A 72089-nucleotide genomic window follows, 5' to 3' on the forward strand; every position below is an offset into this window, starting at 1 on the left:
ATTAGATGAAAATTTTATCATTAACTTATAAAATCACTTTATTTTATAATTTTATTATTATAAAATTAAATATAGACAAATCATTTATTAAAATAAAGTTATGGATAGACCTTGTAAAATTATCGACGCTAATTTGTAAAGAAATTTACTACAAACTTTTCCGTGTATATAATTAAGTAATCTATCATGACACCCATATTAAAATCAAATTTTTAGTGTTATATATCATCAAAATTTTAAAAAAAATATTACATAAATCACAGATAAATTCGAAATGTACTTACGAATTTGTAATAAGTTTGAATAAATATATTACACCTTTACAATCCTAATATTTATTATATACATGTCATCATGAGTAACTTACCATTTAATTACCACCCTTGTCTGCCCACATAGCAATGGCAATGTTATTCCTAATTGAAGCCATAGCTTGATTCCACGATCATATTAGGATGATGTGCTGAAGCTGCGGCATCACCAACCTCACGGTCGCTGGGACTGAGTTGCGCGGTTCTCCAATGCTCAAACAACCAGTCATTCGATGTCGTCATTTTAATAAAATTATGTAACATACAACATGCAGTGATCAGGAGCCCTTGCCTCCTAACTGAATACGCAAGCATGAGACTTAAAATTCTAAACCGTGATTTCAAGACCCAAAATGTACGTTCTATTACATTACAAATAGTTGAATGATGATAATTAAAATAATCCTTATACCCCCTAAATCCCAGTTGACCCTGACTGTCACTTCTATGATATCTTTATCTGGGTTCGGGGATATAAATCTCCGAGTACATGAGAACGCCGAATCAACTAGATAATAATGTTTTGCTAACCCATTAATAACAAAAAACTCCGTTACTTACCAACCATTCCCAAAGATGTAACAAAATACATATAAAGACTAATAATTTTTTTAACAAAACAATTAAATAATATTAAATGTTTACCATCCAGAGGCCATGAAAATTGGTTTCGACTCAATGCATTGACGAATATGCGTGCATCATGCGCGGTTCCCTCCCAACCAGTGTCTTGAAATGTGAACTTTATATCTAAGTCACATACACATAAGACGTTTTGGGCAATTCACCCATGCCAGTTGTGAAATGCCTCACGTACCTCTTCAGGTACAATGATGTCGATCATGGTCCCATCAATTGCCCCAATGCATCGCTGCAAACAAAGAACCCATCTTATTTTGCTTGTGTATGTTCAAATAATTAATTTAAGCAAAACTACTGCATAATCAGAATTATAATTTATTATGTATGATAAAGTACTTACCTCAAACTAAGGATAACTTCTTCGGTTGGCTGCGATTGTTGGGTGCATCTCGGATGTGTGTTAGGTGAATAAGATATGTCCCAAGCCTACACAAGGCCCGTGTGACTTCCCATATGTGTCGGCTAGTAGTTTCTGTTGAATCTTGAAACTGTTAAGCCACAACCTGTTGTTCTTCTCCAAGCGCCACTATTGATGTGAGCATGCCTAATTGTTCCTCGATGGTCGGCCATTTTCTAGTATTCCTAAAAAATCCATTGTTCCGTAACAAGCTGCATAATGCTCAGAACGCATCAACCTCCATTCAGAATAACTTGTGACAATTCCGTGGATTTCCATTCAAAACTTCCAAAATAAATTTATGTCCTGTAGGCCGAAATTATGTTGTGGCTGTTTAAGATTTTGTTGCTCTCGAATATTGAGATTCCCAAAGAATTCGGTTGTATTAATCATGTCTTCTGCAAATTCATCACTATTATCACTTGCACCCAATGTTTTGAATATTGTACTGGACGCCGTACCAGTCAAGATACTAGAACGAAATATTTTGTTACCGGTACCGTTTCGTGTACCGTTTCGGGATAGTTGATATATGAATAAATTATATATAAATACATATATATAAATTATAAATAGCCTAGTCTGAATTGGAGGTCAAAAAATAAGCTTATAGTTTAAAAAAAATAATAATTAAAGGCCAAAATATCGGCCTGTACGGCCGGTATGAAACATATATGGTACCTGTACCAGTCTAGTGGCCTGTATGGAAAATACCGGCTGGTATAGTACAAATTTAAAAACATTGCTCACACCCCCATCAAGAAAGATATCGTACACATCAAGGTTTGTGTCCATCGAGGAGGTTCCTGCTGACCAATTTGCATCATCCATGTTATGGTCACGTTCTACTATGCTCGACCACGGTCGCTGTACGCAAAAAAAATTACAAATTATAATCTGTATAATTCCAACATTATATTTTAATATAAAAAGCATAACTATATTTCTACTTTTGTTCTCATCAACCATCTAAGATATACTTGTCGAGAAAATTGTGTAATAAAAAAGATGACATTAATACCAAATGCATATCATGAAAAAAGTTGAACGCATCACAATTAGCAATAACATAAACTCATCAAACTCATACAGTAGCAATAACATAAACTCATCAACTTCATACAGTAGCAATAACATAAACTCATCAACTTCATACAGTAGCAATAACATAAACTCAACAAACTCATCAAGTACCAATAACATACATATGGCCTCATGAAAAAAATAAAGTAACAGTCATGAAAGTAATATAGGATAAAACAATTATCCTAGATACTCCTCAACAATTTTGGACCCAAAATTCCCTCCCATTTTCGTCCATTGACAAGAAGGTTTGCTGCATTTTCGGATCAAGTAACTCCTTCATTGCACGATATCACACTGGCCCCTCCAGTCTAGGGGAAATCTCGCTGAGCAATTTTATACAATGACGTGTCAGATCATAAGCCCCATCGTTGCCCTCAGTAGACTCTGATCCTCTGTTGCGCCTCACTGAAGACATAGCACCAACCTCCTTATACCGCTTACATCACGCGATCTATGTGCATTTCACCGCCTCGAGGGCTGTAGAAATCTCTTGATCGAGCCGGCTCTTTTTCTTCTTCTGCCTACGTGATGAATGTGTCGATACACCGCCTGAAGTTGACCCCATCCCCATCAACTCATCCATGTCATCAATCTCAATGCGCAATACCTATCGATTGCCCAATGTGGGAGGGTGCCGAGCTCGCATCTTTGAATCAAGCCGCCACTCATCACTATCTGGGGGCAGTTATGTTGACGCGTGTTGCATAGTCCTGTATGCAACAAAAGCCCCGAATATGGTGCACAACTCCTCGTACTTTGGGCAGCCAAAGGTACAAAACCTCTCCCATTTCGATTTAACCTAACAGTTCCATAATATATACACGTCAATAATAAATTCTGTCGTGAAAAAACTTGCTGTTTGGTGAAATAAAGTGCTTAGTAAGTTTATTTTTACCTTGATGGCATTTTCCTAGGCTTCATCGCTCCCCATTATCTTCTTCATGTCAGGATGCCAACCCATCCTGGTTTGGTTGACTAGATCGGTAAACAGACGTTGTTGGGCCTTTAAACTTTGGATTTTGCCCCAAATCTAGCTTGTGTCAAACACTCGCACACCAACAACGGTGAGCCGCTCAGCATAAAATGTATGCTTCCTACTCGTGATCTTGTTAGTCCTTAATCTACCATGAAGGACATCCTGGTAAAGCATGTCAATGAATACCTCCTCCATGCCATTGCCCCAAATTTCACGATCATGACTCGTGTTTTCCTGATTATCCATGTTTAATAGCTAAGAAATTGATAAAATGACAATGCAAGTAATTGTTCGTAAGATATCCAAAATTATAACCTCATGTCAATTTGGACAGTTCTTTTGGTATGGTAGACAATAAAAATAGAAATATGGAGAGGGTATCCAGAATAGATAAAATCAAGTCGACAGTCATCCATTCTAAAGGAAAAAAAAAAGGTCATATTAGGCCACATTTTCTAAGACCAGTCACATTACATCCCTTTTATTTCACTCGACATAAGTTTACTCATGAAAGTAGCCACATTCAAGTACAAAAAAAAGCAGCCACATTCAAGCATGCATGCCAAAAAAAACCCAAGGCAGATATATAAAAAACAACATAGCAGGTAGTGCCAAAATCATAAAATGTATTATAAAGAACTAATACAAGTAATGGGTGTGGAGTGAAAGTCTACTCATACCTGTTGTGATGCACGCAGATGGAGAAGAGCGTAAGTTGTATCGCTATTAGATCAAAAAAGTCAAAAGTGTATTAAGCTTAATTTAAACTAATTCAAAAGTATATATAAAAATATGTAAGGAATAAAAAACAGGAATCGAAGGCTGCCTACATACCCACCACCTTGATATCCCTTTCTAGTGGTTAAACAATAGAAGTAATACTTGTCTATCACGCAATCTTCTTTTAGGGGAAGATACACAAACTCCACTCGAACTACCACGCAATTTGAAAACACTTGCCAAATTATCACCTTCGGCAATACCCTTCAAACTATGGTAAAATTGCAATGTACCCCCTTTTTCCCCTTAAATAAAAAAACTAAAGAATCTTAAGAAAAAAAGACAATGCCCTATTACATTCAAAATAATGTTTTGAATGTTTATGAAAAAGCTGAATATTTTTTACAGAAATAAAAATTACCTTTTAAAAATAGAACTGGTCTCTTAGAAAAAGTTTTTTAATTGGTGCTAAGGTCAGTCAAGGGTTATTACGACAGCCGTCAGCTTATCAAGCTTTGGCAGTGGTGATAATTGGGTACTGTCAGGCCAACATTTGTTTTTATAGCCACAATTAAAAACTACTACTATATTTGAACCTACTTTCATCTGAAACTACTACTGCAGTGGTGATAGTTGAACCTACTTTCATGTGAAACTACTACTGAAGTGAAGACATCTTGGAGGAAAAATTATGACAACATCACCAGATTCGTGTCAAATAGATCAACAACATCGATAAACTCGAGTATGCAAAGCAGGTTTTGAATCATTCAATTTGTTTGTAATAAGCAAACAAAGCAGCCAACATTGAAGTAGCAAAAAAAAAAAAAAAAAAAAAGTTCATACATGAAAAACAACATAACAAGACTAGCAATTCAAAATCTATTTGTCATTATAGCAGTTATGATAATTGGGTACTGTCAGAAAATTTATTACAAATAAATAATAAAGGTAATGAGTGTGGAGTCAAATAGTTCATACTTGTTGAGATGGATAATATGCAAGCGAAGAGCGTAAGTAGTACCGCTATCAGAACAGAAAAGACCAAAGTGTATTAAGCTTAATATAAACTAATTAAAAAGGTACATATAAAAACAATAAAGAATAAAAAAAAGGACTGGAAGGCTGATTGGCAGTGAAGAATGTAGTATCTATGCTGTGAAGGGTGACCTGTTACATGCTTCAAGGGTGACCTAATATTGATGTTGTTACTATTAGGCAACTGGAAGTTATAAGGATGCAAAAATTAAGTCCCATGAAAAAAAAAGAGAAGGCAGTTGGGACAGCAACAAAGTTAAGGTCTTTGTTCAAGTCAAGCGAGCTTAGAGCAAGAGAGAGGTTCTTATGAATTTTAAAATGTAAGTACTGAAAAACAAAAATTATATCATACATTTAAAAAAAAAAAAAGAATCATTAAAACACTTTTGGGAGGCTGTTAACCTTGAAATATGAAGAATTTTACTTTCAAAAGGGATAATTACCCCTGATTTTGATACATATAAACGTGTATAGTATCTTATTATGCACATATGTATAAATAGGTATTAGTGCTGACTGAGACCTGTTCTCGAGTTAAAGATGTTAATTCGATATGAGTAAAGAATTCAAATAGTTATTTCAAAAAGGATTTGCACTGTTTATTTAAAACTATGTGATAACGGGCACAATGTAAATTGTAGGATATAAGACCAATGTTGTAAGCTGAGGAAATCAATCAATAGTACAAAATGACTGATCCTTATATTTTAGAAGTTGTGATGACATCATTGATTTTTAATAGGGATTCTGACAAGATGGTGTTTGAGTGTCTACAAAAAGAATTTTATGTTGCCCGTGTGTCTCAAACTGAAGGTAGTTTGGTTGTAATATTTTACACTTATTTTTGGTTAATGCTTTTGCCCTTAGTTGCTTTGTGTGAAAGATGATAGGTAATACCTAGCTTCTCTCAATGTCTGGTATGTTTTATAGCACATCTAATCTTGCCATGTTGTAACTAAGAATTGAACTTTTTTTTTATAGAGATTTGTTTAGATGGTGAGGAATGGAATGACAGGCTACTAGCAACAATAAGGGAGCGGCTATGGCTGTGTTATGAATATTTTAAGTAGTTCCTATTATTCTCTGTAATCTATGGATGTTAGAACTAGATGATTGAGATTGTTGATCTCTCATCATCTATGTTGTAGCAGTTCAATGTTTCCTGTCAGGTATGATAAAATGCAGTTAATATAACTGATCTGATTTTATCAGGTTCACATGGAGGCAGACAAAAAGACAATGCCGGGGGACACAAACATGTAAGAGAGCCTTATGTGTATATTCTCTTTTAGAATAAGGTGTGATCATTCAAACAGATCACATCACAATAATCTGTTTGAAATTAGTCAGGTTAGTGAAACTAATATAGCCCAAGAATTGCAAAGTATGCACAACTTTTTTCAAGTTAAACCACTTTCATGAAAATTTTGATCCTAATAATTGAGATAGTGTCACAGCTTAACCGCATTGCTTGTGTTAACAACAGACTGGTAGTCCTTATGTGGCTTTAGTACATATTTTCCCAGTACAAAGTCATATTAACATATGGTTAGGCCATTGTATACATGTGTGCATATGGTAATAATCTGTTGTCAAACTGATGTTAATGTTAGCCATAGTTTATGTCTGATTTAATAGGAAGGAAGATAAGTGAGATGCAACATATCGGGAAAATAATGGAAGGCATGAGAAATGACCATGTCAGTCATTTTTTAGCTAGATCAATTGTAGACAACCTATGTACTTCCAGTTTCTTCTTATAATTTTTATTACCTATATTACTCCACCAACATCCTAAAAGCCAGTCACTGATAAACTATCTATTCTATGAGTCAAAATCAACCACTTTCCAATGCCAGAAGATATCTTGCATCCTTTGTCTTATAGTCTCCTAGATGATTTTCTAGACAGCTGAACCTACCAATACATTCTCCTAGATGATTTATGATTGTCTTTGTATAGAGAAATGCACATGGTTCTACTACTTCTATAATATATTTCATCATCTTGCTACATGAAAAAAGTCGTTATTTCACAATTGATGTTCTGATCAAACTTCTTGTGAGTTGAGTGATATATGTAAATTTATGTAATGATAGTGTATTATGGATGCTTTAGGTAGCTAAGATGGCACAAGTTGCTCCTATTGATATGCTTTAGAAATGATGGAGCTTCTTTTGTCAAATAGTTAAATATATTCGTCAATAAGAACCAAGGCAGCACTCAACCACACAAGATGAGTTTGAACTAATTTTTTCAGAGAGAGCATGGATGAAAACTAGTGCTTGAATTCTAGTAGTAGAAGGGTGCGTGAATGTCCAAACCTACTTCCACTGGTCATGAACAGAGGGGTGCTCAAGATGGATACTTATTTTCTAACTTAAATATTATGAACCTTCAAACATTATATACACTAATTTGGCATGGCAGTCAGATCTAATATCAATTAGCAAGTCATACAAAATGAAGAAACTACTCAAACAATGACCACCTAAGGCCACCAGCAATAAGTAATAAAAACTTTAAACTTACTAAAAGGGAAAAAAAATGTAAAACATGGAGTGCAATCTACAACATGATATTTGTTTTCTTCAGGGCATCGCATGAAAACAGAGTTTCTGCAACCTATGATTTTCGATTATACTTGGCTTCTATAAATTCCATGAAACACAATGATTAGCTAATGCACGTGTGAAAACAAATACGCAGCATTAATGCAGATAGAAAACATTCACATACAGAGAAGGCGTGCGTCCTTGGAGCCGTCGTGGCCACAGTATGAGACCAAAGGCCTCTGTGCTTAGATTTGGGGATTGGGCTACAGTAAAGGTGTCGGGGTATTGGAGTGGTGAGTTTCAGGGCTTTCGGCATGATGTATTTGTAGTTGAAAGTGCCATATAAGATGCCAAATTTGACCATTGTTTATGAGATTTTGAAAATCTCCAGGGGCAGGGGAATCTCTACCCAAACTGAGAAGACAGAGTACTGATGAGTGCGACTATACATCAGCCGCACTCTCCACACACTTGACATGACTTTTTTTTTTTTTAACTCAGCACATGAGGTGTGTTGCGGCTATAGGTTGATGTAAATAATTACACTTTAGAGTATCCATCCAAATTTTACATTTTCCCCCTCTCAAACTCAATGTCTCTGTCGTTTTCACCTTCAAATTAGACACTCAAAATCAGACCATTTCTTGAATCTCGAATACACACACCTACCTGCAAGGCTGCAAGTATTTGTCTATGAAATAAATTTCCTAAATGCCATATCTCTTTTTTTTAGGATGAAAGCTACAGAAATTTCCTAAACACCAGTGTTTACTATCTCTTGTACTTGCTAGTCACTTGCCGATATTCGACAGCTCCATGCATGGCTCAAATGTAGTTGATAGCAAGGAGGGGGGGGGGGGGGGGTCCTCGCACGACCTATAAACCTGCGCCTTCATGGAAGGAGACTCAAGGTTGGTGTGAATCTAGGTCTCCATGAAAGTAATTTTCTTTCCCATTTATTTTTCAAAATGTATTCAATGAACTTTGCTTAAATCTTGTTTCCTTTTTGATCTTTTTTATATAGCGACATTGTCAATAATTCCCACCCATGGCTCATTTGAGTTTGTATCATCTTATCTCATTGAATAAATATAGATAGCAGCCACTGTTTATGAGCAACCATTTTGCACACATGATGTGGCATCATCTAGACCACACATCTCCCTAAGTCTAATTTACCATCTGACTGAGAGAGAGACAATGAAAGAGAAGCAGAGATGAGAGAGAGAGACTAAGAATGTGAGAGAGAGAGAGAGAGTTGCTGATGAGAGAGAGAGAGTCAGTACGAGATGAGAGAGATAGTCAGAGATGAGAGAGAGAACCGAGATGAGAGAGAGAGACGATGAGAGAGAGAGCATGAGGGATGAGAAAGAGTCGAGGAGAGAGAGAGACGATGAGGATGAGGGAGAGAGTCGAGGAGAGAGAGAGCCGGCGAGAGATTTGATGAGAGAGAGAGTCGAGGAGAGAGAAAGAACGGGAGAGAGAGAGTTGATGAGAGAGAGTCGTTGATGAGAGAGAGAGATGATGAGAGAGAGAGGAAGAGAGAGAGAGAGAGGTAGCGTCTCATCTGTGCGTTTTGCAAAAAAAAAAAAAAAACAAATGGACCACATGTATCCACATAGTATCTGCATTGTGTGCACCACTACAGTGGATGCTATATAGAAGGACTCAAACTCTACTATGCTGCTCAAACTATATCGTTCGGTTTTTTTTTTTTACTGAATGATGAAGAAAGTGGTTTTAAATATATTGATGTATTTTTTTATTTTTTAAAAATATTTAAATACATTAAAAAAATATGAATAGAAAAAAAAAAAATTAATTTTACAACTAGCGATAACACCAAATGGTGCTACTCGGCCGACAGAGTAGCACCGCTCTTTAGTTAATTACAAGTGAAGATTGGGACGACAATGACAGAGAAGATATTAGCTACAGCTTCTGAGAATACCCAGTTGAACTTAAATTTCCAGTTGCAGTTTCAGAAATTCAATTCATACCATGAATAAATAGTAGTTCAAAAAGCCAGGCCAATTGCAGCTTCTGAAGAACAAATGGTTATTGGTGGGTTAAAAATATATATATAGGAAATTAATTAGCTACTAGTGCATGCAGAAAATAATAGAAAATGAGATCAGAGAGATTAATCAGATGCTTGATCATCTTCTTCATGTGCTATTATCAGATTCTCAAATTAACAATAGAACATATATTAATATATATTTAAATTAAATAGCTATATATGCTAGCTATAAGTACGTACCTAATTAGTAGTCAAAGCTGAGAAATCACATAACCTAGCTACCTAATTCAGACGTTTGAGAGGTCCCCTTCAATCTCTTTTCTTCTTCTTATCCCCTGATCTTAGTTAAGATTAATTTAATTCTTAATTACATCCTTAATTTCTTGCTTTTCTTTTCTTTTTTCCTTCCCTTTTTCCAATTCAGTAAGCCTAGCTAGCTCTAGCTGATCATTTTTGTCTCAAATAATTAATCTGCAACTATATATTTTACTTTTATATAGTATTTTCTGTTTTTGAATAATATTATCCTCCAAATCTAATTTGTCACAAATGATTTTACATTAATATTCGATGATGATCATAATTATAAGGTCCATGCACCTAGCTAGCTATCTAATGACAATATGAATGCATGCTGCTAATAAAGATTAACTAGCTAGGTGAGTCGTTAATTTTATGGATATTAGCAGATCGATCCATTGCTTATAATTAATTAACATATGTTGAAATGCATTTCGAGAAGGAGAATGCTATCTTGACACGCACCTAATTTTGATACCTCATTTTGATGCCTCCTATATTTTATTTTATTTTATTTTTTAATTTTTCTTTTAGTGTATTGATTTTTTTATATTTTTAAAAAATGTTTAAAAATGATTAAAAAATTTGGAAAAAAATAAGATTTTCTATTTTTTCCCGGGAGTGACAATCGTGGGAAAAAGTATATTCTTAGTGGGAAAAATTTTTTTCCCACCAACTTGTTCCGTGAGAGACTCATGGCATATAATTGGTGGAGATAGTTTTTTTTCACCAAACCACAAGTTCATGGAAAAAGCATTCTTTTTCCCACGACATCCGTGGTGGTTAAAACCTTTTATCTTCGTGGCAAATAAGGTATTATCTGGTAAGATTTGGTGGAAAATAACACCATTTTCCATGAGAAGAGGTTGTGGCAAAAAGTATTTACCCATAGCAAAAAGTATTTTCACAGCAAATGCTATGAGATTTTAGAAAAAAAATTGTAAAATAAAAAAAATGAGATCGAACAAAAAATAATCATAACAAATAGTCTAATATAGGCTAAAATAAATATATCCAAACCTTGGAGATCCAAATTCATGCTTATAATAATTTGAAAAAAAATATATAAAATTGTGCTAATATTCACAAGAAAAACTTCTAATGAGAACTTAAGAGAGGAAATTGCCCATACAATTTATACACATACACCACAAAGCCACAAAATTTTATAAGTTACAATTCATGGCTCCACAAAACCACAACCATACAATCCGTTCGAGCTTTATAAGATCAACATACAATCTATTTGTTTTTACAAGCTTCATCCATACCCAATATATTTAATATACGCAAATTTGTCTAGTAAACCATCATCGTCATCATTCTTTACAAACTCACTACAACTTGATCTTTTCGTAAGCAACTTAAAGAGAAAGGAACTAAAACTGTAGTTTAATAAATCCACACTAAAGCTAGTGAAAGAAGAGGAATAACCCCACAAATAATAAATTCCAACTTTATTCCTTATAATTTATTCTAGTGCCAACCAAACATGATTAAAAAAATCATGCAAATAGCAAAAACTTCATTAGATAACTAGCTAGTCAAGCTAGTTGGTCTACACATTATAGTCTATAGAGAGCATTTTTACAACATGTAGATAGTCTACACATTATGAACCAAAACCTAGTCAAGCTATAAACTCTTACCAGTGCATGTAGTAGATACATATTCATGGCTTCTACCCTTTCCTGCAACCAAATAAGAAGGCACCAAAATAAAACCACATCATTCAACACTTCAAAAGAAAAATTCAAAAACCTTAAAGGCTAACCCAATTAAGATGGCATAAATAAATGCAATAGTACGTAGTTAGTTAGTTCAAAAACCCTTACAGACCAATTGAGATTCAATCATAACTCCAAAAAACAAAGCCCTCGCAAAACTTAATCAATTCTAGTCAGAACATAGCTTACCTGTCATAATATACTCAGGTGCAGCATACCCATATGTTCCCATTATGCGAGTAGAAACATGAGACTTGTCTCCCTCTGGCCCATCTTTTGCAAGGCCAAAGTTAGAGAGATTTGCATTGTAGTCCTATTTGTGAATCATGTATATAAAAACCCAAGTAGTAAGTTAAAAGCTGGTGATTTGATTATAATTTGACATAATAGTACTTTGATTGCACTAGAATAAAATAGATTTGTCTCCTTAATATATGTAAGTTTCAAGGAATTTGCAGTGAATTCTTTATCCAAAAAATAAGGTCTAACAGGGTAAAACGTTGAATTACTTAAAAAATGTTTCACATGGATTGTATACTCCTAATTCAATTGGTAAACTTTTGAGGTAGTATAGTAGGAATCCACCTTTCCCCTTACCAAATTCCAACTGCTGCCACATTTTATAGTTAATGCATCTATATTAAAAAAACAGAGTTCCATCATTATAATCTCTAATGAGCCTTCATCTAAGAAATTGAATGGTGTACTTTTCTATGATATGAAACAAGGGGAAGCCAAATAATTCCTTGATTTTATTTCTTCAACAATTATTCAATTCGTACACTAACCAAGTCTAACAGAATATTAGATGTCTTAAAATCACGATAGATGACAAGTTTCTCAGCTTCATAGAGAAAGGCAAGTCCTTTTGTAGCTCCAAATGCAATTTTCATTCTAGTGGACCAAAATATAGGAAGCAATACTCCTACAAAAAGAAAAGACAAAGTACGTTGTCACTATTGAAACTAAACTATAGCCATGCCCAACTGCCAACAACAACAAATTCAAAAATTACAGAATTTGTCTAAAAACAACTTCCTAATCAATGTTTTTCTTCAACACTAAGTAAGATCAATAAGAAGACAAGGGTCTTCAAACACCTTAGAGAAAGTTAAACAACAGGATTGCCACACCAATGAGAAAATCTTGAGACAAGTTATATATATATATATATATATATATATATTTATATATATCTAATAAAAAGTTTAGGCCCTAAGTTTATCTTTTGTTAAGAACTCCAGTAATTCTTATCTACTCTTTAATTCTAAAATAAACACGAAAATATAAAGAATCATATAACTAAACAATAAAATAAAGAGAATGCCTGAAGAATAGAGAATCAACGTTGTCATAAAAATTTTTTTAATTACGTCTCTTTATCACCCCTTCTATGTCAACCCTATCTAAAGGGCACATCATTTATTTAAAAAATTACAAGAAATTCAAGAGACGAGTTCTAAGAAGAATTGATATTTTGGGTAATATTTTTCCCCAACCCCACAAAGGCAAAAATCAGAGGAACACAACCAGAATTTAGCCATTTTATGCAAAGTAGAAAGAGGGGGTAGCAAAGCTAAACAAAGCCTCCACCAGACGCGCAATGATACACTTTCTTCACTACTATGATCGAAGGTAGAAGCGAGAGAGAGAAGACGAAGGTAGAAGAGAGAGGCTTACCGTGTCTCCAAAAGAGAGAGAGAAGTCGTGTGGACTGCGGCCAGCGAAGCTGGTTGGGGAAGGGTGGCTGACTGGGTGAGGTTGCACGGTGTGGGGGGGGGGGGGACTGGCTTGGGGTGAGGTCGCGGTGCTGGGAGAGGGTCGTAGTCGTAGGGAGAGAGAGAGAGATGAGAGTATCGAGGGGAAGAAAAGAAGAAGGGGAAAAATAAGGGTTTTAAATTTATTATCTTTTCCCACGGTTTATTATCGCTGCATAAAGGCAATAATGTCGTCACAAAAACTAATAACATGAAAGGAAAATATTTTTTTATTTGCGGCGATATAATGTCGCCGGAAAAAACCCATCACAAAAATTAATAACCCACGAAACAACAAATTTTTCTATAAGGTTATTTGTGGCGATAATATATCGCCGTAAAAAATCATTTTTTTTGCCGCAAAAATGTTTTCCCACAAAATTTTGTTCGCTGGAAGTGATCTCGTGGCAAAAGACTTAATTTTTTTTTCCATGAACAGTTTTCGTGTCATCAACTAAGTATTTTCCACGATAGTACATCTTGGAAAAAAATTCGTGAAAAAAGACAGTTTTTGTTGTAGGTTGCCGCCCAGTGGTCAATGCTAGGCAGCAGCCTAATACTACTCTTTCAAGAATAATAATCAAGTACGACGTCGAATGGTACTAGTTAATTTATTATACATGTGCTACTGCTGATCTCAGATAGACAGACAGACAACATTGACATGCGCAGATCGATCATAATGAGTCACAAAGAAAATAGGTTTGCATGCAAACTTAATTTTATCATGTTTATTAAATAAAAAATTATTCTCATCAGCCACTATTCACAACCTCATATCCCACATCTTATGAAAAATATCCCTACACCTTATGAAAAATACTCTTACACTCTATGAAAAAGCTATAGATGTGGAGTGTGTGAATGAATAGTAACTGATGCAGAACATTCCTCTTATTAAATTTTCTGTTAACTTTACTTACATCTCTCTCATTTGACAGAAAAAAACTAGGTACACACACTCATAATTTGACTCTTTATCTTACTAGTTAATAAAGCTTCAGCTAAATTAATCAAGAAAATAATTTTTCAAACGTAATGACCACTAAGAGAAATAATGGGAGTTGCTACAGTTACCAAAGCTGGCCACAAAAGTTTTTTATTGAATGACATGTCCCTCTTGAGTGGCATGCCACGTTAAAAAAAAAAAATAAAAAGAAAAATGAAAACAGACCCAGCCAATCATCCTTACCATCGTCCCTCTGCTCTCATTGTATTGCTACAACCTACAGGTGCCAGCCTCGTTTCCCCCCTCTATTTTCGGCATTGATCTCTAGTTCTAGTCCACCTTCTGCCGACCTCGCTTTCTCCCTTTTTTGAGCAGTAATTTTTTCTCTATTTTTTTCTCTATTTTTACTCAAATGATAGGGTTTTTATCTACAAATGTTAGGGAAAATAAAATACTCAAAAAAATAAAATATGTTATACAAACTCACCAGAAATTAAATAAGAAAAATGGACAATTTTCTCATTGTTGACAATAGCCAGTGTTGACCCATATACCATTAATGTTCATTTAATTTGCTTACAATTTATTATTGTATTATTTGTATATATTTGTATATATTATTTCCTTTGTATAAATACTCACAAGCATTAATAATGAATTTCAAAAAATTGGTCCAACTTTTTGTTTTGTTTTCCAAATTTTTGTGCATACGAAGTGGACTTCTCGATTCTGCCACTATTCAAATGTGGTGCAATGGTCACAATTGTGATTTTTCAAACAAAAGGTCACTTTACCACCTCTTTGGAGATTGGTAAAAATGCTCCCTTGAGTGTACTATTTTCAATATAAAATCCATTGTCAATAATTACAGCAAAAACAAATCATAAACTTTTCTTTCAAATCCCTGTATACGATTTCTTTGATTGTATATGATTTCTTTCAATATTCAAGTTAATATCTTGATTTGAATCTGGTTGGATATTCTTAGATAATTCAAACACTAGAGTTGCAATAGATTCCGATATGGAACATGTAGATAATCAGTATGACGAGATAGAAGTTGATAATGAGCAAGAATGTGCTAAAATAGTTGATGAACCTAAGGTCAAAATGACATTTTCATCTGCAGAAGAAGTTTTGCCTTACTATATGAAGTATGGTAAGCAGGAGGAATTTGGAGTGTAAACGGAATTCTAAACAGAATGATGATGGCAATGTTAGGTGGTTTATCTTAGTATGTGTGAGGGAAGGCACATCAAAGAGTAAAGCTACCAAAGTTCTCAAGCCAAGACAAACAGAGAAAATATGGTGTATGGTTAGGATTAATGCGACGATGAATGATGAAGGTGGATATACCCTGACTAAAGTAAACTTGGAGCACACACACATTTGTAGTTTGTGAAAGGCAAGACATTTCAAATGTTTTAAGAAGGTTGACACTCGTGTAGCTAAAAGGCTTGAAATAAATGACGAGGTAGGAATACGAATGTCAAAGAATTTCAAGTATCTAGTTATTGAGGCGGAGGCTTACGATAAACTATCATTTGGGGAGAAGGAGTATCAAAACTATATTGACAAAGTAAGATAACTTCATCTCAGGATTGGAGGCATTGAAGCTCTAAGTAACTACCTCCAAGAAATGCAAAAGAAAAAAAAGCAGATTTTTATTTTTGCATAGACGTGGACCATGATATGAGATTAAATTAGAATGTGTTTTGGGCAGATGCATGAAGTAGAGCTATGTATGAATCATTTGGAGATGTGATTACACTTGACATAACATACCCGACTAATGCCTACAAGATGCCATTTGCACCATTTGTAGGTGTGAATCACCATGGTCAGTCAATACTATTTGAGTGCAGATTGATATCCAATGAGGATGCACATAACTTTGAGTGGTTGTTTAAGTCATGGTTGAAGTGTATGAAAGACCAACCACTAAATGCAATCATCACATACCAAGACAAGATAATGTAAATTGCAATTGCTAGGGTGTTTCCAATGTCTAGGCATCGCTTTTCGTTGTGGCACATATTGAAAAAACTTCTTAAGAAGTTTGGATCACATTTTCGATATGATGAGATTAAGAGTGCACTACATAAATGGGTGTATGACTCTTTAAGTGAGCATGAATTTGAAGAATGTTAGTTTGATTTGCTCAATACATATGATTTGCATGAGAATGCATGGTTGAGATCACTATATAGCGACCAATATTTTTGGGTGCAAGCCTACTTTAGAGACACATTTTGGGCTGGACTGTCAACTACACAACGGTGTGAAGGTATGAATGCATTTTTCGATGACTACGTTAACTCAAAGACCAATTTGAAGTAATTTGTTGATCAGTACGATTTAACTTTTAAGAGGAAGGTTGAGAATGAAGCCATTACTGACTTCAATTCATTTAATACTGTGATTCCTTGCATCAGTCACTATCCTCTTGAGGAGTAGTTTCAAAAAGCATACACAATTGCCAAGTTCAAAGAAGTACAAGATGAATTTCAAGGCTTTCTATATTTGACTACCTCGTATTTGGGATGTGTGGGTGGAAGATGCACGTACGTAGTTGCTAATGAGGTTTGAGTGAGTGATAACTTAATAAAACATGCAAACTACAGTGTTTTGGTCAATCAAGATCCCCTGGATGTTAAATGTAGTTGTAGGTTGTTTGAGTTTAGGGCATATTGTGTAGACACTCTCTGTATCTTGGCTCAGCTAGGCAAGAGTACAGTACCATCAAAATACATCTTGGATCGGTGGAGGAAGGATATAAAGTAAAAATATACCTTTATAAAAAAAAATTATGAGTCGAGTAGCAACCACGATTGACAAAGGTGCGATAAGATTCAAAATTGCTTATATGAACTGTGTTTGAATGCTTCAAAGGCCGAGAGCAGTTGTGTGAAACTGATTAGCCAACTAGAGCCGTTGAAGCTAAAGTACCCTGGCATCAATTTGCAGTGTGCTCGCAAACCAATTGATCCACCTACTTACATGGAGGGCAGAAAAAATCACTACAAGAAAAATAAGTTTTTGTAGCCATTTAATTGAGGTGAAAAGACTATTTGTGACCAAAACAGACTCATTTTAGCTGTAAATAGTCATCTCACTAGAATTAACTAGTCACAAATAAGCAGTTTTCTTGTAGTGAATACAGTTCTTAGTCCATTGTTAGTTTGGAGTAATGAAAGACCACCATCAAGGAGAAAAACGCACCCTGTTGAGAAGGTTCTTAAGAAAGCTAGTACAAGAAGGAGATTGCGATGCGACCCTATTGAGGTTCCTATTTAATAATTTTTTTATTGTTGAAAAACAATTAGTTCTCTTGATTATTTAACACGATAGTCTTATATATCTTTTCCTAGAGAGCAAAGTAGTCAAATAGTAGATCAATGCAATGTGAGCGGCACATAATATGTATCTCCTTAAACCCAGGTACTTCCTTCGGTTTTTTTTGTTGTTAGAGAAATTTGTATATTTTGTCCATATTTTGATGTTGTGTATGTGAATAATGCTATTGTATGTTGCTACAGGATATAACAAATCAAGTTCAGACACATGCATCAGATTTTTTTCTACTCCTTTGACTGCTCCTCCTTCATAAGTAAACCTTCGCAGGATATAAAAAATAAAGTTTGTACCACTTTTACATTTTGTTGGTTTTAACACAATATTTTTTTATGCCTATAGTATACACACGTACAAGTATACAGGACGAATTATTTTGGATTTGAAGTGACTGTTGCTCCTTTACAGATAAACCTTCGCAAAAATATAAAAAATAAAGTTTGTACTACTCTTTGGACATATTATGATATTACAGTTTGTTGGTTTTGACACAACATTTTTTTTTTATGCCTATGGTATACACACAACCAAGTATATACAACAGATTATTTGGATATTGGAGCGACTACTCCTCCATTGTAGGTAGTGTCAACGTGAGACACTAATGCTGTATTTTAATTTTCTTACTAAGTTTTATTTCTTTAGGTCCAACCATCTCAATTACATATATTGGATCAAGATGATTATCAGGACAAATATAAATGGTAATGATTGGCAAGAATGCTTTGGCGGAAATGACTATGTATGGACACAATTATTGGAGTGCGATTTTGGTGGAAATTATTGGAGTATGTGGTGTTTTGTGTCCATTAAGTTATTCTAATGTAATATTCAAACGCGTAAAGTTACTTCCTATAATAGGCTTATTGCATTTCCTGTAATGCATTTTTGTGTTAATGGAATTAGTGCAATATCCTGTAATGCACAATTTTGTGATAGAATGCAATTAAAAGGTATCCTGTAAAAACTAGAGCTGAAACTGTCATGTCTTTTGATATACAAAAAATTGAAACTATCCATTCATTTTCAAAAGCAAAATATTTACAAATTCACAACCAGAATGAGTTTACCAGGTATCCTATAAAAATTGAAGTTGAGCTAAAATTGTCATGTGAAGAGATACAAAAATCTGAAACTGTTCGTTCATTCTGAAAAGAAAAATATTTACAAATTCACAATCAGAATATGTTTACAAGTTATCTTGTAAAAACTGAAACTGAAATTGCCATGTGGAGATATACACAAATATGAAACTGCCAATTGATTCTCAAATGCTAAATATTTTCCAATTTACAACAAGAAATGCCCAAAACATAAAAATGCCCATCAATTACAAATTTACATCTTAGAACTGCCCAAACTCCAAAGATATCAAATCAAAGCTAGGTAGAACCCAACAACTGCAACTCCTTCCCCAATACAAAATTCATGGGACGCATGATGTTAACACATGGTGCATTGGTTGTGCCAATCCATTCACTGCTTCATTTATTCTACTGAAGACTACTTTTAAAGGGATGCACGGTATAACAGGAGTTACAAGACCTTTGGGCTTTTCTATCACTAGTTTTCTCTCTTCTTTGAACTGCTTGTTATCATCTACACAATCAGGATGGAGGCAAGCGGCGGGCTCAAGGAGATGGAGGGTTTAGGCTTAGGGAGATGGAGGGTTTGGGGAGTTTAAAATCAGAGGGGGAGAGAGATTGAGGCAAGCGTGGATTCAGGGGGCTCAGGTTTCGCGTGAGGGTTCGTGGTTCAAGGGATAGGATGTTGAGAGGGTGCCAAGAGGGAGATGAGATGGCTCAGGGAGATGGAGGCCACGGGTGTGGGTTCATGTTTCAGGGAGATGGGTTCGTGTGGTTCAAGGAGATGAGGGAGATGATTTTCAAGGAGAGAGGGTTCGTAGGTGGAGACGAGGGAGACAAGAGAGACGAGGGCTCGTAGCTTCCGATGAGGGAGAATGGGAGGGGGGGGGGTTCTGTAGGTGGAGTCTAGAGATGAGGAGATAAGGTAGGGTTTTTATTTTCTTATTTTTTTTAAATCTACCTGGCAGTAGCCAAGTCAGTCGGTAGAAGGATTCTGTAAAATTTTGTGTGGACCTAGCATTTTCCTATATATATATATATTCTTTTTGAATTGGACAAACAAAACTAATTCACTTTATAGTTAAAACTCAGACTGAGAAACTTACCGACGTTGCCTGATGAAACATTGTTTTCTTGGATCTAGGGACCATTATAATTATGACAGAGTATGCTCTGAAAAGGAAAAGAACGTTAACCCTTCTCGTGAAGCCCTCCAATACATGCACAGCTTTCTAATTTTGGTCTAATTTGTTTTAAGAAGACGTACGTGCAAGAACATTCAAGGCGCTGGAGAATCATCAATCAATCTTGGTTGAAATAGTGGGCTTTTAATTCATTTTCTTTTTCTAATTTAAAGGGGCGGGGCAGCTGGAAGAAACCAGAGAGTTAATGAGTCTAGATCAAGAGGCACCTAATTTTTCTACCAACAAAAAGTAAAAGGATAAGAAGCTGGCCTGGGCGGTTACTGACTTTGCTATACATGATATTGATTATTTTCCATCAAACTGAAGATGCATGGCCGGCCAGCTCATGAGGTTTAATTATTTATAGATAGTTTTCAAACTGTGAGCTAGGGTTTCTCCATCGTTTTAATGCAATAGCGATATAAAGTAGGGCTCAGTGTGCTTTTTGACTGCTACTACTGCTACTGCAACTGCAGCTTGCTTCAGTCTATTACACCTCAATTAATATTTCGGTATAATTAATGAGAGATCATATGATTTTAATTTTTTTTTTTTCACAAAAAATCTCTTAATTATAATTATTAGCTAGGTAGTACATAGGTAGGCCAGGTTTCTTAGGTCTGCAGTACTACTAGCTGTTACCACCTCATGTACATTTTTCTTTAATTAAGATGCCGAAGAGCTCAAACCGCTCGTATATATTTCTTGATCTAGGGCTAGCTTTCCAGCTTGTTTTAAGTTTGAAGTTTGCAAACCTTTAATTTACTGATCTGAAGTAGTACTCAATTAGTTAGCCAAGGATAAGATTTATTGATAAGCTGGTTTTCATGCATGGTATGATATCATGCATCTTAATTCTAACGAGATTTGGAAGTACTATTTATTTATAATTCTCAACCTGTGAACATGAAGAACGTCCATAATGAACCGATCGAGTACTGAAACCATCTCTAGCTGTGTGTACATGATATATATGGTTATAAAGTCTAACTTGTACTGTGCAAATCTCACTGTCATATGTATAAACTTGTGGTCCTTGTGTTCTGAGTGGATGCCTTAAAGAACCTATATATACGTTGGTCCCTAATCTATAAGCTGGCGTCTCTATCTATATATTTGCTATCAAACACTACGCCAGCAGCTAGCACACATGCACCACAACTTTGGAAGTTGTAGGACTGCACCCTTTATCTAAATTGAATTTCTCAGCCTTTCTTTATAAGTTGTCTTGCATGTGAAATCATGTAGCTAGCCAATTACTGATGATGATGATGATGATCTACAAACTCAGATTTTACCATATAGCCCCATCATGATGTTTTCCCCCAGCTTCCACTGTGCGTGCCAGATCATGATGATAATCAGCCTCTTTCATCTGTTGAAAAAAGAGGATGAAAACTTTACTACAAATTGACCAAGCAGCGTACGAATTCCGATATTGAATACTTCTGGTTTTTTACTTAAATTCTGAATTTCCTCTTAAGTTCATTTTCTCTTGACATGCATGAGAATCATAACCTCAAATAAATAAACATGCATGATTCTCCAACTTCAGGGTTTGAGATATATAATTGTACATATATGTTCCGATATCGTCTGGTGATATATATAGTTCCACATGACGTACTAGCTTATAGGCATTAATAGGCATGCATGATCTTTCAATCCTCCATGAAATGCACTAATGATGATGAAGTTATTTGTACTACTTCATTTGAACCGATGCTTAATTTGAAGCTAACTATTGTTAAAAGACACGATATAAATAATAAAATCTATATTTTTCCATTTTTGAGTATGAAATAAGTGATGATTTTGAATGATATTAAACTAGCAAAGGTTGTTGACTGATCTAAACTATACCAAATTTAATAAAATATTTCATGTATACGTACTGTATGCATTAAAAACTATTTAATTATATATATATATATATAGCTTGTACGTACTGTTATATTGATAAATTTAAAACAATATATATCTACCTTGTAGTACTATTATATTAGGAAATTTAATCTAGAGGCAGGAACGTTCGTACATGCAGCTAGCAAGTTAGCAACTGGCCGGCCACCAAGCCGATTAATAATTAAGCCTGTGATTTTTTCAATGTGTGGTGTGTAAATATATATATATATATATATATATATATATATATATATATATATATACACGACGTAGGAGCGAAATTGACAAAATTACTAGTGTTGTCTGATTGGTACGTGTCACTGCGAATGGTCACGGCCATGTGGGTCTAGCTAAAAGCATGCCCTTCTTTTTACCTTCGATCCCTTGCAACAATATCATCATCATGTATCGGTTAAAATTAAACGCATGGCCAGCATCTTTTCTTCGATATCTCTAAACTTAAATATTCTCGACATTTCTGAAAAATATTTTTATTCTGCGTAGCGCCTTTTACCCAGCTAGCTGCTGCTCTCCATGACTTAGTCGATAGATCTAAGCTGAGCATTCTTGAAGACTTTTTTGGGACTATGGCAAGCATATTATTATATGCATTCTCATCCTCATTTATGTTGGATAATCAATAGCTAGCCTGCTCGCAGCATGCCAGCTGAGAAGAGTTTCTTTGCCTCATGTAAGTTCATGTTCTTCTTATAATGATCATATCCTATTTCAATTTCAATTTCAATTATCAGGCTAGCTAGCTGGATGCATATATATATATATATATATGTGTGTGTGTGTGTGTGATGTCTGCTTCTTTAATTTCTGATTATTTCATCATGTTCGTCTTATATATCTCGAATCAGATCTCTCTCTCTCTCTCTCTCTCTCTCTCTCTCTCTAAATAATATAGGTTTCCATCTGCCCTAGATTCTCTTCTTTTTTTTCTTTCTTAATTTCCTTTTTATGAAGGGGGCAAGGTGGAAGCCTTTGCCCTAGATTTGTAATAGCCATTCAATATTCAAAAACATCTTCTTCTTCTTCTTCTCAGAAGCAACGTGTTTCTGCATTTTCTTTTATGTTTCTATGTCAGATGCAGCTTAACGCAGTTAAATATACTAGCTTGATATGCTCAAAGTAGCTGCCATAATTAATTTTCACATAATTGAAAGCTGAGCTAAACATGATCCTCCAGCTAACTAGCACGTACTCATAATCTATGGATCATCATAATGAAATTAGCATGATACATATAAATCATTGTAATTACGTTATAAGTAGCTAGGGATGATCATCACACTCAGAATATATATAGATCTAGCTATATGTAGGAAGCTTAATACTAACAGATTAATTTCTATTATTGGTTTCATTTGATCCTTGCATGCACAGCCCAATAATGAGAGAAGTAAGATGATCACAAAATCAAGAGACAAAGATGTTCAAGCTAAGCAAGAAAGCCCAACCGATTACAGAAAGTGTACTTCATCAAGGCAATGGTCAAGATCTAGAAATCCAAGGATTGTACGTGTCTCTCGTTCTTTTGGAGGAAAAGACAGGCACAGCAAGGTTTGCACCATAAGGGGATTGAGGGACAGAAGAATTAGGCTTTCAGTGCCCACAGCAATTCAGTTGTACGATCTACAAGAAAGGCTGGGGCTTAGTCAGCCCAGCAAAGTCATAGATTGGTTGCTTGATGCCACTAAACATGATATTGATCAACTTCCACCACTACCAATTCATCAGGGATTTGGTCAATTCCATGAACAATTTTCCCATGAACCAAGCACATCTGATCAGTACTCTTCTGTCATTTCTTCATTCGATGCAAATGCTGCATTTATAAAGGAAGTTGCTGATAAAGGAAAGTGGGTCAAAACAAATGAAGAAGATCAGATTCAGTATGGAATTGGTGGACAAAATCCAAATCAAAAGCTTTTCCCTACGCCAAATCATTCCTATTCCTCTTCCTTACCAGGATTGCTAAACAATGCCGTGGCCTACAATTCTTACTATAATTCTGAGCCTTCTGCTTTATCTTTATCTCAGTTTGAAAGCCATGGATTATCTCCATCACATATAGATCATCATTCCCATACAAGCAATGCCATACCAGTACAGCTTCCATCTGGGTCTCAATATTTTTTCTGTCCATCTTCAACAACATTACCAGCAGTTTTTACTCCATATCCTTCCTATATTTCGACCCTAATAGAGAGTGACCCAAGACAGATCAACCATATCCAATTGTTGAGCTCAAGTTCACAGCATGTTCTACCTCATCATCCTGGCCTCATTCCATCTCTTCATTCAATTGGATCACCTTTGAAGCCCTTTGCAGCAAATGATCAGAATCCCATGCTAATTCCTCAATCACATCCCAACAATCATCAGAGCAAACTGGATCGATCATAAGGATAGCAGTGGTTCTTAATTATTTTGCCTTCTTGATATCATTCTACGGTTAGCTTATCATGGATGGATATGTTCAACAACTGGCAGGCCAGAGAGGAATCATGATCAGTTACAAGTAAGACACTCAAAACAAAACAAAAAAATTCCTGCATCTAACCCATGATTTGCAGAAAATGGTGATCATGATCATGTCAATACATGCAAGTTTGTAATGATTATAGTACTTGAGATATTTGAGTGCTTATATATATTTTTTTGTACCAAACCAATTAGTTATTCAATAATGGAGATATTAGAGAATTTTGAATATAATGCGTCATTTGAATCACTACTGCATAATATATAATTATAAATAGCGCGTAGTCATTTAAAATTTGCTGATCTTATTTTTGTCAGTAGTGTTCTAATAATCTATTTTAGACCATTACAAGTGAAATACTACTTAATAAGTAACAGTAATATTATGTTAAGTGAATTTAATATTCTTACAACATTAATTATATGGTACATACTAATATGTACGTAGTGACTGTACTGCAACAAAATTACTTTTTAAGGACAAAATCTTTAATTTGTCTCAAAAAAGATTTTATTTCGTCTGTATTTTAGGACAAAAAATTTCATTCTCAATTCATCTCAATACGTCTCTAAATAAATTTTGATTCTTTCCATCTATATATATATATATATATATATAATATGTATATATATAGATGATAATGACCTAGATAGTATATACAAAAATATTAGAAGTACTTGGAGTCTTGAAGATATTAATTATTATTATCGGGGAGTAAGAATTTAATTTCTCTGATAAAAGAAAATTAGTTCAAATATATATATATATATATATATAATGTTAAATTAAGATATTACTGAATTATTTCTTTTTGAATGTTGATAATTAATTTAATTTAAACGAAAACACGTTTACACTAGCTGTGTATGTAATTTGGACACTTAATAATTATTTGGTTATACATATGTTGTTCTTTCCAAGCCATATATATATATATATATATATATATATATATATATAAGAAATACTTTAGCCACAAAGGGATTATACAAAAATTAACCCACAAACTGATGTGCCTTGATACAGTATGTCAAATTGTAAAGTTAATTTTATTGTAAAGTAAATCTAACAGATCATATAAAACCACATCAATTTGTGGGTTTATATTTGTATACTCTTTTTGTGTATGTAGCACTTATATATATATATATATATATGTTGTTCCTCTTCATAACAGCCCAACTGATTATAGGAGAAAAATAGTCCACCATTAATAACAATTAGACAAGTAGGAAAATAGAGAAATATACACTACACAAACACACACACATGATTAAAATCCAAACATGAAATGAAAACAAAAAGAAAAAAGAGAAAGAGAACACCCATGGAAGCCTCTCGCCCATATCAGATCCCTCACCCGTAGCCTCCCTCCCTCTCGCCCAAACGCAACTTCATGATTTACAGTAAATAAAAATCACCACAAAAGAGAGAGAGGGAGAGGGAGAGAGAGAGTTCGTGAAAAATTTGAGTGGAGGAAAAAAAAATCAAAAAACTTAGAAGATTGGTGCTTCTGTGAAATTTTGCGGCGACTAATTCATAATTATGACCTTTTTGTGGAGGAGTGTGTCCTTCTCCCAGCGCTCTCATGCCCAAGCTGATCTTAGCTTTACCCCTTTTTGTTCCATCTAGCTCCACTACAAGAAAAACGAGTTTTTGTGACCAGTTAATTCTAGCGAAATGACTATTTGCAACTAATTTTGATTACGAATAGTCTTTTGGTTACAATAAATTGGTCACAAAAATCCGTTTTTCTTGTAGTGCTCCAAGCATCAAAACTCTTTAGGAGGTTTCTCGTTACTGGAGTACTTCTTATCAATACTCCCTCCCAAGGTCCCACTCCCTCTGCCAGCCCTTGGTCTCTCCACAAGTGTCTCATGTTAATTTTGTATCTCTCTTGCTCATGCAAGAGTCGTGATTTTGCAATGGCTTTTTGCAAGGGAGGGGTTTCGAATTCGTAAGAAGCTTTTTTCATTTGTTATGGGTTTTAGTCAAATGTGCGCTTCTATATATAGTGTGCTATAAGGTGAAAGAACTACGTGGAATGCTATTATTGAGGGGCTGTTTATTGAATTAGAACAACCGGAGCGGTTTAAAGGTTTTCTCATATATATATATAGCATCCGCATGTATTATAATTAAACCGATATATCCAAAAAAATTTCATTTATTATAGTACTAATTATATATCTCAAAATTCTAAAGATAATTAGTTTAATAGTTAGCTGGTGACATTATATATATATATATATATATATATTATACACACACATGTTAATTATAAATTGTCTTAGAAAGTAGGTCTCTAGCTATTTTGGGTATGAAAAAATTTGATTTTCCATCCAAACATGATATTATAATTATATATAAGCAGTGAAGAGATTTTCTCAAAGAAATGAATTTAATCTATCATTTCGCACATGCATATTATATATATAGAGTATGGCTTGAAAGAAAAGAAAAGAATATGGGGGAAAAGGATCCAGCTCTCTCATTATGGGCATGCAGAGGTATACGTACAGCCTTGCACTTAATTAGTCTTTGCTACAAGAGCAATGCAACGTACAATCCCATTTCGGAGACTGTAATGTAAGTTTAGGTAATTTTATCTTTAAAATTTTTTAAAGTTATAAAAATATCCCTCTTAAAATAATATTTTTTCTCATTTAATAAAGGGTCTGCACATACAGTTCTCAAGTAGGACTGTAAATAGAATTTCTGTTGCTACAGTTGATCAGTGGGAGAGCTAGGGATGATCATATGCCTCGGATCCCCTCTATCAAGGGTGGAGTCATGCCCAACTTTCTAGCTGTGACGGGGTATATAGTTCATGCCCATCGGAGGGGAAGATATATACTTAATTCCCTCTAATTAATACGGGGCGTGAATCCCTGCTGCCACAAGCTAGAGCCGGCCGAGACGCGGGAGGGGAAAGGAATCCGATCGAGGATGATTCCATGACCTTGTTTGCCTTTAATTATTTTGTCGTTTACCTTTCCCTTTATTTTCTTAATGAATAGATCAACATTTAGTATTAATTAAAAAGAAGTGCTACATGTATAAAGAGAGTGTATAAAAATAAATTTATAAATTGATGTGATTTTATGTAATTTGTTAGATTTAATATTTTACAATAAAAATAACTTTACAATCTGACGTATTGATCAAACCACGAGTTTGTGTAATCTTTTGTAGCTAAAGTTTTCTCTTATTGAAATAAATACACATACATACAAAACTCTAAGTGCAGTATTTTTTCGCACTCCTTGCGTACGAAACCAGCTGGCATGCCAAAAAATGAAATTATGCGTAGCAAATCAGAAGGAATTGCGTGTGTTCTGGGCGAGACCACTCCTCTATCTACTCAGGTGGAACGAATAGTCCCAAAACAAGATCGAACCAACTATGTCGAAAAGATAGGAATCAAAACAAAAAGAAGTTGAGAACTATCATGAAGACATATATAGTCGATACAGTACCTGCTATAACTAAATTTGCCTTTCGGGGTAATCTCTTTGGACTGGTTTGGTCAGCAATAATAATAACAATGATGATCACCAGCCATGCATTTTCAGCCGTAAAGCTCAGCTGGTCGGACTGGGACAACAAACGCAAATAGTCAATAAGACGGCTAGCTCTCTCACACTGTAATGCATTCTCTAACAAAACGCTTATTTTCTTTGAAATCCAAAACACCCTTAATCCTTTCGATGTACAAAGTCCCCCAAAATCAAATAGAAGGCAAGATCGCAATACATGCAAACCATGTTCAATTTTCCACACCAACCTAAAAATGCATAGAAATAAACAAAATATAACTCCCGTTTTCCTTGACAAACTCCACCAAGTGATCAAGCACAAACTCGAAGGGAAAAAATATAAGAGGATTCACTTTCTTTGGAATTTTTCTTGGTATATAAGGAAAGAAAAAAAAAATTCTTAATTTGGATCGTGAACAAGAGAGAGAATGAAGTTGTGGAGAGGAACTCGATCGGTCGTCATCCCTTGCCAAGGTATCTATCTCCCCACCAAGACAATATCAGATGGCAGGCCGAAACGAAATCTCTGTGGAGGTCATTCAGCAGATATACACCAAAGACCGAGAGGCGAAGATTACGGTGTTAACAAGTTGGAATCAGTTTTTGGCTAGCTATTTTATTTCGGTGTATCTAATTATGGTTATGGTTACGAGGAAAATTGATTGTATTTATGATTAACCATTTTTAATAAAAACATTAATAGACGCGTGAAACCAAAACAAAATAAAAAAACAAAAATTGATGCAAAGGGAATAAAATCTGGGCCTTCCTCGATCCATATCACTTCATGCTCAAATTGCACCGCTGCCTTTGCTAGTGAATAAGCCCCTTCATTGCCTTTTCTATTGATGTACTGCACTTTCCAGTTATGTCTTCCCCTCAGCACTGCTAATTTGATGTCTTCAATGATGTGTCCACAGAGAGACAAGTCCTGATCTTCTCCCCTATTAACATCATTCACCACCGCTTGGGCATCCCCAGCTTCCAAAATCACCTTATTCAACCCGAGATCATTACATAACTCCACAGTCTGCCATAGTGCTAAGCTTTCTGCCAAAGTTGGGTCTTTGACTGGTTGCTTCTTATAACATGCACTTGCCATTACTTCACCTTTTTCATCACGAATGACAATACCTATCCCCATGTTTTGTTCATTAAGAGAAGCATCCAAATTTGCCTTGATAAATCCTTGCATTGGTTTCCCCCATGTCTACAATCTTCTTCTGTTAATATTACCCTCTACAGATATTCCCTCTGCCCTGATACTAGAGCCTTCTCATTCTCTCGTGCTGACTGAAAATCTTCAAGGACTGATCTTGCTGATCTGACTACATTGCTAGGGCTTTTAAACTTGTCTTCAAAAATGAAAGAATTTCCTCTCAGACAAATCATTCTCGTTGTGACTGCAACCAAATCCAACTCCTCTTCTTTTAGCCTTTCCATTAATTTCTCCCATGAACAAAGAAAGCTTTCTTCAGTGCTTGACCATTTTTTGAATAGGTTTTAAAGAATCTGCCCAAACATCCCTTGCTGCAGGACACTGCCAAATGACATGCATAGTAGTCTTCTCCTCTTGACAACATATCGGGCAATTGGGATTTTCAACTATTTTTCTTTTCCATAGATTTTTCCTTGTTGCAAGAAGGTCATTTCCAGCATTCCACAGAAATAATCTAACCACCCCTGGCACCTTTAAACTCCAAAAGTTCTTCCATCTTGAATCCTTAATTACCTGCTCCCTTGATGATTCTCCCCTTGTGGACCTCTTTCTTTCTAACTCCACAAAATAAGCACTCCTCACAGAGAATATGCCTGATCTGTTTGAGGGACCCCATGTCATCTTGTCATCTGATCCCATCTTACTAAGAGGTATACTACATATATATTTGTTCAGCTTCCTCTTTCACAAAAATTGCCTTCACCAACTCCTCATTCCACCCTTTTCCACTCTGATCCAACATCTCACATACCCTTGCATTTCTATCAATTAAGGATCTTAATACAAGATTGAACACAATAAGAGGATGGAGTATTAAGCCATTTATGACCCCCCCCCCCCCCCCCCCCCCACATTAATTGTGTATGTTAGAATATAAATGAGGGCTATATAATACAATGAGCATGTACGTTAATTGTGCATCTTAGAATATTTATAACCATCACAGCACCAAGCTGATCTTTGTCTATATTTATGACAATTAATTAAGATTAGCTATTAACTAATTAAATTAATTAAGCATTAATTGGTCTTAACTTACTTAGATATATGTCATGTGAAACGTACAAATTATAAGTTTAATGCATTCATATCGTTCAGGGGCAGAAATAAATTATAAAGTTCATAATTTTTAGATCTCATACTATTGACAACATGCACTAATAAATTATGTATCGCGCTGGTGATAGATGAATATTCATGGAGTAAATTAATCTGTCAGTATAATCCTGTTTTTTTTATCAGGTAAAATTAATATATATTTTGATCGCACGATCAAAATAATGTGTAAATTAGGTAAGAAATTTAATTGGATAGAGTAAAATTCCAACTCTCATATATAACTGCATGGGGCCGTGTTAAACTTATAGTAGTTTTCTAGCCAGCTAGCTAGGTACCAATTATAACCTAGCTATGTGTTACATGAAGTCATGATATATATATTTATATATATAGGGTAATGCTAAATACAGTTTTAGAGTATGCAAGTTACACGTATTCGATCTCTTTGATAAAAAGAGTAGGACTCACTATTAAAAAATACATTTTTCTATGTGAATTCTAGATTTATTCACTTTTTTTAAAATGAATGTGCGGGATTTACACACTTTGTAAATCATTTTCCTATATGCAGAAATGATCAGTTATATAAAAGGTAAAACTCAAATAATTTTTGAATATTTTTATTTAAATATATAACACGGCCATCACATAGACAAAATATAATCACTGATTAATTTTTTTTTTTTTTTTGTTTTGGTAAGTGTTAAATAAGCTGTATGTAACGCTATGTATCTATCCTAGCATGATAGATATTATTATAGTACAAATTTATTATACAATATATATTATGATAGCATGATCAGTTTGACGTGTGTAAAAAAGTAGTAACCATTAATGAACTCCTACATTACATTACATAAGTATCGTACCTTAATTAAGTTGGTACAACATGATGATCAATGTATATATATATATATATATATATATATATATATAATTAACGTTATTAATTACCTAAAGACTTAATTAACATCGATCCAAAACATGCATGCATGGATCTTTTATTTAACTCTAATTAAAGTCCAGGAAGAAATGCATGCATGCATGCTAGCCAATATCCAGCTGCAACCCAGAAAGAAATTGTTTTCAATTATGGTTTATGGATCAAGATTTAAAGCTCCCAAAGTAGTATTGTCAGTCCTGATGGAGCTTTAGAATCTGCAGTTTCTTCTGAGAATGAAAAGGAAACAACAGCAAATATAGGTATAATAAGAAAAATGATAAATACATGATATTTTATATAACATTTTATACAATAATATCTAAAAAAAAAAGATATTTTTGTAAAATATTTTATAAAACTAATATTATTTTATAAAAATATCAAAATAAGATGTTATAAAAAGTATTATATAAAATGTTATATGTTTACCACCAGTTTTATAATAATGAACGTGCAGACTGCGCGCAGACGAAGACTGAACTTTGATCGAGGGAGACTGTCCCCTCAACAATTTGTCACAAGATCCAAGAAACATTAAAGGACAGACACCCGTCTCCGACCCCAGTTGCAGTTGTTGCAGTTGGCCCCTTAAAGGTGCATGGCATGCATCGAACAGTACGTATGAGATTAGGGCTAATTTCATGCTATATTGCATATAATTAATATACATATAGGCTATAGCTAGCAGACTAGCTGTATTTAATATAGATATAGGCTATAGCTAGCAGATTAGCTCATGTTTTGAAAAGTTGGGTTTGATTACGTTGAGTTTAGTTCAATTTTAAATTAAATTTAATATTTAAATATTAAATTCTTAAATTATAATTCAAAATTTTCTTATACGTGAAATATATAACTTTTTTTAACTTAAAATATTTTTATATGTGAGGTCTATAATTTTTTTCAATTTTTCATAAAAGTATTAAACTCATCTTAATATCTAAACACGCTTTAAACTCAGTTTAGATGGTCTTACATAACTCCCTCCATTACTCAACTCATTACTATTCATAAAAAATTCAACTTGGTTGAACTCAATTAAACATCCTAATACAGTCGAAAGATTGCATTTAGATATTGAGCTAAGTTGAATTTTTTATGAATAATAGTAAGTTGAGATAGTAGAGTAGATTTTGTGGAGTCCATCTAAGATGAGTTTAAATGTGTTTAAATATTAAGATAAATTTAAATGTATTTATGAAAAGAGAACAACTTCAGGCAGGTCAGGTGATCAGCTTCAATTTACACCAACAAATCACAAGTTGCCACGTAGGAAAAGTAGCAAATTACAACATAAACTCATGCACAGTTGAATATTTCTTTTTACAATTATGATATTTCATTATTTCCCTTCTTTCTCTCCCTCCACCCATCTGGTAGTTGGTGCTTCTTTGGTTTTTCTTAACCAACAATGATGTCCAAGGCTCCAAATCTTCCATGTTTTTAAATTCACACTTCTCTCTCTTTCTCTTCCTCTCTCTCTCCATAGCAAATCTAGTTTCCCATTTTTCCTTTTATCTCCACAAGAAGGAGATAAAAGGAAGCACAAATAATGAGAAAGAAAGAAAAGCTTTGAATCCAATACGCCCTCTACATTTTTCTTTGCTTTATTTGATCATTTGCCTGACCCGCAGAAGCAAATACGACTCTCCCATGTATTGAAACAAAATAAATAAGCATGAAAAATATTCATATCGATGAATATAAAAATGAAGATGAGTTTAATAGGTCTTCGAATCAGAGAAGAAAGGCTTCAAATCAGAGAGAAAATGGCTTTAGGGAAGACGAAATTGGCTTTGGAGGAGAAGAAGGGCTTCGGAGGGAGAAGAAGGCTTCTAGGGAGAAGAGGAAAGATAGAAGGAGAAGAGAGGGGTTTAACTGGATACGTACACACCCACCGAAACTATCACAAGTTTACTACGTGTTGGGTTTTTATTTGTTGGGTGTAAAAGAAAAACACACACCTGATTGATTTTAAGGTTTTCTCTTATGAGAAGTTGAAACAGGTTGTGAATCTTACATGTAAAGAAGTGTTAAATTGAAAAATATTGTGGGTCCCAAGTTTAAAGAGGTTTTGAGTTGAGATGAGTTAAGTAACTTGAGAGTTGAGTTTTTGGATATTAGACTTAACTTAAAATTAGACTGAACTGAGTTGAACTCTGATGAGTTTAACAATCAAACGGGACCTAAAACTTTCATTTCCTATATATCAAAGTATCATCTCATGACTTTCATCTATATAAGATGTAATATATTTATTATTATTGGATGATGAATAATTATCTAATAAAAAACTATTAAATGGTTATAAATGTATCATAGCTTATATGATGAGATGAAAGTAAAATGATAGTATGTAACTGCATGCATGTGGTATATATAATTTTTCTTAGTACAAATATTAATACGGCAAATCTTGGATCGGATTCAAATTAAGCTCCAGTAATGTATCTATCCTTGAAATCCTTATATACATATGTATTCTTTTATTGTGAAAATTACTCGTTGCAATTTCTATAAAAATGATATATATATATATATTTATATATATATGGTACTGGAAATAGCTAGCTAGCTCCTGTAATAATGTAAGCTAGGACAGTACTTAAGCAAATAAAGCAAGTCTCCTTTACTTTTTTGAAGCATGCATGGCAGCACTTGTAGTCCTAATAGTAGCAAGAAAATATATATAGTACTAATTAGTTGATAGATATATATTATATATATATATATTATATACACACACAGGGCATGCATGCAAATTATAAGGACATCCGTACGTGTATAATGTACTGTCCAAAGGCGTAAAAACAGTCCCATGTAAACTATATATATATATATATATATATATATATATATATATATGTATGTATGCATGCATATAGATGCATGCATGTGGCAGACTTTATTTTGCAATTCATGTAGCGTACTCATGAATATTACTATACTAGCTACGCGTGCCAGCTTCTAATATATATTCCTGATTTAAAATAATTAATTAATGAAATTGGTGCATATATCTCTTTATACTTAAAAGTGCCTATGGCTAATGAACAGTAAACTTGTTTTACGTTTTTTTCTTCCCCTTATGTCCCTCTCTATTTCTTTACAGCAAAATCACAACCACAAAATCGTCACAAAATCATCACACAAATCACAAAATCACCACATAAGTTTCTATACAAATCATAAATTAGGAGTCGTCGGCAAAGGACGAGACTGTTGGTGGTGGTGCAGTGGCATAGGGGTGGCTAACAGCGACAGAGAAATCATGTTTCTTCGTTTTAGATGGGATGGAAACATCAGAAAAGAAGGTAGGACGAAGATGTACAAAAATGACAACAAAAAAGAAAAAGAAAAAAATAATAATAAGAACAGGCTATTATTTACATATAAAATCAAAAGAAATCAAAGGAGGAACACCGAATCAATTAAGTTGGTGATCACTCGAAATACGGAAAACACTAAGATTTTCTTCCATGCATCATCTTTATCATGCCGAAATCAAAGGGAGAGGGAGAGGGCTATGGGTTTCAGCCTATTGCCGGGGGGCGGGGGGGGGGGGGGGGAGAGAGAGAGAGAGAGAGGTATGTGGGGAGGAGATTGGCGTGGGGAAGGTCGCCGGTGACTAGGCTTGGTGGTGGCGCGGTAACGGCGGCCAGCGGCATTGGGAGAAGCCTAGGAGAAGAGAGATCGAGAGAGGGAAGAGGGAAAAGTGAGGGAAAAAGTTAGGATTTAGAGCTTTAAATCCCAACATTTTATCTTGAATCTCTTGAATTGATTCAACAGTAGAGGTTAAAATATTGAAAATAAACTAACTTAAAATAGATAATTAAAATATAAATTCAACTTTAATTTATAAAATATTAATCTTTCATCATTAAATAAATGATAGAGTTTTGTTAAATATTTTTAAGAAAGTAAAACCATATAAATAATTATAATTTTTAATATAATTTAAATTTCATAATATTCTTAATTAACTAAAATCATTTAGATAAAATGATTTTCTACCATTATAATATTTTTAGAGTTTCCAAAATAAAAGAGATTTACTTTAATGATGAAAAAACGTGAGAACAATATAGAAATAAAAGACTGTATTTTTTCAGTGTTCCCTGGGTCATCAAGAAGTGTGATTGAATTCTACAATTCATATATTTTACTAAGAAAACTATTGCTAGAATATCCAAAATCTTTTAATTTTAATATTACTCATATTATTGTAACGTTTTGGTTATTGATGCTTGTTAAAATTTGTTTTTCTGCTCCTATGTATTAAATTATTGACTAATTAATTTTATTTAAAAAATCATATTATTTTTACATTTTGTGAATATTAGTCATCTCTAATTTTTTTCTCCTAACTAGGGAAATGTGCATTGCACCTGACTCCACAAGTAGTATATATATATGGTCCTGCACTAGCTAGTGTGCTACATTATAAAAGGGACAACGTACATCATGTGACATATAATATATTATGTTAGAGTATATATATTATATATATATAGGGATATTAATTTATTACAAATTGAAGCTATTTTGGGAATTAGAATAACTTTTATTTTAAGATGAATCCGGAGATTATTGGAATTTGGTCCGGCGCTGATCTAGCTAGTTTGATGGATAATTCGCCTTCTAAACAAGAAGTTATTCTGATATTTATGGTTTCAAATTAATTAATATTAGTTGGGTTTTAATTTGGAACTCAAACAAGGCTAGGTCCAAGAACGTCCTAAAAGGTGAGATTAGGATTGTGCAAAACCTCTAACCGGCATCCACTCTGGCTCCGATTTTGACGGAGTCAAAGTAGTTGGAATTCTGAGTCGAAGTGACTCTAAAATTTAATGTCGAAGTAGGAGTGAATGTTGGCTCCGACTTCTGAACTTCCACTCTCATAGAATTTTTTTCTTTTCGCATTGGAACTTCTTCTGCTGCACTATATTGTTGCTTCTTTATGCCAACTAGAGATGTCTTTTGCCTTTTGGCATTCCAAAAATATAGCACAGCCACAGTGGAGAGATGTATTTTCTCTCTCTCTCGGTTTTCTATTATTGCTTTAAAAAATTTAGGCCTGCTCTTGTACCATCAAAACTTATTGATGCGAAACAACTTTATTGATATATTAGAGTTTTGCTACATACAACCGACATGTGTAAACAAGATGCAATTGGTTGTACGTGGCAAAGCTCATGTGGAAGAAAAAAAAAACAAAAACAAAAGCAAAAAGACTACGAGAATGGAGGTCCTGCAAAATTTGGAAACCCACACATATTTCCACCATGGAAACACAGGTAGATACCTTGTGGGTTTTAGTACTCGCTTCCAAATGCAAAACTTTTCTCTTCTCAAAACACCATTTTTCTCTTCATTTTTCTGTGCGTGGTTTTGGCTCTCGTTTTTCTTGAATGTTTGGAAGAAAAGGAAAAAAAAGAAAGAAACAAGACATTGTTGTAAAGAATGGAGCAGCTATTAATGAATTTTTTTATTGTTATAAAAGAAACAAGACATTGTTGTTGCACACATCAAGACATTGTTGTTGCCGACATGGTTTTCTCGAATATATGACCAAAGCTTCCTCATTTTCTTTTCCAAAGAGAGAGAGAGAGCACTGGAGCAGCTAGCACTTAGTAGACATCGATCCAAAAAAAAAAGAATTGAAGGAAAATAGTACAAGATAGAGAGCTGCAACCAAAGCAGTGAATTTCAAGTCTCCACGCATTTTTCATCTTCTTTTACCATAAAACACAACTTTTCCAGCTTTTTTTTTTTATCCCTTTTGTTTTTTTCTTTTTAAACAATCATGTGTTGCTTCTTGTATCTTGAAGGACGTCAACCCCAGTTCTGAGATCCTCACACTAGGACTCGAGGCCATGGAGTTCCAATCTTGGAAATCCGTTGACTCATTTTCCACGAACCCAAAACCCGTTTTCCTTTTTATTGGAAGAAAAGAGGAAAACGTATAATGAATGATTCATAGAGACCAGATCTGAGTGGAAAAGAGAAGGGTTTGCTTTGAATGGAGATGATGAAGGGGGCTTCGATGGTGGCTTCGTGGGTTCTTGGAGACTGGAGTGGAGAAGAAGAAGGGAAGGGGTTGGCTTTCATGCAGAAGACTTGTGTTTTGAGAATTCAAATGAAACGGTGCGTTTCATCTCCACTTGGGCACCGGTTTCCCAATGGTTCCGCAAGGTCGGTTGCACACATCATTTTTCTGTATAAAAGTCTCTTTCTTTCTTTTATCTTCCCTCTCCTTCAATCCTCTCTCCACTCTCATTAAACTACTTTTTATTCCCTCCCCCTTCATTTTCTTAATTGATAGAGGAATAATAAATTATATATATCAGCCACTACTTTCATACTCTACACTTATAATTTTTTTTATAAGATGTGAGGATGTTTTTTATAGAGTGTGAGGTGTAAAGTAGTGAATAGTAACTGACGTATAGAATTTTTCTAAAAAAAAGGAATACCTGCACACTTTCTCATGCATGCACACTCAAAGCAGAACCTAGAGCCCACTCCCTCATACACATACATCACTCCTGTTCTCTCTGTCATACCATACCTTATTATTTCACCTTTTCCCCTCTACCACTTGATTCATCAAATCAAATCTAACACAAAAATTATCTTGAGCAAACCTCTTCTCCTCCCCAGTATCAATTATTGAAGATTTGGAAGCAATATTCTCTCCTGGGTTCTTTATAACCCTCACAAAGCTCATCAAACTCTCAGGGTTTTTTTCCTCTTTAATCTTCTTTTGTTTCCTACTTCTAATTGTATTTCCTTGGACTCGGACTAAAGCTCTAATTTCTGACTCCGACTTCAACTCCGGTGTTCCTAATCGGAGTCACTTTGGAGTCAGAGTCATAGCACTAAGTGAGACTACAGCTAGTTTGGGTTATGAGATTTGGATGGGTTTTTAAGATATTGTTTCACTCTACGTAAATTAATGGTCCATAGCACTAGGACTCAAACTTATATGATTTCGAGTACCATATATCCTCACCTAGGCTGGTACATTAATTAATTTAGGTAAGCTTATAAATTTTTTACTAGGAATAAAATTGTTTTTCTCCCTTCAAAATAAGCTAATAATACAAAAAGTTTCTTATATTAATATTAACCTGAAATCTTAATTTTTTAACTGTTATTAAAGGATCAAGATCTCTTCAAATTCATGTCTCAACTTAAGATAGACACATGAAGTAGGCACTGCAATATTTATTGTTTATTTTGTAATTTTTTGGACAATAGTAATGTAGGGCCCATTAAATATGGCTATCTCTAATCCAATTATACCCCCAAGTTTGGGTAAGAACTTAAAAGATATTTTTCTGTGTGTAAGGTTATGATTGATACACGTGTGTAAGGTTATGATTGATACACACGATCACATACCCTATATATATACACATATATAAATCATATTTGTAATCTTAAATTGCGTAAGTCCCGCACATATTTTTGAAAAAGTGGATAAATATGAAAGTTGCATGAAAAATAATATTTTTAATGGTGGATCACATTTTTTCTCAAAAAGAGTAAATGAGACTTGAACACCTTAAGATTATATTTAGTATTAATTACTCATATATATATATATACATATATTTGAATAATCTTTACAAAATAGTATTATGAATACAAAAAAAAAAAAATAGAACAAAAATTTATTTTCCACTAAAAAACTTGAAAACTTCATTGTGCTATTCTTCGTGGATATGCTCTTATTACTAACATTTCGCATGCCAATTACTTACTGATTTTTACCAATGGGTCCAGGAGAAGTTTGGATGATCTAAGCATTTTACTTCTATTTTATCCTTTGAAGATGGATCAGGCCCAAACAATGAATCCATGTGAAAGTACCTTCATAATGCATAGGTCCGCTAGCTTCTAGATCAAGAAAGCATTTGGAGCATGCTGCCAATGTCTTTCTATAAGGTTATTTCCCTATTATAGATCATAGAGACAACCAACCAGATCCAGCCCACCACTTACTCATGGCGTCTTGCCACGTGGTGTGACGTCCCGACTCCTACGTATAAAAATATGGAAATCGTGAAGTCAGGATGATGACAACACGGTCACGCATCCCAACGAAATGTGCTCAAGTGTGTGCAACATGTAAAAGTGCACAACAAAAGTCGCAGCGGATAATATAAATAAGTCAACTAAGTACCAGAAATTTAAATAAAAATATTCAAAACAAATCATCTTTAAAAAAGTTATACAGTCATCCCAAAATATAATATAAAGGCAAATACATAAATAATTGATAAAAAAAATCTCGATATACGGGAGCAATCCCAAATCACTCCTCCAACGGAGCCAAGCTTAAGGCTCGTCATCCACATCTGCATCAAAATCTGTGATACCATAAAATGGTACCATATGTAAGTAATAATCCAAATAACCCTCGGGATAAAAACGTATTAATGCAACCAATAAACAGATCCCAAAACCTCATTTTTTCTTAAAATGATGATTTTTCAAAACACGCCAAAATCCCATTTGACCCAAAATATTTCCTTAAAAACATTTTCCCACCATTTTCTCAGAAAATAATCCAAATCAATAAACCAACCATTTTCCCAGAAAATGGTGCTCGTAATCATTAAATCATAAACCGACAACAAAATCATTTATCGGACACTGTAGGTGGGAATCACAGGCGGGACTCTACAACCATCACTGCTTACCACCATCCTTACCGCGTGCACCGTAGGCAGGAATCACAGGCGGGACTACACCACCATCCCTGCTTACCACCATCCTTACCGCGTGCACTGTATGCGGGAATCGCAGGCAGGACTATACCACCATCCCTGCTTAACACCATCTCTACAGTTCCTTTTCACACAAGAGATACTTATTAGAACACTGTAGGCGGGAATCACAGGTGGGACTCTACCACCATCCCTGCTTACCACCATTCCTACCGCATGTACTGTAGGCGGGAATCACAGGCGAGACTACACCACCATCCCTACAGCGTGCACCGTAGGTGGGAATCCCAGGCGGGACTACACCACCATCCTTACCGCATGCACCGTAGGCGGGAATCGCAGGCGGGACTCTACCACCGTCCCTGCTTACCACCATCCCTACAGTCTCTTTTCCTTTTTCTCAAACCAGTCAATCCATTCGTTTCAAACACACTCAAAATCATTTCACATGAAAATCCAATTTTTAAATAAACACATGAATATGTATGCAATCATGCAAAATCCAGTTTTCATTTACAAACATGAACATGCGTGCAAATATGCCATATATATGAAACAACACCAATATCCAATAACCAACTAATGACAACACAATCCAATCACACAAACAACTCCATCCCAAACCATCCGATCTCCGTACTCCTCGGACTCAGTCCGGCATAACTAACCAGTTCACAGATAAAATGAGCAAGTGCAAAAATACATTAAATCACGAAAATTCTTTGAAAAAATACTTACAGTGTTATATAATAATTTCTGAAGGATCACGGAGGTGCAAGAAGTAGCGGTTCAGCAACGTAACAGTGCAAAATGCACTGTGGCCGTGGGTCTCAAAAATTCACTTTTGAATGGGGACAAATCAAGACCCGAGATTGATAGGGAATGGCTTAGGGATATCGGTGAAGCCAATGGTGGTGGTGTTTTGCCGTGGACGGCGGCGTAGAGGGCTGTAGAAGACCACAAAGTCCAAAACGAAAATGTTGATGGATGTGCTTCACCGGTGGTAGATCGGGACCAAAGATTGGTGCATTGGGTTGCTAGGACGTCGATGATGAAGTGGTGAAGAAATAGTGGCCAGAGGTGGCGCGATGGCGGCGTTGGAACGAAGAGAAGGCCACGGCTATGAGGGGTTCGTGGGGGCAAACGGCGGCGCGAAAGGGGCTGAGAATGGAGGGGGTGGTCACTGGAGGGAGGGGAAGAAGGTGGGCTGGGCGGTGCTGGTCATGGTGGCGCGGCGGCGGCAGGCTGGTCGAAGAGGAAAAACGGACGGAAGAAATGAGAGAGGGCTGCTCGGGCGCGGGGAGAGAAGCAGAAAGAAAAAGAAAATGGAGAGAAAAAGGACAGAGGAAAAGAAAAAGGAGGAAAAAGAAAAGTGAGGGAAAGAAATGAGATCCAATCCTCACATCTTGGGTCACAAAAATGATCCAACGAAAATAATTTCAAAATAGCAAGTCAAATAAAATAATTTAAACATAATAATAAAATGAAAATAAAATAATTAAATCAAACAATCAATTAACTTAAAAAATAAAGAACAGTTTAAATGCATAACAATAATTAATATTAAGAAACATATCAAATTTAATTTTCACAATTTAAAGATCATAAAAATAAACCCACTAAAAATCCGACAATTTTAAAACAAGATAATAAATTTTTGAATTAATAAAAATAATCCTTCAATAAAAATACACTAAAATACGGGGTGTTACACGTGGAGGGAGAGGGAGATGCATTGATATGGTACCAAGATGCCTTGTAGAGTGGCCATTTCCGTAACTGGGAAACCTTTGCTAGGTCCTTACAAATTCGATTTGGCCCTACGGCCTATGACGATCCAATGGAGGCATTAACTAGATTGAACCAATACACATCTGTAACAACTTATAAGGCACAATTTGAGGCTTTATCCAATCGATTAAGGGGCCTTTCAGATGAGCACAAGTTGACCTGTTTTCTCAGCAGCTTGAAAGACGAAATTTGACTAACCATAAGTATGCTAAACCCTATAAATGTGAATGCAACATTTGATAGCTAAAATTAAAGAGGAATACCTCTTAAGCATAAGGAAGGCATTCATACCTGCTGGTGATAAAAGCAGCTCATCCTTGGGGGATAACCTTAACCAAGGAAGACAATCTGGTGAAGCTAACGGCAAGTGGTAGAAGCCTTTTGTCCCTATAAGAAAAATTTCATCAGCTCAGATGGATGAGAAAAGGAAGAAGAGACATTGCTACCACTCTGAAGAAAAGTAGAGCCTAGCACACATATGTAAAAATCCTAGAATTTATTTACTACAAGGCAATGACGAGATGTTTGAGGAAAATGAAGAAAACCATGCTCATGAAAGGGGAGGAGTAGATGTGACGCCCTCTGCTTGGGATGGAACGAAAACTTAGAGCGTCGGGACATACAATACAAGGCTACATATCCCCATTCATGACAGTTAATATGCAATGCATCCTAGTATGCAACTAGCAGTATGCAATAATTGCAGAGAAAATAAAAGGTTAAGGTGAAAAATATGCCAGAATAACTAAAACATCTCAACTTCATTAGATAATCATTATGTTCAAAATATTAAAGTAACATAGACTTATATACAAAGTCATATCATTCTCTTCATGCGATCTATGGCGTAAATGACTTGGGCTATGAACATCAAAATTAAGTTCAGCTTCTTCTCCAGATCCAGCTCCTCTTCAATCATGCTAATCTAGTGCTCCATCAATCTCGTCTTGGTTGATTTCTGACACAACTTCTATCATTTCGAGTGGAATGATAGTGGTCCCATAAAAGGGTGAGATTCACTTGAAATTTCAGTAAGTTAAATAACTAAATGGCACAAAGATAAATCAATCATAAAAAATGATAAATATGCAATGCATGAGATACAGAAAATCAGTATGCATATCTCCCATCCAGATTCCTCAACATCTTTTAAAAATATGGAGACACAAGTTTTTACTCAGTAAGTAATTTCGTCATATTTTTTAAAAGACGTAACTTCTTCATAAAAAATAATAAACTTTCATCATCATAAACTTACATCATTATATTAATTAATAGCATAACGTGTGGCAATATCACAGTTCCCCATATGCACTGTGAGTATCTACCGGTGACTGTAGTATAACTTACGTTGAAACTACATTGTATATAGACTTGTTCTCAATGCATTGGTAAATAACATAACATCATAAAAATCATAACTTGTACACCCACTAGTGTTAGGTGTTATAACATGTCGATTTCGCTCTGACGTTCTTTAAAAAGAACTCATTCGAAACCTGTTGACTGTTCTTCTTCAACCTGGAGGTTACCACTCCATTATTAAACACTCCAGAGTGAACAAAGGAGTTCCACCAGGATAATTCTCTATCCTAGCCTTTGGGGTCGTGATAAAATGATTTTCATGTAATGTTTTGGAAAATATGTTTCAGAACATGTGTATATGAAGCAAGTTTAATGAAAAATGACATTTATATGGAATATACTAAAAATGGTGAAAATATCACATGTCTTGTAAGTATACACTCAATGTATCATATAACATGATATTTTGAGCTCAAAATGATAATTGAAATATGAATGAACATTTATCAATAATTCATAAATAATTTATTAAGGTGTAAGTTAGAGGCCAACTTACAAACTTCCGGAAAAATTTGAAATTAGCGTCGTAGTTGCGTAAATCATTTGTATACTAAGTTATGGTTAATACTCTTATGGATAGGTTCAAAATCAAATGTTTCAAAAATTGGGTATTTACAAAAATATTTCTAGACTTTCAAAAATTGTCATTTAGGCCTCAAATTTTCACTAATTGTAAACGAATTCCAAATTTAACCAAATTTCATTGACTTTATATTTTTCGCTTTATAAAACCATCTATACCCTTGAATTTTCAAAATTCAAAGTAGAACTTGTCCAATTAGTCCCAACCTGTGGCATGCATCCCAGTTGATGCTTATGTGTATTTTCAACTATTGATTCTTATGAATGCATGCATATGAGGGTTTCTTTAATCACTAATGATCACTAACATCTTTAGGGACATTATGAAGTCAAAGCCTTGAGTAAACAAGTTCATCCCAACACTTAGTCAAAATTAAGAAATCCTTAATCACCAATATGCTTAAAACTGATTCATGTTTGATAATCAAAACAAGATAGATTTAAAACCTATTATGGCATGCTTCTAACCCCAAATTTAATCTTCCATAATCATTTTAGGATAATGATAGATCATATCAAATCATGCTTAGGACATGCCATAGCTAAATTTTCAATTAAAAACATTCAATCATTCAAACCTTCTTTTAATTGACCCGGTTTTGCATTAAGCATCATAACCTTCTTAAAACTCAACCATATTTCGTAACAATACTTGGAAACAAAGCTTGACATGATAGCTAAGTTCAAAAAGGAAGAAAACTTACAAATTTCGTAGCCTTCCAAGCACTCTAGACTGTCTTACACAAGAATACTCAAGAAATCACCAAAACTCACTCATTTTGCACTCTTTTGATCTCTAAGAGGGGAAAATACTCTTAAGGCTCAAGAGGATGCTTGGAGCTATGGTGTGGGTGAAGTGAGAAGGAGGGAAGTATTTATAGGTAGCCAAGGGGAGAGGGACGTTGGCTTAAGCACTTGGTGATTGGGTGAAGTGAGATGTGCTCAAATCTGGAAAATTTACAGATTTGCTTGCATAAGCTTAAGTCACTTGTGTAGAATGAAATAGTGCCCTAAACCACCATCACTTCCTCACCACAATAGCTGCAAGGGTCTTGTAAATGACTCCAGGTCGTGGGGCATCATTTGAATGGCAGAAGATCCCTCAAACCACCCTTGAAAACCGGTGGATGGAGGTGGTTTTGTGGTGGCAGAAAATCAGTTCGGTTTGGGATATTTTTTGGCAGCAAAAATAAGTCAAAATGCTTCATAATGGTCATGTTACTTATTGGTGATTGGGTGGAGAAGGAGGTGGTGTGGGGTGGTAGTGCAAACCATGGCAAGAGGCTAGTTCAAATTCAATCCAAACGGTTCCTACACAAACTAGACCAAGGTGCACCCGGTTTGGTTCTTTGAGTTGGTTGATGCAACCAATTTCATCCAAGGCTTAAACTGAATTTGGGAGGATCTCATGAGGTATTTAAGAACCATATTACCCTTAAGGACAAACCACAAAAATATTGGGCCCAAGGGAAAAACAGTCCAAACATTACAATAGGGAAATGCACAAAATCGATTGAAGCATGACTTAGGCTTGTTATGTCATTTTTTTTAATGACATGTGGGATGGTTTAGCTAGGGTATTAACATGGTATAATCATGGTTTAAGGGAGCATTAATTCAAGAAAATTTGAATTAAAAAGTTTAAGAAAAGATTAAGCATGATTAAGCTTCAAAGCATGGCTTAAAGTGCACTAACCTCAAATATGATGGTTAATGGTCTTAGCCAATTTTTAAAACTTAATTGGGTACTTTGAGTGTGATTTGGGCTTATGGAAACCAATGGTATGGTGTATTGGGCTTTTGGTCTTTGAATGGTGAAATGAGTCCAAACATGGTTTTGGGCCATATGGGCTTGAAAAGAGCCAAAGGTCCAATCTACACCAATGACCTTATGCCTTCCTATACTTGGACCAAAACTAGCCTTGATTTCCTAAGGGCTTGGTTCATAGTTTTCTTGGGCTAGGCCCATGAATGCACTTGGGTCTTAAAAACTCTCACCAAAATTGCTAATGGGCTTGTCACTCTATCCTTAGCTTATTAACACTAAGTACTAACATTAATACTAATCTCACTATCAACCTTAATGAAAGTGATTAATCCATAATTAAAAATTTAATCTAGAGTACTTAAGGGTTAATCAAATATTAATTAAGCGGGGTGTTACAGTAGAAGATATTATGGTCCATGCCAAAACAACAAAGGAGTCTAAAACTTCCCTATCTACTATAGAAAGGACACCTACACCTAAGACCATGAGAATTGCGGACAATATTTTGGAGGAGCAGGTGGTAATTTTGGTGGATTTGGGAAATACTCACAACTTCATTGACTCATCCCTTGTGCCAAGGCTAAACTCCCAGTGGACACATCCATGAACCTCTGTATTAGAGCATCCAATGGACAATGCATCAAGAGTGGAGGGCATTGTGAGGCAATGAACCTCAAGGTCCAATGTACTAAGTTTTTACCCTCTTTTTATATATTGGAACTTTCTGGTTGTGATGTAGTATTAGGGGTCCAATAGCTGGAAATATTGGGACCCATTACCTGGGATTTTTCTAAGCTCTCCATGAAGTTTTTGTATGGGCATAAATGGGTGGAACTTAAGGGGCTAAAATTGAAACAATCCATAGTAGAAGATAGCCATAAATTAATGAGAGCTTCAGTGACCAAGGGAAATGAACTTTTGCTACAACTTGTACCTGAATTAACTGCCCCTCAAGAAAGTAACACTGCTGTTGAGATACTGCAGCTGCTAGAGGAATTACAGGGAGTAACACTCCAACCTATCACTAATAGATCATATAGGTATCCTTACTACAAAAATCAGAGATTGAAAAGATAATGGCATAATTATTGAAATAAGGGGTTATAAGACCAAGTTTCAGCCCTTTTTCTCCCCTGTTATGCTAGTTTGAAGCTGGAGACTTTATCTCGATTATAAAGCCTTGAATATAGAAACTGTTAAGGCTATGCCTAGTTTGTTTTCACAAACCATCTCATTTCATCTAATCATTACAAATTTTTCAAACTCTCAAATAAAATACAAAAAATAATTCATTTTTTTCAAAACTCAAAACAAAAATAATATTAAAAATTTATATTCTAATAATATTTTATTCAACTTTCAACTTTCAACTTTCATCTTATCTCATCTCATCTGTATAACCAAACAAGGTCTAAGTTACCTATTCCAGTAATAGACGAATTATTGGATGAATTGTTTTGTTCGGTGGTGTTTTTTAAACTTGATTTAAGGTCGGGTTACCAACAAGTTCGTGTAGTACCAGAAGATATAGCCAAGATGGCTTTTAGAACTCACAAAGGCCATTACGAGTTCTTGATAATGCCATTTGGGATAACCAATGCTCCGTCAACCTTCCAAGGCTTAATGAACAATATATTCAAAGCTTTCCTAAAAAGGTTTGTATTGGTTTTCTTCGATGACATTCTTCTTTACAGCAAGTCTTGAGAGGAGTTTAGCTCATTTAAGGTAGGTTTTACAGATGTTGCAGCAACATAACTTATATGCTAAGAGGTAGAAATGTAGATTTGGTCTGGGGGAAATTGACTACTTGAGCCATGTGATTAATGCAAAAGGGGTTATGGTTGACTCCTCAAAGGTTGCTACCATGTTAGAGTGACCAGTACCTAAGAATGTGAAATCCTTTAGAGGACTTTTGGAGTTAACAGGGTACTATAGAAAATTTATAAGAAATTATGGTCACATTGCAACACCCTTTACAGCTAAAGAACTTATTTTCATGGGATAAAGAAGCAAGCAAGTCATTCTTGGCTCTCAAACCAACTGTGTCTCATCCCCAGTTTTAAAGCTGCCAGAGTTCAATAAGCCTTTTACCATCGAATGTGATGCAAGTGGTATTCGGGTAATTTTAATATAGTTTGGGCAACCCATCTCATACTTGAGTTAGGCTCTTAAAGGGAAGGCTCTCCTCTTGTCTACATATGAAAAGGAGCTGATGGCTCTAATGACAACAATCTAAAAATGGAGACACTACTTATTAGACCACACTTTTGCTGTTAAAACCAACCAACAAGCACTCAAACTTCTCCTAGAGCATAGGGTTGGCACAGAAACTCAGCAAAAATGGGTCACCATGCTTATGAGATATGATTTCTCTAATGAGTACAAGAGGGGTAAGGAAAATAAGGTGGTAGATGCTCTTTCAAGGCGAAATGATGAGCTCCAAGATGTAGCCTATTTAGCTATGATTTCATTTCGCTACTATTCCTGGCTTGAGGAGCTTAAGCAAAGTAATTAGGCCTCTAAAGATCTGGCAGAGCTCTTAAACAAGCTCATACATAACCAAGAAACTCCTAAGAGTTTCTCCCTACAGTAAGGGTTGATAATTAAAAAAGGGTGTTTGGTAATTGTACCTGAGTTTGCCTTCAAATCCAAGGTCCTTCAGCACATTCATGCTAATCCCCAAGCAGGGCACTTAGGCTATTTAAAGTCATGCCAGAGAGCCAAAAGGGATGTTTATTGGAGGGTATGAAAAGGGATATCAATCTATTGGTGAAAGAATGTGAGGTATATCAATCAAGCTACTAGTGAAAGAATGTGAGGTATGCCAAGCCTATAAATATAAGACTACTCACCCAGTAAGGTTACTTAAGCCTTTGCTCATTCCACAACAAGCCTAGACTGACATTTCACTAGATTTTATGGAGTGGTTGCCTACCTCTAATGGTCTAAGTGTAATCCTTGTGGTGGTGGAACATTTTACTAAATACGGTCACTCATGGCATAGGCTTATCCCTAATTAGCATAGCTCAATAATTTATAAATGGTGTGTTTAAATTGCATGGCTTTCCCCGAGCTATAGTGTCAAACAGGGACCTAATATTTTTAAGTTCCTTTTGGAAGGCCTTATTCACACTTCATGGGTTGTCCCTAGATCTCAGCTCAACTACCATCCATAAAGAGATGGTCAAATCGAGGTCCTAAACAAGTGTGTGGAAGGGTACCTCGGATGCTACACAGGAAGCAAACCAAGAGTATGGTCATAGTGGCTCACCATGGCAGAATGGCGGTACAATACCACCTACCACCAAAATGACACATTTTGAAGCCTTGTATGGCTATCCACCCCGAAATCTCCTATCTTATGTTCCAAGTACCTTTTCTAACATGGCAGTGGACAAATTCCTTTGCACCCAAGAGCAAATTATCAATTTATTGAAGGAAAACTTGACAGAAGCATAAAATCGTATGAAGATCTATGCAAACAAGTAGAGAATAGAAAGGCAGTTAGAGGTTGGGGATTGGGTTTACCTGATGCTCCAACCCTATCGACAGAAATCCTTAGCTGTGAGACACAATTTGAAACTCAACCCCAGATTGAAAAGAAGATTAGCCCTGTCACGTACGGTTTGAAAATGCCCGAATCTTAAAACATCCATCCCACCTTCCATGTCTCGTGTCTCAAGAAGAAGATCAGCTCTCAGATCCAACCCCTTTCGACCTTGCCACCCACTGATCAAATGGGTGAAACCCAACCTTAACTGGAGTTGATTTTGGAGTGTCGCCTTCAAAAATAGGGAAACAAAGTTGACATAGAGGTCTTAGTCAAATGGGTTGGGGCTTCAACAGGGATAATAGTTGGGAGTTGTTATAAAGGCTTCAAGCCCTTTACCCACACCTTGTAGGCAAGGTGCTTTGAACATGGGAGTTTGTCAGGAACCTACAAGAAGAATGAGATAGGGATGAAGCTCTTCAAAATCAGCTCAAGGAGTTCAAGTATGAACTAGAAACGTAGTCGTTTAGTTACTAAAGTATTAGGCACAAGTAACGTAGCGTTTTATTTACTTGAAACGCATCATTTTCTATCTTTTAGATAGAATAAATTTGTTTGCAGTCTCGGACTGCGTGCTTACGCCTTATGTGTCTCTTCACTTGAATGAAATGATTCGTTTCATTTAAGTGAAGAGAGCTACTACCTCCTCTGCCTCAAAAACGGATTCTTCTTCTTTCATCCCTCTCCTCACAACATGAGAGCTGCAACTCAGTCACTGTCCCCTTCTCAAATCATACCTTTTATTGCCATCACCGTCGTCCCTTTCCTCAGACCGAGTTTGTTGTCGCAAACATAATGCATCTAAGAGCACTGCTCCCTACAAATAGAATGCATCTAATCCACTGGAAAAGCCTCCTATAAGTAATAAGTCTCATGTGACCTGAGTTGGAATTTTGCCAAAAACTCAGTTTTTTAAAACAACAATCCTCAGTCTTCTTAGAGTTGCCATGTTTCAGGACAAAGAATTTGGTCAATTAACAAATATAAAAATCCAAAAGATGTTCATTCCTGGGTTATATTGTATGTGATAGACGCAGATCCATTATGGGTACATTCTCGTGATAAATGGTTCTGGTTTTGGAGTTTGGAATCTTGGATGTAAATGGCACTCAAAGTAAAAGCAAGAGCAACTCTAGCTCTCCATGAAATCAACAGCTTTCATGCCAAAGGGGGCCAAGATGGTCGTCGGCAATTGATTGCTTTTCGTCGATTGGGCAATTTGCTGCTTTCCGTCGATGGTGGCCAAGGCGGTTGTTGGCAATGGAGTATGTGACTTTGTCAATGGTGGAGGAGGCATCAATGGTGGACGAGATTGGGTCGGAGGCACGACAGAGAGGGAAAAAAAATGTCCTTCAATTTTCAATTTCCTGGGTTTAGTTAGATTTGAAAACATTGGCAATTTAGTCAATTCAGTGATAGAAATGGGGTAATTTAGTCCATTCATACATTAGGACTACAAAAAAGTCCTAGAAGAGGACTGTACATAGCAGCTCTCTTTAGATATGTATTTTTGTTGCGTGTTATTTTGTCTTTTTGCTATGGACACGTGTCGTGTAGCTAGTGTAGGAAGGAATTTGTTAGGAACTCTTACACCCTTTTAAGGCCATAAGGGAGAGAAAGAAGAGGTTATTGGAAAATTCTGAAATCCTTTTGGTTTTGGTTTTCTAAGAAGAACAATCCGTTGCTTTCATTTTCTTTAATGCAATTCACAGTATTATTCACAAAATATCGCTACAGCATTACTATTTTTTACATTTACGTGTTTTCAATTACGAGGGATCTTGATATTTTACTAATTTTGATGAGATTTTACAACTCAATCGGCATGCGATTAACCATATATTGATGAGATCTCATAACCAGTCTTTTCAATGGGAAAAAAATTCATATATATGGAGCTCTGTCCTCCATTACAGGTAAGTGTATTCATGTGGAAATTAATTGTGGCATGGCAAAGTAAAAATTCAAAGTGTACGTTGGAATTGATCAGTTGACTTCCAAGTGCATGCATGCAGTTGCTGCGACGTTGATTCTGCAAAGACAGACAGAGAAGTACTGTCTTTTCTTGGGATATCCTTTTGGCTCAAGAACTTTGGATGCATTATTACTCAGATATTTTTGGTGTTGTTGCATGGAAGAGTAAAATGCTCCTTTGGAGGTCTGTTTTCTCAGGCAATTCCCAGCATCATCTCATCTTATAACACAAATTCTCCCACCTTTGATTTTGGTAGTTAATTGGTTTACACATGAGATATTAAATGATTTAAATTAATTTTTTATCTATCCTTTTATATATATAAGGATAAAAAATTTCTCTCTTATAGCACAAATTCTCTCTCTATTTATATATATATATATATAATAATGCTATTTATTATCCTTTTAAATATTATTTTTTAATCATCTCTTAATGTGATATTGAATGATTTAATTTTTTTTTTATTATATTTTATTTATCTGCCAATTATTTGATACCACATCAAGAGATAATGAATAGATGACGTCTAAGGCCCCGTTTGGATAGTGAGATGACATGAGAAGATTTTAAATAAAAAGTTGTAATCAAAGCTTTTGTGTACCAATACCGTTGTGTGCACTTTCATATTAAAATTAAAACCGTAGAGTCGTAGACCGTATTAGCAGCTTACTGAAGAAAAGAACTTCCATGCAAACATTAAAGTGAAGAATATTTATGATGTTTAAGAATATGTATGTTCCAAAACTCCAAGAGATCAATTCCTTTACATTCAAGCGGAGAACTTCAGTCCTTACCCATATATTGTTATGCTTTGACAAAGAACGTACAACAAATATATATCACAGTAAGAAAAAAGAAAATCAAAGATAAGTGGAAGTGAAGAAAAATTAGAAGAGATTACTTTGCAAACAGCTGCCTACGCCGCCTACCTGGTTTGGCTCGCATACTAGCTGCCTCACCAATCACAATCTCATCAACTAAGTCCTTAAAAATCGATCTCTCAACATCTAGCACTATGCCTGAGATCTCACCCTGCAGGAAACCAGTCCAACTCCCCGACCGATTCATCACATCCTCCCACAAGATACTTTTCAATCCATCCTCCTCATCCTCCAAGCTGCACACCAACTTCTTGGCTTGAAACTGTTCTATCTCAATGCACAATTCTTTAAGAAGCTTTTGTGCACTAAAGGTCTTCCTTGCCAGTCTTTCAGGCTTCAGCCATGGCTCAGGACAAATGCCAGAGAAAAATAATTTTGTAACAAGAACCTCATTAACCGCATCAAATATAAGTTTACGGTGAAATTTCTCCCGGTCTGTCTTTGAATTGGCAGACATTCCTGGGCTTCTATCTTCCTTTAAAAGCAAACTGCTTGCCTTGGTTTGCTCCAAAACAAAGAATAACTCAGGGTTAATAGGGTAGCCTGATGGGTGCAGCTGAAATGTCGTTAGCTCAGAGCTAAGGTCAATGAGTAGAAGGCCTGAAGCTAACAATATTTCAGATATGTATCTGTGGTCTGGATTTGAATTCTCACAGAGTGATGCTATGTAATCTGTTCTGCCTTCATCATGATTGGAGTTCAGCTGCCTAAGTTTCTGAACTAAGTGTTCGATGTTCTGTAATTTCTTGCGACTGATCTCTGAGGTAAGACCAGACTCCGTGCCATTAGATAAGAGGCTATCTGTAGGGTTCCATTGATCTACAACGTGGCTGTCATTATAATCTTGAGCACCATCACCTGTTGCATGAATGGATATTAGAATGAGATATGCCCTTCTATCTTTAACTAACCAACTAACTATGAGAGAACAATTAAGGGAAAATATACTTTCCACCCTCCATCTAAAAAGTGATCTCTATTTCGCATCTCAAACTGGAAAAACTGACATATGACACCCCAAAACTAAAAACAAGAAAAATAGAAATAGAAATAGAAATAGAAAGTTCGTCCCATTCTGACCTTTAGTATGGAAGGAAAATATGTGAAAATAGATGATATTTGATCCAATGCACTGGTCAAAATGAGATAAGGGTGCTATTTGACAATTTTTGGTAGTTGAAGAATGCAATGTCACTTTGGAGCTTTACATTTGTTAATAGGAGGCTGAAAGTGTATTTTCCCTAACAATTAATTATCTTTAGTTTATCCTGTCTCTACTTCCAACTACAATTTCTTTGTAGAAAACTTAAATAGTGGACACATAGCAGGTATGTAAAAGCAAGTTTAATTCCAGATCAGAATTAGATGTACAATCGAACTACTGGTCCTCATATAATACCCAACCTTTTAAAACCACAATTCATCTAACCCATTTAGACACAATACTTCATATGCCATAAAAATGGAAAAATATTCCTGTCACTGCAAGTAACTCTCTCTCTCTCTCTCTCTCTCTCTCTCCCCCCCCCCCCCCCCCCCCCCCCCCCCCTCTCTCTCTCTCACATGTCTATTTGCTTGAAGAGAGAAAACTGGTGTTGCTAAAAAGTAGTTGGAAAAATGAATGAGAACAATGATGGCAATGAAGACTATGATTATATCAACTCACATTTTCTCCTGTTCTTAAGAAATATTTCATTGCCCCTATTCATTATTCTCTTCCCTATTTTTTCCTCTCACATTAAGAAAACAAGTTTCACTAAAAATATGCATAAAATCTCACTCCTATACATGCCTGCTTCTCATCCTTTAGCTTTTCCCAGATTTCCTATTTTTGTTTACTGAAGCACAAGACAAAGTTTACCCATGACTAACTCGCCCAAACCTGTAAAATGTATTTTCATACGTGCTCCGCAGACATAACCTCAGGTCTGAATCGTCTGATGGCCAATCTTCATAAATTGGTCCAACTAAACATGAACTCATTGGGCAAAAACTGAATTTTGTTGTTAGACTTGAACTGAATCATTTAGAATAATACCTCCACCTGTACCTCCTTTTTTGTTTCTTTCCAACAGGGCAGTCTTATTTATACCATAACTCATTTTCCAAATTCTCAAAGTCCCTTTGGAATGAGATCATAATTGATATTGCCGTTTTTTACACTTTACGTAATATTTTCCATTAATGTGATGTTTCTTAAGAAGGGAAAATAGAGGAAAGAGACATGTTCTAACACATCATCACAGGCAGCGTGGGAGAATTAGTCATTAGATCACCCAATACTCAATATCTAATTAGCTTAGTTGGGCCAGATCCGAGTAAAGTTTTTTGGCGAAGAAATTCAATGGAAAAAATTGAGTTTTTGGGTGATAGAGACTTTCACCTTTGAGGGAATTTGGCGTCTGCTTTACAGGAGATGGTGCATCATCTCTATATACTGAGCCATCAAGCACAGAGACAGGACTGGGATGTTCTGGGGCAACAGTAGCAAGTTCTGCCAATGATTCATCTTCATTCAACCTTGGAGGGGGTTCCTGATCAAGTAAAACAATACATGTAATTCATCCAAAGAAAGAAAAAATTACATGTGAACTAAATTTTCCAAATACTTTAGCGGGAAAGAAGATCCAAAGCACTAACTTTTTGCATTGAGCAAGAAGCAGAGTAATTGACAGCCTTCATAGAGGGACTCTGGCCGCCATTGACCTCAGTAGATTGTGCAGTACTCGTGACTTCAATGTCAATCTTTGAGTCCAAGATGGTATTACTGTCTGATTGCACAGACATGTCATCTCCTTGACAACTCAGACTTCTTGATTCATAACTCAGCTCACTCAATTGGTCATCACTTAGCTGTGAGTTAGAAGATTGTGGTCTGACTTTTACACCTGAGGAACCCGAGTCTTTTAGTTGTCGGTTGGATTGCCTTCTGGGTTTGTTTGACTCAGATGGAGGGGTAGGTGGACGAGATCGCTTCTCCAACTCAAGCTTCTTCTGTTGCAGTCTTGGGCTAACAGATCCAGAGCCCTTTACGGAACTTATGGCGTTTTCTTTTGAGGAATGTTGAGACCTTGATGAAGATTGTGTTGATCTAATGATCCTGCCACTAGCTTTCTTATCAGTGGAACTAACAGCAGTGTTCCTGCGACTGCTTTTCAGAGACTGATCTTTATCTGTTTGGCTATTAATTGAACCCTTTTTAGCATCTGCAAATCCACAACCCTGAATTCTGTGCAGACCAGAAATATCATCCATTGGAATTACTGAGGAGGCAGGAATACCAGATCTTCCATCAAGCTTAGCTGGTTTCATGATCACAATGGGGGAACCAAAAGTCCTTGAAGAATTAGAACCCCTACTGGGAGAAGCAATAACATGGTTTCTCTGTGGGATTTGGTGGCTGTGTGATTTTGAATTTTGATTTGAACTAGTGCATTTTGGTTCAGAGACTCCTTGAACTCCAAACTCTGAAACTTGTTCTTCTTTTCCGGTCTCTAACAACCCCTTTGCCTGCATTGCTTCCAGTATCTGTTTAAGGGCTCTAAAATTCTTCCCAGATTGTTTAAATTCAGGATCTTTCAACCTCTTTTCAATCTCACCACAAACAGAATTGAAGGAGTTCGGTGCCATTGGGGGAACTTTTGCAGGCCTGAAAGCTTGTTTCTGTGAAACTCTATTTCCATCCAGTTGCTTCCAAGGAGCTGGTTCAATTGGAAATCTTGAACTTGAAATGGGTTTCATGAAAAAATCAGGATTCTTCCAGCGTGGGGATGTTGGGTCCTTTGATGAGTTTCTGGGGGATTTAGAAACTCTGATAGCCCTGTTTAGATCCTTTGTTTTTAAAGACCTTGAGAAGGGATCACTATCTTCAACTGCATGGGATTTGATCACATCCAAATGACCATCACTATCCAATGCAGAATCAGGCAAGGATTCCAAGCCCATTAACTTTGCCACAACACTAGGAGGCCGCTTCTGAGTTCCTGATGATTGGGGTATATTAAGGGCTTTGTCCTCTAAGTTGCCACCATTATGGAAGTTTTTTAGGTGATTAAGTTTTGAATCAGAGTTGGAACTCTGCCATGAACTTTCCTTACTGTCCAATGAAAGTCTGGGCAGCTCTTTAAGCTTCGATGTGGATTTGAGGGTTTCTCGTGATTCAAAGGATAAACGATTTATCTCTCTCCCATCGTAAGAAAACCTGGGAGCATCCCTTGAAATTGAATGCCATGGCCCATCTTTTGCTTCATATGTTGATGTTGGATGTTCCTTTGCTTCATTGTAATACCAAGGAGTTTCTTGAAGTTCAGCAAGAACTTTAAGAGACTCCTTCAGATCATCAGGTGTTTTTTTCTTTATGTTAACCCCAACTCCATGAGATCCATCCACAGACTTGGACAGCTGGAAAGGCCTTGGGGAATCTCTATGCTTTCTGGCATGATTTACTGGTTCCTCATTTGTTGAAGTTCTAATTGATAGTCCTCTAGCTTCCCTATACATGGAGTCCTTGACCACATCACGAAGATCAAGGGACTGCCGCCCTACGTATGGAGAGGTATTTGGTTGATTCATCACTGGGTCCCTCGATGGAGTTTCAGGAAAACTTACTCGATCAGATAAGGTTTCTGGCTGAGTTGTTTTGTTGCAGTCCAGAGAAGACAACGTAGATGAACAAGAGGATGAGAAAGAGGCTCTTGAAGATTCTGTTGAAATTCTTTGTTTCTCGTGCACATTCTTGTTTAAACTTATTTCCTGCAAGCACAAGTTGATAATATTCATCCAAATAAATTATAGCTCCATGCAGAACACAGGTGAAATGACGAAGAATGTGCACATTTAAGAAATAATATATTTGTTTGTTTAGGTCAAAAAAAATATCTGTTTGGAAATAATTCAAGAGGCAAAAGGAGATTTTCTCTTTGGATCGTTCACTGAGAAGAAGTGGTAAGAAATATGACCATTTAAGAAAGCAAATCCAAGAGTTGATTCCATGTGAATCATATTCAACAAATGAACATTAGATAGGTTAATGCACATTAAATCCATGGATGCATATGGTTGATAAAAAAAGCAAATCCAAGAGTTAATTCCATGTGAATCATATTTAACCAATGAACATTAGATAGTTTAATGCCACATTAAATCCATGGATGCATATGGTTGATGAAAAAGGAATATAAACAGACTAGTGATCTCAAACAACTAAACTTAAAACTGAAAACTTATGAGCATTGGTAAAAAAATAAGTGGATTATGGAGTGGGATAGCTGGAAAAGAAAAGCTTACAGCTGTTGTCTGTCGATGGTATATGTAATTAGACTCTCTTTCCAGGCTGCCATTGTTGAAGTGGGAATTACCTATTGAAGAAACAATAGAGTTAAATTTACAGGCTGCACTACTGATGGCTTTAAATTTTTGAGCCTGCAAAAGAGCCGTAAAATACATGCTAATTGGATCAGATCAGATGAAAAAGGTGTACATGCACGACCAGAAGCTGAAAGTATGGGGAATATACCATTCTTTAGATCTGATATATCTAATTTCTGGAATAGAAACTGGGAAAAATTACTGTTTTAGGTCTTTGGAGTTTGTACTAATACTATTTTTAAACTAGTACCTATAGCTTAAAAAGTTTCAAACTAATCCCTGGGGTAAGGTGCCTATTTGAAAAAAATGGCTCTGTCCAAGCTCCATTAGTTTAGTGACAAAATGCTGATGTAGTACATAACTGCCACGCCATAACCAATCAGAAGAGTACATATATCAATTGATACACAGTAAGCTTTTAAAAATTAAAAAATGCATAGTCAACATCAATATTAAAAATTAAAAAATAACTTTATAAAAAAAGAAAAAAAGGAGGGGTCACCAAATATGTTGCCAAATCCGTGGAACATCCCAAGGACAACCATATCTAAGCTGCCCTAGGGTTGGCCCTTTACAGGCCTCCCACTCCTTGAGTGGCCCAATCTTTTTGAAACAAGCACCTAATCTCAAGGATCGGTTTAAAATTTTTTAAACCACAGGTGCAAGTTTGAAAGAAAGCTAAACCTCAACAGCAATTTTCCCTAGAAACTGTGATATGTTTTCATAGGATAAACACTTGTGAGACATCTATCCGTATTCATTTGTGTACAGCAAGTAAGACCTGGAAACATGACAATTAGCTGGACCAATTGCCAATGGACATGTCGTATGAAATCCTTGATGTCATGCCTTTACACATTCATCATGTACGTTGTGGGATTATGCAAGGGCGCACACACACATACAAGACGGAGAAATTGTTAAGTATTACATGATATCAGGATTGGATATAAAAGGAGCAAAGAAAGAAAAAACTCAAGATAGAAGAATCAATTGTTTCCATACCAGTAATGAATCAAATAAAACAACACAGACACAAGAGCAGCTCCAGATATACTCGCGCAACCAATGAAAAGTATTAGATACTGATAAGTTAAAGCAATCCCCCACCTTTGACACAACGAACAGTAGTAATAATTAAATTATTAATATCAAGGTCAAAGAATACCTGGAGGAAGCCTCTTGTGGCTAATGCGCCTACCAGTGAGGACGTTAGGACGATCAAAGATTTGAAATATCCCAGTCATGCATCCTATTTGCTTCTGCAAATCTGGATTGTCATCAGCTAAAGAATGTAAAAGCTTTGCAGCCATTTCCCCCTCTCTCCTCAGCTGACACAATTAAACACACCTACTTCCTATCCCTCCAACAATGCTTTCTAGCTCCAAATAAAAGAATATCAGCAATTCAGCCACCGTCGGTAAAATTTATATCTTACACTCAACAAATACGTTGAAGCCGGAGTTTGCAGTTCACAAATTATGAGATATCTAAGCAATTCTCAGGTAGCCCAATCAAGAATGAGAGATTTCAGACACCTCAGAGACCCTTTTAACCTCTGATTCCAGACTACAGCTCGGGCATAAATCAGAATTTGAGATGCTTAACCATAAGACAACAAAGCGCTTTCCTCATTCATGAAATTCCAAATGCAGCATTCCAAAACAGAAATCACCGCTACATCAAATTACTTATATTTGCTAATCAACAATACAGCAACAATCGCTCTTAAAACCCAGTTTTCTACAGCTACTTACAGCTCAGAAACAATAAATTTTGGCTTCAAACGAGATCAATACTGTCCTTTTGAAATCGAAACAATCCCAGAATGTTTACTGCTATTGTAGCAGTAAATACCCTTTTTCTGGATTTTCTCCCAAATCTCAATTTGTTGAAAGAATCAAGGAAAACCGACGATACCCAGAAAGCGAAAGAATCAAATCTAATCAGTAACGTGAAAGAAACCTTATTGGCTTTCACAGAACAAACTAAGACAATGCCTTGTATAGGAACTACAAAGTCGCCAAAAGAAAAGGAAGGGACCCAACACCCATTTCAGTATTAACAATGCCCGGAGTTGTTAGCAACATTACCTTTACGCTGCCAAAAAAAACAAAACTAATACCCTCTGCAGATCGAAGAAGAGATTTTTTTCAGAAAACTAGTGGAAAGACAGCTAGAAGAGATAGGAAGTATCATGAAATAAACCAATCTGGTGTGAGTTTAACAGTTGGCAATTTTTAATTTTTTCTGAGTCACAGAGAGAGAGAGAGAGTGTGTGTATGAATTGTGTGGGTCAGATCAGATGTCCTCTAGGCCATATCTCACACATCCATGTGGGAGGTCTGAGGAGAATGTGGGTGGGTCTGAAGCTGTCTGCATGTGCATGTGAATTTGTCAGAGGAGAGAGAGATGTAAAAGGGGATATATTTGTACTGGAAACTGGAAAATTAGCCAAAGAAAAGAAAATGTCATTCCTCTTGCCTGCAAACTCCAATTGGCTTTTTCCAAGCACTTCTCACATGCTGGTTTACCATATTACCCTCCTGTAGATTTCCCTTTTTTTTTTTTTTTTTTTTTGCCCTTGGGAGGTGGCAATGACTATGAGCCCACACTTAGCAGACTTTTAATATCATCATTAGAGACAACAACAGCATTTAAAAAAAAGAAAGCAATAATTCAACAATGATGCAGAATGAATTAATTTTTGGTTGATGAGTAATGAATGATAGCTTTTAATAATGCCAACTTGTAAAAGCAGTAGTGATTTAAATCCAAATAAAAAAAAAGATTTATTATGTATCAATCATTATATAATCTCATATCTTATATTTATAATTTTTTTTTATAGAATGTAAGATTTTTTTATAGAGTATGGAGATATTTTTTATAAGATATAGAGATATTTTTCATAATATGTGAGGTGTAGAATGATAAATAGTAACTGATGAAAAGAATTTTTCAAAACACAGTTAAATAGACAGATATTGTAATATAGCATGCATATGGTTGGCCAATTCACATCTTTCATATATTCTTAGTTCAGATGGCCTTAACAAAACTGAAATTCATAGACAATCACCAAAGAAAAAGTGAAAATCAGACTGAAACAATACACCACATATTGATGGGAGTGACTGGATGGTTAGGAAGATGGGATAGAGAAAGGAAAATTAAAAATTATTTTTTAATTATTTGATGTTACCTAATTTTTTTATATCACATAAAGATATGATAAAATGATAATTATTATAAAATATCATTCTATTTTTCCAAAATATTCATGAGATAATGCTATTAATATTTCGATTTTATTGATCATGCAAGTCACGTAAGAGAAAAATTGGGGTTGGGGATTTTATGTTATTTTGATTAAGAAAACAATAGAGCTAGCAACTCCCTTACAATATTTACTAACCTGGTTTAGATAATGAATTGAGATGAGTTGAGATGGTTTGTAAATAGTACTAAGATATTTAAGTTGACATGATTTTTAATATTATTTTTATTTTAAAATTTGAAAAATTTACATTATTTTTTGTGTTTTGTTTGAAAATTTAAAAAAATTATAATAATTAGATAATGATTAGATAAAAAAATTAAATATTTAAAATTGAAGAATATTTATATTTATCGTATTTAGATAATGATCAGTTAAAATGTGATGAGATAAAAGATATCCAAACTAGGCCATGTGATGAATCCTGATGTGAACCTGTTGAATTTGAAGCAATAGATATCTTCTCCCATTACTTGTAATTTGGTCCAATAAGGTAACTGTTTCCTATAAAAATATATATAAACTTGTAGGGGACAGAGGAATAAATGTTAGCCTACCTATGATAAACAATATCATATATATATATATATATATATATATATATATATATATCTATAAAAGGTGCGTTTCTCCATTATTATAAGCTATAAATATGTATTTAGATGTTAAACTGAATTGAATTGAGTTGAGATGAGATAATATTATTAAAATATTATTTTTTAATATTATTATTATTTTAGAATTTAAAAAAATTAAATTATTTATTATATTTTATATTAAGATTTGAAAAAATTATAATAATAAATTGAGATGAATTTAGTTATCAACGAAGTCAGTATCGAGTAATTATTAATTAGGAGGTACAACGGGGGACGTGGCAGAGAGCAATGAAGATTAGAAGGTAAAATAAAGGATTATTTTAGCAAAGCAATAAAGAAAGTTTAGAATCATAGAACTAAAACGTGTGAAGTGGTTAGTTTGCATGTCAACTACTCTTACGCAAGATCTGATCAATTAGCCATTCAATATTGCTTTATTTGGTCGATTATTGGTAATGCTTCAAAATTTTAATTGAGATTCTCTTCAATTATTTTCTTTAAGTTGATAATTCAATATCAAGACAAGTTAAAAAAAAAAAAAAAAAAACCGATTTATTAAAGTTTTTATCGGGACTCAAAGGGTTAATTTAAATGGAAAAGATAGACATTGAAATTGATTTTATAGTATTTATCACATAATTAATATTGCTTAAAAGATTTGCAAATACAATAATAAATACTCAATAAATACTATATGACTAATTTCGTATGTCTATTTCTCTCACTTGAAATCTTTAAAATCGGATAAAGATTTTAAGAGATATTGATATAGAGAAATGAGTACGAAAATAAATAATATTATAAGACGACTTACAATATATATATATATATATATATATATATATTTATCCAAAATCAATTCAGTCAAAGTACGCTTGGGAAGAATATCTGTATTAGCGAGAACTTCGATCTCTTGATTATAAGCGAGTCTAATAGTTTAAACGAATTAGGCTACGATTAGATAGTGAGAATATTTGATAAATGTTGAGAATGTTTATAAATAGTAGTAAAAAAGTAATAATAGAATAATGAATAGTAGGTAAAAAGTAATAAATAGTAAAAAATATGTAAAAAATAATAATAAAATAAAGAATAGTAGTGAGAATACTTGAAGTATTCTTGGTACCCAAACGTAACCTTAGTTGAATCCTATTAAAAAAAATTATAATTAAAAGTTGAACAAACCACTACATGGAGGCCATCACTCCCAAGACCCCCAAAAAGTCCTAAGCTATAGATAATGATAATCGTCAAAGACAGATTAGAAAAATATCAAATATGGGTACGTGCTTGATCATATGATATTAAAAATGAAATAACGTTATATACTTTACTTTTATCTTACTTTATAAAATATATATATATATATATATATATATATATATATACACACGATAAAATCATAAAAAAGTAATAATATAGAAAGCCAAATGCTGTGTCAGATTCCTCTAGCACATGACTCCCCCCACCTTCTAATTTGTCAAGTTCTGCCTGTATCCTAATTCCTAGTCTTTATTCTCTAAGGCTTGCAACTTCTTTATAGTTATAGAGTGTATAAGTATTAATATATAATATGTTTAAAAAAGAGTGAGTAATATGAGATTCACGTTAAAAAAAATTAATATTTTAATAATAAATTCTATTTTTTTAAAAATAATTATCCGATACTTATTCAATACATGACTAGATCTAACGTTACTTTTTTAACTTTATCGTTTTGATTTCATATTAGGTTCATATCGAGATAGTAGGTTGTAATTAATGAAATATTTTTTTAATGATATTGTAAATTTTTTATTTTTTAAAAAAATATTAAAAAATATATATGTAAAAAAATAAAAATAAAAAGATCCAAAATATATTAACGGAAGTTCCAACGAGAGCTCGTAGAGCCACCCATACTATAACGATCCCTCGTTTTAGGGAACATCAACATTTTCTTTTACCCATAATGTTGTGGGATTCATTAAAAAAGCCTTGGGAGTTGTCATGTCGTGATGATTGAAGGAAAGAATTCCTCGCCAACTCGATTCACGATTTCCCTGAGCAGGTAAGAGATCTACACGTTAACATGGCTGGTACTAAAAGGATTCCTTCTTCTGAGACTACTATTCCGTTTGGATATTGAGTTATATGAATTTATAAATAATAGTTAATTGAAATAGTGAAGTGTATTTTACGAGATCTTAAATATATTTAGATATTAAAATGAATTTAAATATATTTATAAAAGTTTAAAAAAAGTTGTGAATTTTGTGTGTAAATAAGTGTTAAGTTGAAAAATATTGTAGATTTCACGTATAAAGAAGTTTTGAGTTGAAATGAATTGAGTGTTTGGATATTAGATTCAGTTTAAAATTAGACGAAATTAAGATCAACTTAGTTCAATCCAAATTCCAAACCCAACCTACACCTACTACCAATTTGACATATGACATATGTTTAGGGATGTAACCGGTCCGGTCCAGTCTGGTTTTGAACAAAATTTAAGACCGAACCGGTATGTACCAGTTTTGTATTTTTCAAAACCGATTACGCACCGGTTACCCTCCTAAACCGGTACTTCCGGTTTTACCAGTTTCCGGTCCAGTCCGGTCCGGTTTTCCAATTTTTTAAAAATGTAAATTTCATAGTTTGTCATTAAAAATTTGTTTATAAAATAAAAAAACTGATTTAAAAAAATCTGTTTTACAAACTGTTATTACAATAAATCTGTTTTAACTTTAAATAAAAAAATCTGCTTTACTAAAAATTACTTCAATAAAAAATCTGTTTTACTACAAAAAATCTGTTTTACTATAAAAAATCTGTTTTACTAAAAAATCTGATTCACTCCAAAAAATTGCTTTACTAAAAAACTGGAAAAAAAATCTGAAAAAAAACTGGAAAAAAACTGTTTTACAAACTTATAAATATAACTACTACAAAAACTGGAAAAAAAAAAAATCTGCAATAAACTACCTTATCTACAATAAGTCCTTGCATGCTAAAGAAAATAACTTAGTACTTACACATATTTTTTAGTTAGAGCAATCACAAGAAATTAAAGAATGGACATCAACAAGCCTATTAGTATAGTTATATATTAGTATTAGTTATAAACTATATATTAGTATTAGTTATAAACTTTTAGTGATTTAGTATAGCTATATTAGTATAAGTATAACTATAGTCTATAGTGATTTAGTATAACTATATTAGTATAAGTATAACTATAGTCTATAGTGATTTAGTATAACTATATTAGTATAAGTATAACTATAGTCTATATTAAACTATTAGTATTAGACTATTAATTAAATAGTTATAGACTTATATATTAATAAAGCTAAATAATATATTAGACTATATAATAGTATTAATATTAGACTATTAGTATAGTTATAAGTTATATATTAGTATTAGTTATAAACTATATATTTAATATTAGTATTAGTTATAAACTTTTAGTAAAATCTTTTAGTATTAATTATAAGTATAACTATAGTCTATATAGTCTATATTAGACTATTAGTATTGTTTATAAACTTATATATTAGTATTAACATTTAATGTAATAATTTATAAATTATAATATGAAATTATTTCATATATCAATATATATAATTATATATATTATATATAAAAATTTCACATATAAATTTATAATTTTATATATTAATATATATATATAAAATATATTGTATAAAACTTAATAACTTATATATAAAAATATTTTTTTTGTATATTTTTTTATGAATCGGTCCGGTCCGGTCTGGTCCGGTTCCAAAAATCTTAAAACCGGAACCGGATTGGAACCTGCCGGTTTTAGGATTTTTGGAACCGGTCCCGGACCGGACCAGTTCAAAACTGGTAAAACCGGTCCGGTCTGGTCCGGTCCGGACCAATTTTCCGATTTTCCGGTTTAAAATTACACCCCTACGTACGTTATGATTCTTCAACTTCTGCTCCATCTTATCGTCTTTTCACGCATGAATCTTACATCTTAGTACTGTCTCCTGCATTATTGGGAAGTCTTCCAAGATCATACATCGTCCGTCTTGGATATTTATTTAGATTAGGATAAGGAAATTTTGTTCAGCCACCTCATGTGTTGTGTTATATATGTACTACTTGGATTTAAGTAAGACCTTGCGCATCGTTTAGCAATAGCTCTATTGTGGTGCGAGATTTTTTAACAATAGCCCCTTCTATTACAATTTTTTTCTATCGCCATTGTTAATGTTTAACATTGCTCAACAGGCCGAAACATAGAAAAGAGTCGTCCCTAACCTATGGAAGTGATTTGAGCCACGACGGATATGGTCGAAAAGTCGATGGTGATGATTTGGCCAGACATCGAAACGGTACTCGTACATATATCTATGTGAATAAGCAATAGATATATAATAATAAAGAAATAAAAGAACAAACACAAATTTACGTAATTTGGCGTAAAAGCCTACGTCAACAAATCATTTGGGAGTAAAATATACTATACATATGATTATATAGTCTTTAATGACCTCGCATAACTATCAATATAATAGAAGAAATTTTAGAACATCTGGAAGTTGAAGAAGATGGCTTGCTTCTTAAAAGAGGAGGGAGTCATTATGCATAATGAATTCTTGCCAAATTTGAGGAGACTCCCTTTCCTTATAGAGGTCTCTTTTCTTTGTTAAAGTAATTAAGTTACACCTATCTTATGATGCCCTTTCTTTTTATGTAATCAACTTGCCGTATCTCTGGGCTTGATTCTTAGGCTTATTCTTGGGCTTCATTCCAGCTATTGACTTCACCCCAACAACCATTAATGGTAACACTTGGCCGAATCAAAGATGATCACATCTCAATTCATTCTCAAAATTAACAAATTTTTTTAAAAATAAGAAATATATTCTTAAAATAATAAACTATTTTGATATATTTTTCTTAAAAAAAAAAAAAAAAAACCTTATAGTAAACTAATCAAAATAGCTGAAATGGAAATACTAACTTTTAACCACCAAGGCCTAATCTAGCCACCCGCATGATGGTCATGTCTCAACCAATACGGGTGGCCATGATCGGTGCTTACAAGAGTTCTTCACATAATTGACTTTACTCTTATTTATATATATACATATATATATATGTATATTATACATTGGAGAGGATGAATTCGATCCTTAATTCTCTTAGTGAGAAATTAAAGTGTTGCCAATTGATCCAAATTTTGACACCTTTACTCTTATATTATATGGAAAAAAAGAGTACATAAACAAAACGGACCCTAGATTAATATACAGGGCATGCATTTATGCATAAGATCTGCAAAAGGTGACAATGATATATATACATTGAGACAAAATTAGGAAGATTGAGAGGGAAAGGAATGAAACCCCACATCCATTATATATATGGGAGGGAAATCACATGTGGTATGTATGAACACTAATAGGCATGGCCAACTAACCTATCCTGCATCCTAACCCATGTTCCAAGTAACAACACTAACATCACTCATTCTCCCCCTCCTTGATTGGCGCATTATGCCTTACTTTTCCCCCCAAAATAAAAACAAAAACAGCTCTTCCCCACCAATGCTCATGATCATGTGCATAGACGACACTTAAGATAAGTTGCATGGGAGGGTTTAAATAATTACAATAAAAAGTTGTGGATGATCAAACCCTAAAAGTTTTTCCAATCAATAACGTACGTAAATTAAAGGTCATGATGAGAGAGAGTAGCTTAAAACCTAGCTGTTGAGAATCATTAAAAAAAAAAAAAAAAGACAATTACAAAAGTGGATAGTATGGATCATATAAATAATAAAATAATATGTACGAGTAATTTTCTTCACGAGTGTTCGTCTCTTTTATTTTTGTAGATGAGAAATGAAATAATGAGATGAGATTAAAATTAAAAATTGAATAAAATATTGTTGGAATATATTTTTTAAATATTATTTTTATTTTGAGATTTGAAAAAATTGAATTATTTATTTTATTTTATGTGAAAATTTAGAAATATTATAATGATGAAATAAGATGAGTTGAGAGAAATTGTAAAAACAAACTAGATAATGTCTTTCACAAGCATGACCGTGATCCAAATAATCATTCATCACATGAACATTATTGAAACGCCCATTCATTATTATAGTATACTTTTTTTCTTTTGAGCAAAGCCTTTAATTTTCATTGCAGTAAGAATCAACAATACCAGAGTTTGTTATTCAGTACAAATTAAGCTAAACATAGAGCTTTGTCCTTCTTCAATCCAACAATGTACACCATGATTTTTCAGAGCCAGCTTTGCAAGCTGATTTGCTACTTGATTTCCTTCTCTGTAGATAAAGTTAGTTGACCATGCTGATTTGTTCTTAAAACTTGGCAACTCTCTTCAGGTCTTCTATGATTTGTCTATACGCTATATTTGAAAAAATTTATAGGTCTAACTCATCTCATAAAATCGGTTCTATAAGAGAGGATTGATCATTCTTTATAAACATGCCCAAGATCTTGTCTACAGAGAATGTGGAATTATTCCTCAACACCCTCCCTCACGTGCATGCCAGTATTTTTTCTGATCCTTGTTACGAGATAAGTAGTGTGGACCCCCATTCATCCTGTGATAGGCTCTGATACCATGAAAAAAATCCATGGGGCCTAACTCATCTCATAAAATCGGTTCTATAAAAGAGGATTCCTCATTTCTTATAAACATGCCCAAGATCTTGTCCACAGGCAATGTGAGATTATTACTCAACACCTTCCCTCATGTGCAGGCTAGTATTTTTTCCGGTCCTTGTCACGAGATAAGTAGTGTGGGCCTCCATTCATCCTGTGGCAGGCTCTGATACCATGAAAAAAATCCATGGGCCTAGCTCATCTCATAAAACCAGTTCTACAAAAGAGGATTCCTCATTTCTTATAAACATGCCCAAGACCTTGTCCACAGGTAATGTGAGATTATTCATCAACAAGATTTTCCTCTTTACTTGGACTACTTTGATTACTAGTACTTGTGCAGCTCATCTCCTTCAAAACCAATCTACTGAATCCCAGCTCCAAATATAATACCATAGCTCTCCACATGGCCCTGCACTCCACTAGAATATGTTGATTTGTCTATTTTTGCAAGCTGCTAGGATCTCTCCTTTGCAGTCTCTTATTATCATTCCAATTCCTGTCCTCTGATTTTTTTTCATCAACTTGTGGCTAGTTCTCTCTGCCTCATGTCTATGTTGATGATTCTTCTTACAATTAAGTGCTTGTTAAAAAGCATTCAGACTTTCTAAGGCTGTCAAAACTAATTGCGAGACTATATATATATATATATATATATATATATATACACACACACACACACACATACCAAAGGAAGGAAGGAGTAATGTTGATGCACAGTTAATAGTAGGCAGTTAAACCGATTATATGCATGTATGCAAAATGCAGAAGATAAGCAAAATGCAGAAGATAAGTAATGCAAATAACAATTGGCATTGAAATATAAGTAGTAAAATTACAAAGCAGAGTAACTCACAGTATTATAAGAAAACAGGTGGGGAGTCACAGGTATAGGAAGAGAAGGAAGGTGAATTTGAGAGAGAGAGAGAGAGAGAAGCTTGTGAGTTTTTAGCCTGCCTTCCTTAAATCAGAGGTTCCTCTTTTATAGATCAAGAAGTTCATATTTACAATAATTAAAGTAAAACAGTAAAAGCATAAAGTTGTGAGTGAACAGTAAGTTTTATTGTTTGTTCACGTGAAAGTAAATTATGTCTTCAACGTAATCTGCGGGAGCATATGCTTTTGACATAAGGTGATTGGAATCTTGATAGATGGGACTAGTCAGTCTTTGAAACTGCTGCCTTCCTTGTCTTGTAGTGTCAGCGGAGGATCATTCATCTTCAAATAATCTTGGAGTACCTTCAGAATCATGTCCAAATATGTTGTTGTATGGATCAGCACCCGAGGCTTCAGAGGATGCATCAGATTTATTGTCTGAATCATCAGAATTATCTTTTTCTAAAGATTTCTTTAACGAATAAATTAAATCCTTTTTATTAAGTCCTTCAAGAACATCACTCTTCTTTTTGGACTTTGAGGATTTCTTAGTAGAGGATAAAGCAGTTGCTTTTCCTTTTTGTGAAGCAGCAGGTAAAGCAAGGGCCTGGATCATTGGGTATCCAGATAGAGCAAGAGAACCATGGGTGATAGCTGGGAATTCTTCTGTATATTTTAGATCTGGAGCAGTATGTGGGAAGTACCTTATCACATGGTTAAAAATTTCTTGGGTATAAGGATACTTATCCCACCATTTTACAAAACAGAACTGGACTAATATATCGCCATTTCTCTCATAATTCCATTTCATGATCCAAGGAATCTTGTACCATTTGCAGAAATGTAGAGAATAAGGGAATTTGGAAGAATCTTTGTCCAGTTTTGAAACAACAGCATTGGCAAAGCATTTAAATGCTTTGTGAAGTACTTCAAGGAAGATCTCCGGAATAAGGCCAAACTGGTTCCACCATTTTAGAAACCAGAGAGGGAGTTTTCCTTTGAACTTTTTGTCAAAATTTAGAAACCATGAGTGGCTCATATCTGCCACTTGAAACAGCATGAATCTGAACCATGCGTCAATATAGTCATAACAATTATAAACAATTTCTGAATCAGCAAGACGTTTGGAAGCAAAGGGGTTTGTCCCCCAGTCTTCTTCAGTGATGACTTGGAGAATGTGATGACTTGGAGAATATATGCACTATGGTAAATTATTTTTGTTTTATCAGTTTTGTCATAAATGGGTTTAATGATAATTGAATCAGTTTAGAGCAAAAGACTGGAATAAAATTGGAGTGCTTTTGTTAGATTTTCGGGAATCCAATGAAAATTTGAGGGAAAATAAGATGAATCAATTTTGAATGGATCTGTATATATTGACTGGTTTGGTTCAATATAGAACAGGTTCCATGAAAACATTTTTCGAATGTAAACAGTTTTTGAAGCAGAGAGAAAGTGCTGAATTGTTTTTAAAGAAATTGGTTTGGCATAAGGGTCATCTGTGGTTGAGACAATTGAAGCAAAGGTTGCAGGTTGGATGATATTGCCAATGGTTGTAAATTTATTGGCTACTTCCAAAGGTGAAACAAGTTCATTCTTGATAAGTTTCTTATTAGGAATGGGGGTGGAACAAGTATTTGGTTTTCTTTACCTTTTTTCTTGCTCATGATTCTGTAGGAATTCACGGGTAAGGAAATCAGGACTGAATTATTAGTACCTTTAATATATTCAATATCAAAATCGAAAACACTTAAAATAGCTTGTCATCTGGCAAAAATATGTTTAGATGTAATGTTTTCAAAATCTTTTTCTAAAACATATTTAGCACTTTTGCAATCAATGCATAATAAAAATTTCTTGTTAAGTAAATCACTTTGAAATTTAGAAATACATAGTACTATAGATAAGATTTGCTTTTTAATAGTATTATAATTATTCTATGCAGAATTCTAGACTCCGGAATGGAAACGAATAATTTGTTCAAATGAATCTGGTGAAACAACTTGTTTCAGAATGCCACCATAACCAATGTTTGAGACATCTGTTTCAACAGTTTTGAAAAAATTAGAGGTAGGAATACCAAGGCACGGGAGAGTTTTGATATGTGTCTTGATTTGTCTGACTAGTTTGGTATGGATTTATGTCCAAGGAGGAGGATTAGTATGTAGTCTTTCAAAGAGTGGGCGACACTGCTTTCTCATATTTTGGTACAAATCTGCAACATAGTTTAGAGAACCAAGAAATTGCTGTAATTGTTTTTTGTCAAGAATAACATCAGGAAATTTGTCAGCAAATTCAATAGCTCCGCTGATGGGTCTGATTTTGCTTTCAGAAATATCATAACCAAGTAATTGAATTTTGGTTTAAAATAATTTGATTTTCTTGGCTGAAACAACGAGACCATTTAGTCTGATGATATCTAGAAACGAATTCAAATGTTTCCAGTATTCATCAATAGATTTAGAAAATATGAGTAAATTATCAATATAGACAATAGTAAAATGGGTGGATGAGTTAAAAATATCATTCATGATGTTTTGAAATTCACTAAGGGCATTTTTAAGACCAAAAGGTATTACATTCTACTCGTAGTGACCAAAGGGGGTAGTAAAAGCAGTCTTATACCTATCTAACTCATTTATCTGGATTTGCCAAAATCCTGACTTACTGTCAAATTTGAAGAAAACTACAGCATTACTCAACCTATGAATCAAGTAATTTTTGTTGGGGATAGGGTACTTAATCCAATCCAAGGCTTTGTTCAGGGGTTTGTAATTAATAATTAGGCGAGGGGTTCCTCTCTCAATCTCTGCATTTTTCTGAACATAAAAAATAGAACAAGACCAAGAAAACCTGCTATGCCTGATAATGTTTTTATTAAGTGAATTAGTGATCTATTTTTTACAAAATTCTAAAGTCTTACTATTCATTTGAATAAGGCGAGCTTTAGTAGGAATATCTTTTTCACAAAAATCTTTAATATAAGGTAAAGTAACAACATGTTTCTTTCTATGCCAAAAAGTATTTGATAAATCAAAACAAATATCAAAAATTAAACGTTTGTGGAAATCTTCAATTTTGGATTGAAGCAAAGTACTAGATAATTGTTCTGAAATATTCTTGTATTTGATTTCCTGCTGAAAGAAATTCAAATGTTTAGTTTTTATTGAAAGTAAAGATTTCAGACTTTTATCCGTATCTATTTCAAATTTTAAAGTAAATTTAAACTTGACTTTTTGTCCAAAAGGATCGGTAGTAATATTGTCCTTGTCAGAGATAAAAAGATATAAAGATGAAATAAATGGTATTCCTAAAATAACCTTGTCAGATATATTTTTGACCAGTATAGAAGGAATTTTAAAACAAACATTATCTTGGCAAACATGAGCAGTATT

General features: G+C 34.6%; 3 protein-coding genes across 3 annotated transcripts; 1 reads left to right on the top strand and 2 right to left on the bottom strand.

Moving 5' to 3' along the window:
* The first annotated feature begins 21358 nt into the window (after positions 1-21358).
* LOC121236217 (transcription factor TCP5) lies at positions 21359-24653 on the top strand. The gene is made up of 3 exons (XM_041132756.1): positions 21359-21527; positions 22514-22700; positions 23402-24653. Exon 3 carries the CDS (start codon positions 23423-23425, stop codon positions 24422-24424), a length of 1002 nt encoding a protein of 333 aa, XP_040988690.1. The 5' UTR covers positions 21359-21527; positions 22514-22700; positions 23402-23422; the 3' UTR covers positions 24425-24653.
* Positions 24654-28272: 3619 nt separating this feature from the next.
* On the bottom strand, positions 28273-29237 carry LOC121235360. The gene is made up of 2 exons (XM_041131710.1): positions 28827-29237; positions 28273-28290 (listed from the first exon to the last, which is right to left on the bottom strand). Exons 1-2 carry the CDS (start codon positions 29235-29237, stop codon positions 28273-28275), a joined length of 429 nt encoding a protein of 142 aa, XP_040987644.1.
* A 22494-nt stretch (positions 29238-51731) lies between these two features.
* On the bottom strand, positions 51732-59677 carry LOC121234650 (protein LONGIFOLIA 1). Its single transcript, XM_041130678.1, has 5 exons — positions 58452-59677; positions 57203-57273; positions 54557-56668; positions 54300-54450; positions 51732-52774 (listed from the first exon to the last, which is right to left on the bottom strand). Exons 1-5 carry the CDS (start codon positions 58594-58596, stop codon positions 51933-51935), a joined length of 3321 nt encoding a protein of 1106 aa, XP_040986612.1. The 5' UTR covers positions 58597-59677; the 3' UTR covers positions 51732-51932.
* Positions 59678-72089: the final 12412 nt, after the last annotated feature.

The sequence above is a fragment of the Juglans microcarpa x Juglans regia genome, chromosome 6D (assembly GCF_004785595.1).
Source record: "Juglans microcarpa x Juglans regia isolate MS1-56 chromosome 6D, Jm3101_v1.0, whole genome shotgun sequence".
Lineage (NCBI taxonomy): Eukaryota > Viridiplantae > Streptophyta > Magnoliopsida > Fagales > Juglandaceae > Juglans > Juglans microcarpa x Juglans regia.

What these genes read in the sequence shown, in the direction of transcription:
- LOC121235360 (XM_041131710.1), bottom strand. Translation starts at nt 29,237, where the DNA reads ATGCAAGGATTTATCAAGGCAAATTTGGATGCTTCTCTTAATGAACAA.
- LOC121236217 (XM_041132756.1), top strand. Translation starts at nt 23,423, where the DNA reads ATGATCACAAAATCAAGAGACAAAGATGTTCAAGCTAAGCAAGAAAGC.
- LOC121234650 (XM_041130678.1), bottom strand. Translation starts at nt 58,596, where the DNA reads ATGGCTGCAAAGCTTTTACATTCTTTAGCTGATGACAATCCAGATTTG. An exon ending in CTTCTTGCTCAATGCAAAAA is followed by an intron (nt 54,451 to 54,556) that starts GTTAGTGCTTTG and finishes TTACTTGATCAG; the next exon opens with GAACCCCCTCCAAGGTTGAA. An exon ending in GACGCCAAATTCCCTCAAAG is followed by an intron (nt 52,775 to 54,299) that starts GTGAAAGTCTCT and finishes TTCATGCAACAG; the next exon opens with GTGATGGTGCTCAAGATTAT.